General features: G+C 44.3%; 1 protein-coding gene across 2 annotated transcripts; it reads left to right on the forward strand.

Annotated features, from left to right (window-relative positions):
- Positions 1 to 7,322: 7,322 nt before the first annotated feature.
- RGS8 (regulator of G protein signaling 8) lies at positions 7,323 to 55,442 on the forward strand. Of its 2 annotated transcripts, none has more exons than XM_025402511.1 (7): positions 7,323 to 7,333; positions 24,518 to 24,631; positions 25,722 to 25,795; positions 30,480 to 30,581; positions 31,428 to 31,492; positions 48,971 to 49,137; positions 50,364 to 55,442. In XM_025402511.1, exons 2-7 carry the CDS (start codon positions 24,626 to 24,628, stop codon positions 50,544 to 50,546), a joined length of 597 nt encoding a protein of 198 aa, XP_025258296.1. In that variant the 5' UTR covers positions 7,323 to 7,333; positions 24,518 to 24,625; the 3' UTR covers positions 50,547 to 55,442. The 2 variants fall into 2 exon arrangements, with proteins under 2 accessions (XP_025258296.1, XP_025258303.1); XM_025402518.1 differs by lacking the exons at positions 7,323 to 7,333; positions 24,518 to 24,631 and adding exons at positions 25,523 to 25,603; positions 27,708 to 27,836 and having other exon boundaries at positions 50,364 to 51,172.
- Positions 55,443 to 71,579: the final 16,137 nt, after the last annotated feature.

The following is a 71,579-nucleotide window of genomic DNA, read 5'->3' on the forward strand; positions in this document are numbered from 1 at the left end:
GTGAGTGGAAATTCTTACCTGAGGTAGCAGGGTTGGAAAAGTCAGAGACACGAGCCAGGTCTGATATCAACAGGAAGAGTCAAGAGTTTAAACTCCAGAAATAAATTCAACTACCAAGATTGTGTTAGATTCGGCATTGAAATGGCCCCAATTCTCTACCTCTCCACATATCCATGCCTTTATAACATGACTGCAGCTTTTCTCATCAAGATGTGGAGTTTCTTTGCCTCTTGAGTCTGCGCTGGCTTTATGGCTTGGGTTGGCCAGTAAAATGTGGCAGAGTGAGGTTGCAGTAGATCCAAACCTGGGCTTGAAAATGTCTTTGCACTTTTGCTGTTTCTCTTGGGACTCCTACTTCTGCCATACAAATGGAAAAGCTTGCTTAGCCAGACAGATGATGAGAAACATGTGGCCCAGCCACCCCTAGCACCCTAGCCAGCAGACAGCCAAATGTCAGGCATATGAGTGAGAGCATTCTAGGCCAACCAGTCTCAGCTGATCCACCAACTCCCTTCAGGTTCATAAACCAGCCCAGCGAAGATCAACCAAGCCTGCCCCAGATAAGCTGAATCAGCCAAATGACTCAGAGATTCATGATCAATAACAAGTGGTGATTATTTGAAGCCAAACAGCTTTTGAGTAGTTACACAGCAATAGCTACAAGGCACAAAGACAGGATTGAAATCAGGGCACCAGATCCAAGGTTTAAAGTTAGACAGAGGCCGGACATGGTGGCTCATGCCTGTAATCTCAGCACTTTGAGAGGCTAGGGCAGGATAGGTCACTTTAGGTCAGGAGTTCGAGACCAGCCTGGCCAACATGGTGAAATCCCATCTCTACTAAAAATACGAAAATTAGCCAGGTGTGGTGGTGCACGTCTGTAATTCCAGCTACTCAGGAGGCTGGGACATGAGAATCACTTGAACCCAGGAGGCAGAGGTTGCAGTGAGCCAAGATCATGACACTACATTCCAGCCTGAGTGACAGAGTCAGACATACAATAAGTCTCCCAGCACTTATTGAGCCAGACTCCATCTCAAAAATAAAATAAAATAAAATAAATAAAAAATAAAGCTAGACACAGACTAGGTTTGGAGCAATAGCAGTTCAGAAACAAAAGACAGGCTTGGAGGGCGATTGTTGAGAATGGCTTTGGGATGTCTAAAAGTTGAGTAGTTGGTGAATTCCCAAATTGGATAGGTTCTTACAGAGGAACAGAGGCAGGGTAGGGAGAATGAGAACTAGAGAAGAAACCAAGATTGTTTCTTTTATGGGAGTAGCCCTAGTAAATGTATCCTTAGCACAATGTCTGGCCTATAAAAGGTACACAATAAATATGTTAATTAAATTAATAAATCCTCTTCCCAGCAGATTTAGTTATTCATTCATCCTTTAAACAAAATTTATATTGAGCACTATATATGGGTGCAGGAGCTTGTAAATGGGCAGGTGTAGGTGCACGATTCTGTGGAAGTTTTGAAATTCCACATCTACCAGATACAGAATGTATATAACCCAATATTTATCTTAAGCGTATGCACATGTACATTAAGCTGTAGTGTATTGACCTCCAATCTCTCCTCTCTAAAGACTGAGTAAATGATGCAGTTGGTATGCCCTAGGAAATGGCTGTTCTGTTTCATCTTGCTTCTGCATTGTCTATCGACCACTTCTGTATCCCTTGCTGTTCATATCGGGTATTAGCCTGGGTTAGAGAAAATGCTTTCTTAAATGGCTAAGAGCAATTGTAGAGCCGGGTGCATCAGCATGTGCCTGCAGTCCCAGCTAGTCAGAAGGCTGAGGTGAGAGATTTGCTTGAGCCTGGGGATTTGAATCCAGCCTAGGCAACATAGTAAGGCCCTATCTCTTAATTTTTTTTTAAGTGATTGCGGTAGTTTTACAGTGGCTCAAAATTCACATTTGGCCTGCAGAGTCCCCTTCAATAGGATTCCTGAGCTCCAGTAGCTCTGAGTGTGCTAAAATGGAGGAAGGTTTGTTTTTCTTCAAAGTGTTCTGGAAAATGTTAGTTGTGGCTATTTATTACATGTCCATTTCTTGTGGTGCTGAAAACTTGTCTTACTCGGATCTGCTACAGTGGAAGGAGGGGCCAAAGCCTGTTCCAGTGTAGGTTTCCAGAGTCAATATGAAAAAAGACTAACCGCTTTAGCAGCAGTTATGAATGCTAAGATATTTCTTAGCTGTTCTTGCCAAATGCCTTTTCTGATTGTGGTGTTTTGGTATTCTCAGTTATTGTTTCATGTATGCAATGAGGTAGGCCAGTGATTCCCAAATACAGTCTATCTATAGGTAGTAGTCAAAGAAAAAGTCATCACTGAACACAGAAAAATGAGACAAAAAAAAAAACCCCAATGTAGTGTAGTGTGTATGTTTCTTCATATCAATTTCTGTGTACCTATATGTGGGTGCAAGTTCACCAGTTGTGCTTTTGTGGAAAGTCTTATCCTTCATTCTGCAATTATGTGTTTCATACTTTTCTGACATTAAGATTTTCTTGATTTTATAAAGTGATGGCAATAGTAGATAACTTTTTTTTTTTTTTTTTTTTTTTTTTTTTTTTTTTGAGTAGGAGTCTTACTCCAAAACCCAGGCTGGAGTGCAGTGGCTTAATCTTGGTTCAGTGCAACCTCTGTCTCATAGGTTCAAGTGATTCTGATGCCTCCTCCCAAGTAGATGGGATAACAAGTGTGTGCCACCACACCCGGCTAATTTTTTGCATTTTTAGTAGAGATGGGGTTTCACCTGTTGGCCAGGCTTGTCCCGAACTCCTGACCTCAAGTGATCCGCCCACCTCGGCCTCCCAAAGTGCTGGGATTACAGACGTGAGCCACCATGCCCAGCCACAGATAACCACTTTTTAATGTTCTTACTTTGAAAAATAAACAGTTGATGATCCTGTGGATGCTGCATGGGAATTTTTAAAAAATTGACTAGGCTAAGCTTTACAAGTCTGGAAATCACAGAAAGGCCACAGTGGGCACCGTGAAGGACAAAGAGCACAGCTCCTTCTCTCCAAGACTACTGTCTTCCTTTGGGAAGATTAGACATTTGGGTAAAATAGCTGGCATAGAGTTAGCTCGCAAAGCTGTATTAGGTAAGTGGGAGATGTCATGATAGGTGTAATTTAATAAACATATTCAAAAAAATTAACCATCCTGAGGTAAAGAAAGGTTGACCAAGATTTCAGAAGAAAAAAATACAAGTAAACTTTCTTTTTTTTTTTTTGTTTCCACCTTTTATTTTAGGTTCAGAGGTACATGTGAAGGTTTATTATATAGGTAAACTGTGTGTCATGGGGGTTTGGTGTACAGATAATTTTGTCACCCATGTAATAAGCACAGTACCCAGTAGGGTACTGGATACTATCCTCACTCTCCTCCTACCTTCCACTCTCAAATACGGCCCTGTGTCTTTGTTATTCTCTTTATGTCCATGTGTACTCAATATTTAGCACCTACTTATAATTGAGAACATGTGGCACTTGGTTTTTTTTGTTCCTGCATTAATTTGCTTAGGATAATGACCTCCAGCACCACCCATGTTGCTGCAGAGGCCATGATCTCATTTTTTAATAGCTGTGTGATATTCCATGGTGTATATGTACCACATTTTCTTTATCCAGTCCACCAATTGATGGATGCCTAGGTTAATTCCATGTCTTTGCTATTGTGAATAATACTGCAATAAACACACATGTGCATGTATCTTTATGGTAGAATGATTTATATTCATTTGAGTGTATACCAAACAATGAAAATGCTGGGTCAAATGGTAATTCTGTCTTAAGTTCTTTGAGAAATCTCCAGATGGCTTTCCACAGTGGCTGAACTAATTTACATTCCCACCAATTGTGTGTAAGTGTTCCCTTTTCTCTACAATGTTGCTAACATCTATTTTTTTTTTTGATTTCTTAGTAATAGCCATTCTGACTGGAGATGGTATCTCATTGTGGTTTTGGCTTGTATTTCTCTAATGATTAGTGATGTTGAGCATTTTCTCATATGCTTGTCAGCCATGTATATGTCTTCTTTTGAAAAGTGTCTGTTTATGTCCTTTGCCCATTTTTTAATAGGATTGTTTTTTCTTGTAAATTTGTTTATGTTCCTTATAGGTTCTGGATATTAAACCTTTGTTGGATGCATAGTTTGCAAATATTTTCTCCCCTTCTTTAGGTTGTCTGTTTATCCTGTTGATAGTTGCTTTTGCTGTGTAGAAGCTCTTTAATTAGGCCCCACTTATCTATTTTTGTTTTTGTTGTCATTGCTTTTGGAGTCTTCCCCATAAAGTATTTGCCTTGGCCAATGCCAAGAATGATATTTCCTAGATTTTCTTCAAGGGTGTTTATAGTTTTAGGTTTTATATGTAAGTCTTTAATCCATGTTGGTTGATTTGTGTATATGATGTAAGGAAGGGGTCTGGTTTCAATCTTCTGTATATAGCTAGTCAATTATTCCAGCAGAATTTACTGAATAGGGAATCCTTTTCCCATTGCTTGTTTTTGTGGGCTTTGTCAAAGATCAGAAGGTTGTGGGTGTGCAGCTTTATTTCTGGGTTCTCTAATCTGTTCTGTTGGTCTATGTGCCTATTTTTGTACCAGGACCATGCTGTTTTATTTACTGTGGCCTTGTATAGTTTGAAGTTGGGTAGTGTGATACCTCCAGCTTTTTTTTTTTTTTTTTTTTCTCCAGTCAAATTGCTTTGACTATTTGGTTTTCTTTTGGTTCCAAATAAATTTTAGAATATTTTTTTAGTTCTGTGAAAAATCTAATTGGTAGTTTGACAGGTATAGCGCTGAATCTGTAAATAGCTTTCAGCAGTATGGCTATTTGAACAATATTGATTCTTCCTATCCGTGAGCATGGAATGTTTTTCCATTTGTTTGTGTCATCTATGATTTCTTTCAGCAGTGTTTTGTAATTCCTATTGTAGAAATCTTTCACCTCCCTGGTTAGTTATATTCCTAGATATTTTATTCTTTTGGGGGCTATTGTAAATGGGATTGCATTGTTGATTTGGTTCTCAGCTTGGACATTATTGGTGTATGGAAATGCTACTAATTGCTGGGTGTGATGACTCATGCCTGTAATCCCAGCACTTTGGGAGGCTGAGGTGGGCACGAGGTCAGGGATTCTAGACCAGCCTGACCAACATGATGAAAGCCCATCTCTTCTAAAAATACAAAAATTAGCTGGCGTGGTGGCATGTGCCTGTAATCCCAGCTACTCAGGAGGCTGAGGCAGGAGAATCGCTTGAACCCAGGAGACGGAGGTTGCAGTGAGTTGAGATTGTGCCACTGCACTCCAGCCTGGGCGACAGAGTAAGATTCCATCTCAAACAAACAAACAAACAAAAAAGTAAAAGGAAAAAAAAAAAGAAATGTTGACTACTAATTTTCATATATTGGTTTTGTATCCTGAAACTTTGCTGAAGTTGTTTATTGATTTAGGAGCCTTTGGGCAGAGACTGGAATTTTCTAGCTATAGTATTCTATTGTCTGTGAAGAGAGATATCCTCTATTCCTATTTGGATGCGTTTTCTTTCTTTCTCTTGCCCTGATTGCTCTGGCTAGGACTTCCAGTACTATGTTGGATAGGAGTGGTGAGAGTGGGCATCATTGTCTTGTTCCAGCTTTCAAGGGGAATGCTTCCAACTTTTGCCCATCCAGTATGATGTTGGCTGTGGGTTTGATATAGATAGCTCTTATTATTTTGAGGTATGTGCTTATGATGCCTGGTTTGTTGAGGTTTTTTTTTTTTTTTTTTTTTTTTTTTTTAATATGAAGGGATGTTGAATTTTATTGAAAGCCTTTTCTGCATCTGTTGAGATGATCATGTGGTTTTTGTTTTTAGTCCTCGTTATGTGATGGATCATATTTATTGACTCGCATATGTTACACCAAACTTGCATCCCAAGAATAAAGCCTATTTAATCATGGTGGATTAGCTTTTTTGACATGCTGCTGGATTCAGATTCTCAGAAGTAAACTTTCTAATAGAGTCCAGATTTCATTTAGTTGCCTTTGCCGGTTTTGCTTTTTGATGCTAGAAATGAAGTTGGGAGGGGTAAATTAAAAATAGTTGGTGTTCAAGGAAGAGAGCTAAAATTTGGGCTACTCCATGATGTATCAGTGAGCTTTTGCAGTGTAACAAAACATCCTAAAACTTAGTGGTTTAAAACAACAACCATTTATTAGGTCATAATTCTGTGAGTCAGTTGGGCAATTCTTCTAGTTTGGAGCTGGTTTAGCTAATCTTGGCTGGGCTCGCTCTTATATCAACAGTCAGCTGGTGGATTGGCTGGTGGCTAGATTAATCTAATATGACCTCATTCATATGTCTGGCAGCAGACTGGCTGTGGGTTGGTACAAAAGAGGGGACTGGATCAAATGTTTTCATTCATGCAGTAAGTTAGTGCAGGGTTCCTCATGAGGAAACTATAGTATTCCACGAGTGGCAAGAGAAAGCAAGTCCCCATTCGTAAGTGCTTTTCAAGTCTACTTGCATCCTGTTTGCTATTGTCCTGTAGGCCAAAGCAAGTTACGTAGCTAAACCTAGAATCAGGGTGGGAGAGAGTACCGTGGAATGGATAGAGAGGTCATGGATAGAGAGAGCTGTGAACAAATGAAGGGCCATCACTTCAACAATCTGCCTCAGCTGTTAATAATACCCTAGTAATGGTTTTATCAAATCATGAGGTGTTTTTTTGTTCAAACTGCTTAACAATTTATTTCAGATGAGACAAGAAGTATAAATGAAGTACAGAATTATAGAATTGTAGAGTTGGAAACGAATTTACAGATGACCTAGTGTAGCCCTGTCATTTAAAAGAAAAGAAAATGGGGACCTAAAGAATTTAAATGACTCGCCCAAAGGGACAGAGCTGAGTACTGATAAATATTTTAAACATCCATGTCTATGTGCTAATAATTTAATAACCTAGGGTGAGAGGTACAACTCCATCATTGATATTTGAGTACCTGGGATAAGGTGAGTATAGCAGAGTAAAACAAGACAGATTCTGTGCCTGCCTTCATAGAGCTTATGGTTTAGCCAGGTGACACAGACAAGAAAACGGGTAATTAAAAAGTAGTGTGCTATTGTTGTACCAGAGAAGTACAGGATATTATGAGATGTCAGGGGGGCATGAATTATGAAGGAGCAGAGGGGCTATCCATTAGTTGTTAAGGCTTTTCACACATAAACTTACTAATTCTCTTTACAACCCTATGAGACAGGTACGATGAGTATCCCTCTTTTCTAGGAAAAGACCCTGTGGCATAGAGAGGTTAAGTGACTTACTCAAGGTCACAGAACTGGTAAGTGGCTGAGCTGGGATTTGTCCTCAGAGTACCTCTCTGACCCTAGAGCCCACTTTCTGCCTATGGAAATGGAATAAGAAAAATGAACGGAGTTCAAGGATTATTCAGACAGGATGATCAGGCCAAGCACAGGATCTCCAGATAGATATTTTAAATTCTATTCCCTAGAAGTGACCTTGAGGTATCACAAGGTTTAAACTCTGTGAGTGATGAGTGTCAGTGTGTATGTGCATGTGCTCACAGGCTGGCCTGTGCCCATCTGCGCCCAAGTCTAGGGAGAGTTGAACTTTCATGGCTCTCTATATAAATTGTTCCATATAGTGGAGTCCAGCAGCTTTCTTTGTTCCTTTGACTATTAACTGTATCTATGTCCATATCCATATCCATCCATCCATCCATCCATCCATCCATCCATCCATCCATCCATCCTATTTTCTGTCTACCTGGAATCTTCTGACTCCTTCTTATCCAAGGACTGGGTGATTTTGATTGTATTTCTGCTGTCTGTTTACTTTCTTTCCTTCTGTTAGTGGGCTCTGCATTCTCATCTCCAGAGGCTCTCTTCTCTTGCCAGGGGAGGTGGCCCATCTCTACTTTTCTCCTCCTATACCTTAGGCATTTGTTGTGTTCCCTGTGACAGATCATACTGTATGGAAGAGCAAAGAAAGACTTCCTCAACAGTAGCTAATCAATCAGAGGGATAAAGCTATTTTTGCTGGAAGTAAGATATGCCGGGGAAGGAAAGGGATCCTGATGAATTATTTAAGATTGAGCTCAGATATTCACTTGTGGGGTGTGTGTGTGTGTGTGTGTGTCTGTGTGTGTGTGTGTGTGCATGCTCGCGCACGCACGCACAGGAGAGAGAGTGACGGAGGGGGAGAGAGAGAGACAGATGCTGTTAGGGAGAGATTTAGATCTCACATTTCACTAAAAGGCAAAGGCCATCTAATTTCTGATTTTGGTTTTTCAACAGTCTTCTATATCTCTATATTGTTTTTTGCTTTTGGCTTCTGTTGAAATGCAAGACATGTCTTTACTACAACCAAGAACAGCCCCTCTGTGTTAATTTTCGGTTACTACCACAACAAATTACCACGGACACAGTGACTTAAACAGCACAGATTTATTATCTTACAGTTCTGTAGGTTGAAATTCACATAGTGGGCTCATTGCGCTAAAATCAGTGTTACTGGGTCTGCATTCCCTTCTGGAGGCTAGAGGGGAGGTTCTGTTTCCCTGCATTCAATCCTTTGTGATTACAGAACTGATGTCCTGTGTCCTTGATGAACTCCAGCTGGGGTGGTCTCTAGCTTCTAGTGGCAACTGTATTCCTGGGCTGCTGGCCTTCTTCCTCCATTTCAAAGCTAGCAAACATGGGTTGAATCCCTCTCCTACTTTGAATCTCTCCTTCTTTGGCTTTATCTCTGACTCACTCTTCTGTCTTCCTCTTCCATGTTTAAGGACTCATATGATTTGATTGAGTCTGCCTAGATAACCCAGGATAATATTTTCATCTCAAAGTCTTTAACCTTAACCATATCTGCAAAGTCCCTTTGCCAAGTAAGACAACATAGTCACAGGTTCCAAGGATTAGGGTGTGGACATTTTCTGGGACCATTACATGTAACACTTTGCCTCTTTTTCTTCTTTTCTCTCTCTTTCTTCCTCCTCATCTTTCTTCTCCCTTTCATTTGTTCCTTCTTTCTTAAAAACGAAGATGAGAGAGAGAAAGAGAGAAAGTGTGTGTGTGTACTATCTACTAAGTAACAGGTACTGCACAGGCACTGGCTAAAAAAGATGAATTAGTTATAGCCTCTGCTCTCAGAGAGCTTACAGTTTATTGGGAGAATTCATTTCAATAAAAGATAAAAATCAAGACAAGGTGTTAGGTGGTATAAATTTTTTATACATTTAATCTCTTTAATCTCTTCCTCTGAATATTCAGATCTTCTTATCCTAAGAATAAACACTCTAACTAAATACTGGCAAGTGAATGAATAAAGAGATTTGCACAGTGGCAGAAGGTTTCTAAAGCCTTACCTCTACCAGACAATGGGACATATGCAGTTTAAAGGCTATGCAGTTTATCACAAGTCAGTGTAAATGTACCATAAATCCGTGTAGTTTGAGATGCCTTCCAATCCCTCTTCACTAAGGAAATGGTGGAGTTCCTTGGCCAGGAATGGGTAAAGAAATGTTTCTGCCTTCTTAAACCTGGGTTTCTTTCTTCTTTCTTTCTGTATTTTCTGTATTGGTTCAGTTGGTTCTGTATTTTCTGCAGGCAACAACTTCTCCTTTTTTCCTTCTCTGCCAAACTTCTTAATTCAATTTATTCTAACAAATATAGAGTCCTCATATGTGCTCGATAGTTACTTGGTGCTGGAGGTACAAAGATGAAAGAGAGTCCCTGTTCTTGAAAGCAAAATCCATTTCTGTTGCTTTGACAGCCTAGTGATCCACTCATATTTTGGTATTTGACCTTTTCCCCTTTTATCCTTCTCAGTCAAACCTCCCCAACCTGTCTGCTTAGTGTACACTGCCATGTGCTGAGATATTTCTTCCCTCAGCCCTTGGGCAGTCTGGCAGAGCCCTGGGTTCCATTTACTCTGGTGTTCCATACAAAAATTGTTTTCTGTGTGTGCCATAATTTGAAAATCTGAGAAGCAATACTCTAAGCCAATAGTTGTCAAGTGTAGTACCCAGACCACCAACATTAGCATCTTTGGAAAGTTGTTAGAAATCCAAATTCCTGGAGCCCTCATGCCTGTAGTTCCACCTTCTTCAGAGGTTGAGGCCCAAGGATCCCTTGAGGGGCTAGGAGTTTAAGTCCAGCCTGGGCAACATAGTGAGACCCCATCTTTTGGGGGAAAAAATAGGAAAAACAATAAATGCAAATTCCTAGACCCCACCCTAGACCTGTTGAACTGGAAACTCTGGGAGTGGGAGCTAGAAATCTGTATTTTAATAAGTGTGCTAGAGGATTCTCATGCTTCTTAAAGTCTGAGGTCCACTGCACTAAACCACATTCCCAGTGGTCACCTATGACTAAAATTCATTTTTCCATTTTCATCTCAGTTCTCACCCACATTAACTTCTCTGCAGTATTTGACTCTTCTCAAAAGCTCATCTTTCCCGGCTCCTGTGACACTTCATTCCTCTGGTCCTCCTACTCTCTTTCTCTCCGATGATTTTTCTCAGTATCTTTGGTCGGCTCCTCTTTCTCTGCTCCTCGTGTAAATGTAGTCACTTCTCAAAGTCCTGCCCTTGGCCCCTCTTCTCTTGCTGTCCTTGGGTGATTCCATTTACTCCCCTCATCTGTTTTCTTCAGGTGGAGAGCTCCCAACTCCTACCTCTCTGCTAAGATCCAATGCTGTATTTCCATCTCCTCTTCATCTTCTGCCCTGGCCTATCCGCAGAGCTCCGCCAAACACACGGTAAGTTTGCATTTACAGGTCAAAGTCTGCTCTTCCTCTTAGGTCCCTTAGTCTTAAAAACTAGTTCTCAAATGGGATTGTAGAATCATTCTCAGCTCCTTCCCATCCACAAGCCCTCCATTCTGAGCTCACCCTATCCTTCACAGAGGATCACGTCATGCTAATTCAGTCTCCCCAAATCTCTGTATCTTGTCCTTTCCTCTCAAGCCCATTGTCTTTTTTTTGGCTCTCATCTTCTTTCACCTAGGAATTTATAAGTTTTGATGGGCTTCACTTGCCTACAATCCCTCTCCACTTAGAATCTTCTCAAAACACAGATCTGATGATACAAAAAATACATTTGATCAACACTTCTTTGTTTAAAGTTTTTACCCTCTGGTCCCAATGGACCCTTTACATTGCATTCACCACTATGGCATCCTATCACACTCTACTTTTTTCTCCTGCCTCCCTAGAAAGAACACTCACTGTTTCCCAAACATACCAGGTACCTCTAGACTCCATGCCATTGCCCAGGCTGTTCCTCAGCCTTGCATTCTCTAGCTCAGTCAACCCTGCTTGTCGAAATCCACATGTAACTGTCAGGGTGCAGGTTGTGTCCAGAGGATGCCTCCTCTGAGGGGATTTCCCCGACTTCCCAGTTGGACTTAGTACCTCTTCCTCTGTGCTCCCCCAGCATTTCCGCAGAGCTCTGTGAGTACTTAACTCACTTCTCCATGCATTGGAGTCAGCTATTCAAATCTCTCTCTCCTCCACTAGGTCACCTAAGACATGACAAGGAGGTCTTAGTCGTCATGGCATCCCCCACAGCACATACTAGGTTCCCAAGAGTTGTCTGCTGAATTGGCCTGATTTTGTTGAAATGGTGCAACAGTGAAACGATGACCTGTCCCCTGAGGGGTCATCTCGTGGGTCAGCACTTGTTAGGACCTCTGGAGTTAGGCTTGACTGAGAACACCCAGAGTACAGCAGGGAAGGATGGTTCCCTGGAGACCTGTGGCAGTCTTGTTCTGTGCTCCCTCTGCCTCCTGTTCCCTTCCTCCAGAGAAGGCCCTTGCTTGAGATCGCTCTTCCCCTCATTAGCTGTGCTTGTGGAGAGTTCCCCAGCTGCAGCTTCCTTTGGTCTTCTCTGTCTTCCATGGTTTGTTGATTTACTTCCCTGTCATCCTCTTTCTCTGGCTGTGGTTGTAAATAGAGCTGGTGACTGTAAGCCCCGGGCCTGTGCAGTGAACCTGCCTCATATGCATGGCAGGTCCAGGAGACCGTGGGATCCATGGGAAGGGTCACCTCTCCATTCCAAAGCTGCTCTGGGCTCTGGCCCAAGCTGTCCTGGAGGTTTTGTCCTGACTCTCCAAATGGACTTTTACAGATAGAAGCATCACATTCTCTCCATTTCTCCACGATGCTCCCTCTTGCTCCTGTTCTTGACACCATGAACCCCTGGCCACAGGATGGGCAGGTGGTCGAGGGGACAGTCAGGCTTGTTTGCAGCAGAAGGTGACAAATGACACAGAACATTTCATGCATTACACTTTTTCATGTCTTTTTTTTTTTTTTTTTTTTTTTGCCTCTTTGAGAAAGTTGGAGCTGTGCGTGATATAAATTGCCTTAGCCATTGATGAAATCCTAATCAAAAGTGGCCTTGTTGGTTATGAAAGGACAGCAACAACCTTGAAGCCAGACCAGGAATATGGGGCTTTATCTTTCCCCCTTCACCATCTCTCATAAAGCAACCACTTTCACCCTGGAATGTTTTTGAGCAAAAGCAGGTTATCTTTTCTCCCACAAGCCAGTTACCCTGCTTCACTTCCTTGTGTCCCAGGTGATCTTCTCCCTCCTTCACCTCCCCCTCTGCCATCCCCTCTGAGCTCTGCCTCTCCCTGAATTCTGGAGAGCCACCAGCCCCTCGGAGGCAGCTGCCCGTGAGTGAGCTGGGAGCGGGAGAGCCACACAAGCAGTGCCATCCTGCTGGAGCCTGTGGTCCTCCCCCGACTCTGCGTGGCAGTGCGCATCATCTGTCAGAGTGCCCCTCTCCCCTCCCTCTACTTCCCCACCCCCTCCCCTGCCGCTCACTCGCTCTTTCCCTTTTCATGAGATGCAGAGCCTGGAGAGGAGCGGAGCCGGCGGGAGCAGCATGTTGCAGCCGCTATTCTAGGGGCGCTGGGTGAAGTGGGCCGCCCTCTGCCACCCTCTCCCAGGTGCCAGGAGGAGGTGGCTGACTCACTCAGGGCCTCACCGAACCATGCCCAGCTGGGGACCGCACCAGCCACACCTTCCCAGCTGCGCTGCCCACCGCCAGGCAGGTAAGAGAGAGCAGCTGCTTCCAGCAGGGCCTGAGTGGGTCCCTGGGCAGGTCAGCCCGGGCTATAAGTCTTGCTGAGAGGTGCAGGACATTGCAGGGCAGAAAAGGTTCTGGCCTCCTGTCGTTGTCCCCATTTACTCTCTGACTCCTCAGAGCTATTAAGCCCGCCACCCCTGCCAGGAGCAAGGGTGTAGAAATATGTGTTCTTCCCAGTTAGCAGGTGCTAAGCCTCAAATGTCCTTTTTGTTCTCCATCCTCCTTCCTCAACCCCAACTCCTCAGGTCCCCTAAAACCTACTTTCTGTTCAAAGGTGATCCTGTTTCTTCTCTCAGCTCCCTTAGGGGGCTCTGAAAATATTGTAGGTTGATATCTGGACGATAACACTGTCTCTTTATTTTTAGTTTCATTCATGTCTTTTTCTGCTGTTGTCTTAAATGGGTTGCTTGCACAGCAGTCTGGCTGCACGCAGAATCTGTTTTGTTTCCAGTACATGTGCAGGTCTTTCGTATTGCTGGTGACTAGCGTTGGTGACACATTCCGATGCAGAAGAACTCACAATCACAATGAGTTGGAGGGAGATTAAAATTAGAGGTCACCAATTTCTAAGCAGTGAGTTGAGGGCACAGTTACCTGCTACAGGGACTGAAGAGTCCATGGCATCAGATAAATGGGTCCTTCTCAGCACTGTCTAGTTAGTGACTTTTTTTTTTTTTGATCACTGGGAGGAGGGTTGCTCTTCTCTTTCTGTGATAGAGTGGTGACTCAATATCAACCTATTGTTGAACTACATACTGAGAACCTGGCTTGCAAGTGTTTGTAGGTCCTGACCTTGGGGTGCTTACAATCTAATGAAATAATGAAGGCAAGCTTACCCCATCCTGAAGTCTGGGTTAATTCTGGATTATATGTTCCTATAGAGTTGAAGAACTTTAGAGTTTTCCTGGAAAATGGAGGAGGTGCTGGCAAGTGGGAGTGAGATAACTGTATTAATGAGATCATAGTAGTGCTTGTTTATAGTTAAAAGCTCTGAACATGCAACATGGTATTACGCTGATGATGGCTATTATTATTTTGAGAATGAGAGTCCGGTGAGCGTTCACTCCTGTAAACTAGTCTATTAACTGTTTGCTCTCCCCCCATTCTTAGAGCAGGTTTCCTGAAAGAAGTGTGTGTTATATTGGAAAGTTGATGAGTGAGTGGGGAGTAGAGCGTGTAGTGTGGCTCACATCTCACCATGGCCAGGCTAAGGTAAGCCTCCCTTGGGTATCACCTCCTTTTAGCTTCTTCTTTGTTTAAAAATTTTTTCCACATAGTTTCTAACACACAAGGGGATCTGAAAACTTGCTTTTATTCTTTGTCCAGGTGAATGAAACATGCCAGTTAGGTGAAGGTCTTTCTCCCATGGGTCAGTGAACTCTGACCTGGAGAACACGGTTCCTTAGTCACAACAGCCATGCCACTACTGCTAGGGGCTCTTAGAGGACAGGGCAAGAGTGTAGATAGACAGCTGAGCCAAACCCTCATCTTTCTGTTCAGAAAACCCCTCCAAGTGTGGATCTCAGCCATGGGTCAGCAGCAGTATGAGCTGAATAGGCAGAGTTGGGGTGGAAAAAATACTGGAGGTCCTGGGTTTAAGTTTTCCTAGGACCATTAAGTGAATTACCCTAGGCCCTCCACTCAGGGCCACTGAGCAGCTTCATCTGTAAAATGAGAGCGATAACAAGTGCCTGGCTCACTTTCAAAGGAGCTTGTGAGGATCAGCTGAAAGGAATGATAGCTCGCAGTGGTCAAGATGTGCTGAACAACTTTACTAGGTGCTTGCCCTACATGATGCTGTTTAATTCTCCCAACTTCCTAGAACAAATTGAGGCTCAAGGGGGGTAAAAAAAAAAAAAATTCGATGAAGTTTAGCCAAAGAAGTGAAAGCAGCTGTCCTTGTATCATCATCCCCATTTACTCTCTAACAGATTCTTCAGAACCTTTAAACCCGCCACTCTTGCCAGGAGCAAGGGTGCAGAAATTTGCCTGTTCTTCCTAGTTAGCAGGTGCTAAGCCTCAAATGTCCTTTTTGTTCTCCATCTTCCTTTCTCAATCCCAACTCCAACTTGTGACTTGTGATTATAAGTAACAAAACTCACATTTGTATAGCACAACACCAACTTGTGACTGTGCTATACAAATGTAAGTTTTGTTACATATAATGACTTTATGGCTTAGAACAATTTTCCTGTCCATTCTATTCCAGGCTGTCTGTGCTTTCTGGTTTCTTCTTTGTCCAAACACTACATTTCTAGAGATGTCAGAAATGCTTCCTTGCTTCCCCTCTGTGCCTGGAGATATTTTTTACTGTCCAAGAAACATCAGCATCATCATCAGAACCTTTGCCAGTGTTCTCTGCATGGAATTTGTCAATGTTCTCTGTATGGAATTTCCCAAAGGCTTTTGAATTCATCTGTAAAAGGTTCTAGAAGGAAGAGGGTCTTGGAAAAGCTAAGTGACTTAAGGTAGATTCCTCCCAGGGCCTTGTCTCTCAAGGAAAAGTGTCAGGGGGAATTTGCTCAGCATCTCTGTGCATCACAGTGCACCCACCCACACAGCCCTCGTCCCTCCTCCCGCCCCCAGCACAGACATTAACGTGCACCAGCACATGCCCGCAAGCAAGGCATCTCACTGAGTGCTCTCAGTTCTCAGTTCTCTGAATTTCAGAGCAGATACCAGTGGGAGAACTGTTCCCAGAGTCCCAGGCTCCACTCCACTATTCCCTGCTGCTGTTGCTGTGGCTGAACCCCACTCCTGGGTCTGATGGCTGTGGATTCTCCTTGCTGTGTGATTCTAGGTGTCTGGCTAGAATGGAGCTGGGAGGGAGGACATGAAAGCCATTGCCTGAAGTCATTAAAAATGGAGGATTAGAAAGAGCTTATTTTATATTCAGAGGAGGGGGAGAGTGCTGAAGCTGCTCTCTGCCCACAGCTGTAGACTCTGATGGCAAACGGTAAAGCTTTTGTTACTATCTGAGAAGGGGAAGAGATTGATAACCAGCACCCTGGCACTGAGAGATAGGAGGGAAAGCCACATTTCAGCTGTGGCAGGGCTTCATGCTTGCCTCTCAGCTCCATGGCTTTGAAAACTACATCCCTCTGCTTCTCCACCTTTGGCCCTGCTGTCCCGTCCATGCAGCTTCCACACCTCTCCCCACTGGGTGTGGGGCTTCTGCCTTCTCTAACTCTGATGTTCTCCCTGTGACTTAATGTTTTTGTAAGCCTAAGTGATTTACATCCAATGTTTACTTATATATTTCACTGAATTCTTGCAGTAACACAGGAAGTGGGCATTGCCTTAGTAATTCTGATTTCAGAGATGAGAAGGCAAGGTCCTAAGCCAAGGAGAACCTGCCATACAGGGCAGAGTTGGAGCTTGAACCCTTGTTGCTGACCCTGGAGCCTGTGCCACACTGTGACTCCACACTGTCTCTGTTGGCCAGCATCCTACACCAAACATAGTTTCCTCACCTACCTGCTGGGGGGCTTATGTCAGCTCAACATACATTAACTGAGCCTTTTCCTGTTGCCAGGGACTGTGCTACATTTTGGAGGTGTAGAGATGAAAAATACATTTTTTACCTAGGCAATGTACATAGGGAATATAATGTACCCATGCCTGGGACCTTGCTTGGCACATAGGAGACACTTAAATGTTAGTCAGATGACTAAATGAGTGAATGAATGAATGAACCCATGCTCCCTGCCCTTGATGAACTTAGGGTCTGGTTAGGGGAAGACAGTTGCAGGTACCTAGCTATGCCAGGTGCTGTCATAGAGAAGTGTGCCTGGAAGCCATAGGAGCACAGAGGGCACTTCCTGAACTTAGGTGTTCAGGTGAGGCTTTTGGAGGAGTCATCCTGAAGTGCAGCTTAAGGATGAGCAGGACTCACTCAGATCAAGGACATTCTGGCAGAGGAAATGAAACAAAGGAGGCCCAAAGCCATGGAACCCTGTGATGTGTGCTCATGATTGCGGAGAGTGTAGAGTTGTTAGGGCCTGAAGGACAAGCCAGGCGAGTGGTAGGTGACTCTCAAGGTAGCCAGACCTTGGGGAGTTTGTGTGTCAGGATCCTTCTTAAGCTGGAACTTTACCCCTAGAGTAGGAGGGCTTAAAGATTTTGAGGAGAAGGAAATGCAGTCATGTTTGTGACTAACCAGGTGATTATGGCTGCAGATTGGAGCTGAATTTAAGAAAATAGGCTGTCTCATGGAGACCAGAGACTGTGAGGACACGAACCAGGACCATGAGGACATGAGCCAGAGCAGTGGTAGCGGGGATGGAGGGAAGGAGACAGATTTGAAAACTATGAAAGATTTAATCAGTATGATTTGGTAATTGGTTGTCGACAGGAGATGAGAGAAAGGGAGTTGCCTGTAATTACTTTCCTATTTCTGGCTTGAGTTACTCAGTAGATGGTGGTGCCAGAAACTGAGATCAGCAATTCCAGAGGAAGCCAAGGTTTGTATGCGTGTGTAGGGGGTGCGGGTGGGGTGGGAGGTGGGCGTGGTGAAGGTGGCAGATAAAATGGGCCAAGAAAAGATGGAAATATGATGTGTCCATTATTTAGATATACTTGCAGTTGTTGGGCCTGTAGGATATCTGAGGGGTACGTTCAGCAACCCAAGGGCTATCTGAGTCTACATGACTGGGAGCTATTGGTGTCTACATGTTGGGAGAGGGGCTAGAGTTGGAGAAAAATATTTAGAAATGGTCAATATACCCAATGTAGTTAGGACTATGGGCAAGGATGAGATTGCCCAAGTAGCAGGCAAAGTGAGAGGAGCAGGAAGCTAAGATTAGAGAGGAAGGAAAATAACGGTGTTTATGGAGTGGACAGAGGAGGAGTAGGAGGAACCAGCAAAGGAGACCAAGGGGATGGGCAGCCAGGGGAGTGTAATGTTGGGACGTCAAAGGAGAGGGTACAAAAAATGAATGGCCACCATGGCAAAGGCAGCAAAGAGGTTCATAAAGACAAGTACTGGAACATTTCCACTGGACCTCACAGTATGGAAGCTGTGTTTTAGGGCAATGGTGGGAATGGAAGCCAAATGGCAAAAGAAGCTAGGAGGGATAGGAAGTGAGGAAGCAGAGGAGACTCTTTCAAGCAGTTTTGCTGATAAAAGGAGAAACGTCCAACGTGTTTCCCAAAGGGAATTTTTTTTTAATAGAAGAGATGAACATTGTTATTGTTAAGTGCAGAATAACATGAGAAAGAGAAAATAAAGATAGAGAGTTCATAAAGCAGGGTCCATGGGAAAGGATAAGCAGAAGGCCACAGGAGGAAGGATTCTCCTTAAATAGACATATTTGAGAGCAGCTGGAAGTGGGTCAGAGTGTGTGTAACATGGATAGATTAGTAATGGTTAGGAAGCAAAACGAGGTCCAGGTATTTCATACCCAAGGCCTTGATGATCTTGATGGGACAAGGAGATCAGGTCGTGAGGGTGTGAAGAGTTGTGTGTGTTGCATGAGCTCTCTCTCTCCACTCTACCTTCTTGCCCTTCAGCTGCCCTCACAGAAACTAGTTGTTCACTATAAAGGTCATTTGTAAAACCTGAGTTCAGTGTTTAAGGTTGCTATCATAGTAGGAACAGAGAACGGCTGGGGAGGTGAGCAAACAGGCCATCATTTGTCTCCTTGTCCAGTGTTAACATATGGCCCTGGATTCTGCATGTGTAGATAGGCAGCTCAGCAGTGGGAATAAAGGATGTGGCTGGATTCCACCCAGGAACTCTGAGTCGGAGTCCTGGCCATGCCTCTAAGAAATGCGACATTGGACAAAGTCTTCAAAGTTTAGTCTCTGTAGGTGATGTCTAGGAGTTATACCCACTCTAAACCTCTGTGAATTTTAGCGCCTGCTCCTTAGGCATAAAATAATAGATTTTTCTTAAAATGGATTTATTCAAGGTGAGAAAAACTTACAGTGGAAAATGTACAGAAAATCAAGTTCCATTCAAATAGTCTCCTCCTTCTGTATTTCAGTATTGTTGCACTTTACTGGCTTATTTTACCGAAGCTACACATTCTAGGCACAATTTCAAATATACACAAGTCAGGAGAACAGAACAGTGAGTCCCTGGGTGGTAGTACCTACCACCCAGCCTCCCACCCAAGATGATGTTGAAGTAGTTCACTGATAGCATATCATTTCAACTATAATATTTCAGAGTATACCTCTAAAAGATAAGGTCTCTTAAAAAAAACCTCAATATCAAAATTGCACTAAAAATTAACAATAATATCTTAATACCATTAAATATCCAATCAGTGTTTAGATTTTCTCAACTGCACTGAATTATTTTTAAAATTTTACACTTGAATCAGGGTTCAACACAAAGTCCATGTATTATATTTGGCTGAGGTGTTTCTTAAGCTTTATTTTTAACCCCGATGGCCATTGTCTGCGAGGGAGCACTGTGTAATCCTCTAACGTCTCCTGATTTTGTTTCATTTTCCTTGCTGTTGCTATACCATTTCATTTTAGGAGACATAAGGAAGAATTGCAGGGTTAGATACCAAAGCCTCCAAAATTTAACTTTGAAATTTCTTTCTAGACACACTTAGAAGGGGGAGTATAAAGATAGTGAATAAAGAAAAGAGGCTGGCAAGAGGAAAACCCTGCAGTGAGCAGTGAGGAGACAATGAATGCTCAAGAGGAACAAAAGGAAATGAGAAAGGTAACAGAGACTTACGTAACCCCCAGCCACTGAGCAGCTCGAGAATCATTACAGATGTGCTATCTTATACATTTTTGTCTCACCTTGGTGAGCAGGTGGCAAAAAATGAATCTTTAAATAATGACATTCTATTTATATAGCACCTTTCCCCAAACAGCTTATTAAATAGCTGAACAGACATCTAAGTAATCCTCTATGTAAAATGAGGAAGTACCAGGAAATTTAATTCCCATTTTACAGATGATAAAATATAGTTGAAAAGACTACGAATAATGATAAAAGTGGCTCACACAGAACAGCTATTTGACATTTGTCAAGAATTGTGGTGAAGACTCCATTACATTATCTAATTCAATCCTTATAACAAGACTATGACATTGCTATTGTTATTATCTTCATTTTACCCACGATAAAAATGATACTCAGAGAAGGCGAGTAGTTTGCCCACAATTCTGGATCTGCCCTTAATCTGGAAAATTATGGAGTTGAGGTTGAAGCTCAGGGCTGTCAAATCCACCACACTTTCTTTTCCAGTCAGTCTACTCTGCAGTAAATCAGGAATCTCTCTCTTTTTTTTTTTTTTTCCATCTCCTTGCTCACTGGCAAAATCCCATTTAAAGGGAAGCCAAAATCATCTTCAAATATAATAATAGGGTGTGATGTACTGGAATTTACGGAGCATTTCCCCCACACACTTTCTCATTTCTTTGCATATAATCACTCTGAAAAATAGACTGGGCAGGTGTGTTAATTTGTGTTTTACAGATGAGGAAATTGAAGTTGAAATGTCTTGGTGATGTTAGTTGGTGATCACAGAGCTAGTAGAAGTAGTTAGTGTCATGGAGCTAGTTAATAGCAGAGTTAGTACCAAAGGCCCTTTCTTCTGATTCCAAATCCTGTACTTCTTGGTTTTCTTTGCAAACCTCATGGGCACACAGCTTTAACTGCTGACTTTTCTCCATGTCCCCTCTGATGTTCCTTATGAGGAGCTGAGCAGCATTATTACAAATTAAATATGTGGATGCTTGAACTGATGAACAGGAAATGAGGCTGCTAATGCTCAGAGGAATGAGATCGAGATGCATTTTTTAAAGTAGAATTTTGGGCCAAGTGGCCTCCTTCTGTCCTGCCCTTCCCTGTGTCCTTCCGGTCTCCATGGAAACCCTAAATCAATGCAACATATGTTGATTCATGTTTCTACTGTTACTAGGAAGCTACGAGGTGGAAATTGCTTTTAAAAGATTTACGGAAGAGCTTTAGCATGCTGACCAGAATTCAAATCTAATATCCAAATGACTGTTTTATTAAAAGCTTTAAATGTGGTATTATCCTAGGTGGTATGTTGGTTAGATAAACACACAGGGGCATTTGGCAATAAACCTCCTCTTCCACTCTCGTGGCTTTTAAAAAAATTATACTGCAGATTTAAGCTCCCTTTATCTTCAATTTAATTACATTCTCATGGCCTGTGTGACAATGCCAGGTGCTCCTTCTGCTCTTGATGAATTCCACCCTGCTCTGCCCCGGCTATTGGGTTAGTTTGCAAATGCCTTACGTACCTGTGCAGCTGACCCTGAGTGTCATTAGCATTCTGTTGACTTCAGTCTTGACCAGAAGGCTGCAGAAGTCTAACGTGTTTCTGCCATAAAGAATCCTTGTGATTTTTCAGATTTTTTTCATGAACTCAAAATCAAATTTAGCCGACATTTACTCAACACCTGCTCTCTGCAAGGCAATGAGAATTAATAGTAAGGGCAGTAAGTAAAAGAGTCTGTCTTTTTGGAGCACACAGTCAATTGAGAAGATCATAAAACATAAATCTCAAGAATAAACTATGCCTGTGATGTGGGCTGTCAGAGAGCCTTACAGCAAGGTGGTGCTATTGGGATGGAGGGGGTTCCTTCTGATTGGGAGAATTCTGAAAAAGGTTTGGAAAGGAGAATTTTTGCTTGAGGTAATAGGTTTAGGGAAGAAGCTGAGAGTTAACAGGCAGATCAAGGGTGGGGACATTCTGGGCAGAAGGGACAGCAGAGGAATCATGCGTATGTGTGGGATAGAAAACTGGGATAGGCAAACGGGACAAACTCATTGTCAGGCAGGACAAGGAGTCATTTGGATATTAGATTTGGGGCCCATCAAAGATGATTGCACAGATGATCCACTTTATGGTATCTGTTCAGTGGTACTCCAGCAGTAGTGTAGTGGGCAAGGTTTGTGGGCAGACAGAGAAAGAAACAACAGCAGGGAGATCAGTTATTTAAGAGAGGGCAGGGGTTGTGCAGGTGCTGGGGGTTGAATAACCTCTCATATGTCAACATCAATGGATGGGAGGGAATGAAGTTGAGAAATATTTCAAAAATATGACAAGATTTAAAAACCAATTTAGGAAGGGGAATGGAGAAAAAGAAGCCAGAAATGTCTGTACTTGTTGGGGTTAGGGTTACGGTTAGGGTCCCTTGTGGGACTTGGGGAGAGTAATGTCACAAGCAAACACAGGGAGCCCAGCAGGAAAGGAGGATGTGGGAAGGTAGTTGTTTAGAGACAGTACGGCATGCAGGGTCTATTTAGAGCCAGTATAGCGTGCAGGGTCTGAGATGTGAGGAGCTGTCCAGCAAACCTCTGGAAAAGCAGCCTAGAGCTGAAGAGGCAAGATTGAAGCACTGATTCTGGAGAGGAGTGGTGGGTGCCTGGAGAGGGCAGGGCTTCCCAAGGCAAGTGAGTATAGACTGGAAAGTGCAGAGGGGGGCAGGACAGCCCAGAGGCAGGAGCGGGGCTTGCAATCACTGTGTTCCTGTAAGAGACGTGAGATGTGGCCAGTTGAGATGTCCTGTGCCAACTCCACCTAGCAAGTCAGGAGCAGTAGCCGGAAAAGAACCCAGAGCTCTACATTCCTGGGGCAGAGCTCTAAGCCTGGGGACTACAGAGTCCAAGGTGATGAATTCCTTTCTCATGAGCACTTAACCCTGCTTGCCTTTTCTGTTTATTTATTTCAGGAAAGAAGACAATGCTAGAATGCTTAACTTTAGGTTGAGCTTAATTCTCCTTGAAATTATGCACTGGCCTCTTTGGAAGATTATGCTGGTGTCCTCTTGGGAGAGGGGCCTGCGCTAGGTCTGTGCTTCTCAAACTGTGGTCCTCTGTGATTACTCCTTGGCATTTAGGAGTGTTTTGGTTAGAAAAAAAAAAGAAAGTTTGGACTAGTTTTAATGTTCTGTTTCCTTGTATTATTCATGTCCACACACTTTTTTTCCTTCTGCTCTTTATATTCCTGTTACTTCTTTTACATTTTTCTTGTTTACTATAGCTCTTTTTAAACATTGGACTTATTGACTTCCTATGACTATATTATTTCTCCAAAGGCTACTTGAAGATTCTGATGCCTGGTTAATATTGATTGGCTTCCACTTGTGACTCAGGCCCATTTGCAGCCCTGCTGTCTTTCCTCGGGGCCTTTACCCCCTGGATAGTGGCCTGGGCAGTAAGAGATTTGGAGGAGACCTTTGTTCTACTGTTTTAGTGCTGGTAGGAAGTGTCCTATGATGGCACTACGTTTGTGTTAAAGTGAGGAGCAGAGCAGAGGCTGGAAGCATCAGGTTTGGTGCTAGATACTAGCTCTGCCACTTTTAAATGACGTGTCTCTGTTTCTCCATCTGTAAAAGAGGGGTGATAAAGGTGTTGGCTTTGTAAATTTGTTCTGAAAATTAAATCGATAACTCAAAGCAATGTTTGGCATAGTGTCTGGCACATACTAACTGCTCATTAAACATTAGCTATGTGGATTCACCTTATTCTAGAAACATATCTTGAATTAGGGGAGTGCTTATCAATGGGCTTTTATTCATCAGTTTATCTGTGTACCAGTTTCTTATGGTGCAGTGTACCAAGAAAATGTCCAGAAATGAAAGGTTCTCTTTCTGCTGAAGTTCTAAACCCCAATTAGCAACAGGGTTCAAGAAAGGGGTAATAAGAAATGAGAAACTTTTCTTTTGCCTCTCCTTTTATAACACAAAGTTCCCTTTCTTTAATAGAGGGGCACTGTGGACGATATCAGAAAGAGACAATGAGTCACTGTGGAGGCAGCATCAGAATTTTTATTTCATCTTATCATCAGGCAGTGAGTAGTTGCGGCAGAATCATTTCACTGAGAGAATTCAGGTTACGCACCAATAGATCTGCCCAGAAAGACTGGGTCCTGGTATGATATAGTAGAAAGAGCTCTGCTGTTAGAGTCATAAAGCTTAATTTCTGCTCCTTGTGCCTCCTCTGGCACGTTGCGTCACTTTGATAAAGGTACATCACCTTTTCTGGCCTCGGTTTTTTCATCTGTAACATGGGAATAATAATACTACCCTCTGTGACGATGGCATAGGATTGTTGAGTGACAATACATGAAAATGCTTTATACATTTAAAAAGGATGAAAAAATGGAATTCATTTCCATTATTATAAAGCCATCACTTTCTGTTGAGATTTCTGCTGCCTTCTGGGTTTCAGAAATGGTTTGCAGCTAAGGCTATGTGTCTTTAGAGCTAGTTCCTGAGAGGGAGTATAGACTCAGCCTTAGGGACCTAGAGCATAATGAGAAGACAAGCTTTCTCCCAGGGCAGCGGTTTGCAAACTTTAGCATGCATCAGAGTCACCTGGAAGGCTGATTACTGTCCCCAGAGTTTCTGATTCTGTAGGTCTAGGGGTGGGGCCTGAACATTTGCATTTCTGATACTTCTCAGGTGATGCTGACGCTGCTGGTTCAGGGACCATGCTTGGAGACCCACTACACTAGGGCAAGCAGGAAGAGAGTCCTCCTTCTGGAACTGAAGAAGGCAGTGTGAAGACCCATGTGGGTAAGGAGGTTTGGAAGAAAAAAAAAAAAATGGAAAAGACAGAAAAATAGGGATCATGTGCAGATCGGGCAGAACAAAGGAAAAAGTCTCACTCCATAACAAATGCAAGTAGGGGGAAGTTGCTAGGTGATGGATGAGGGAGAGAGGTGAGTTTCTACTGTAGGAAAAACCAGGTGAGAGGCAGGAGCATAGAGTTGGAAATAAGCATGTTTGGGAAGGCAGAGGAGGTGGAAATTTTTCATTAAGAAGTGGGGAGTGGTGTGGTTGGTGCTGGTTAGGGTGGGAGTGGAGATGAGCTGGGGGAGAAATGCCTCTGTAGAGTAAGGGGCACAGCTGAGATGTGGCAGAGAGGGCGATTTCAGGGCTGTGTGGTTTGGCTTGGTAGTGCAGCACAATAGAAATTTGGAGAAAGGGGGTGGAATTTAGATGTGTGACCTGCCCTGTAGCTTTCTTGCTCTCTGCATTTATCACATCACATCACACCCAGCAAGACAGCCCCCCTCCTCCTGACTCATTAGGAGATTTGATTTGGAGTGGCTCCTGCTGTCAGCAGCTGTCTGGGGCAAGATCTTTACGCTCTCCACTGCCAGTGCAGCAGCCAACCTTCAGCCAGCAGCAGGGCTCATTAGAAGAGGGCCCCCTGGACACTTGATTTTCAGCTCACTGGTGACTGGAAAGAGTTAATACCTATTCTTTGCTGCCCCCCACACAGCCTCTGGGTGCAGAGGGAGGCAGCTGTGGGCTGTGGGGACTTCTCCCTGAGCTGCAACCAGAGGAGCTTCAGGTTAGTGAGGCTGAGCTCGGCTCAGGGGCACCTTCTGCATCCTGCCAATGAGGATGGGCGTGCAGACCGTGCCCGGGAGCTGAGCCGCCGCCCGCTGGGTGTAGGCTGCTTCAGTATTTACTGGATGTGACAAGCAGAGAGAAGAGCTTTCAGCGGGGCCGCTTGCTGCCTGGCTCAAGTGGTGGGAGGTGTGTTGTGCATGCCTGTGTGTGTATATGTGTGTGTGTGCGCCTATGTGTTCATGCACACATGCCCTTCACTCGCCGAGGATTTGACTGCTAAAAGAAAGATCTACTTTTTCCCCAGAGCGCCTTAACCCGCAGCCTCTCTGACCACCCAGTTGGCAAAGACCCTCAGGCCATGAGGACTGGCCAAAGACAGTGAGTATTGCCTTTGCTTTTCTCTTTCTTCTCCGGGATGTCTGTGTGCACCGATTGCATTATCCATATTTAATTAACTTGCCTCTTCATGCATATTGATTGCTTTCTTCCCGCAGAGGCTCTAGTTTCTCTCCCCCTCTTTATAAATCTTTGCTCTTTGCTTTTAACCTTTGTTTTTTCTTGAGTATCCCCTCTTCCCATTATGTCTCGTCCTGTCTGCCCCAGACGCACCTGTGACTTGATGCCCATCTATGAGGGCACATGCACTGTGTGGGCAATCACACCATTGAACTTCCTGGGCTTTGGGTAACTTCTAACTCTCAGAAGTCCAGGGCCAAATGGGATAAAAGCCCTGAGGTGCTGGGATGGGCAAGGCAGCTGGGTCAGAGTGTCCTGCTGATTCTTATTTACTGGCATCTGTGGCTGAGCGCATCAAATGGGTAGTGGAGGGTCTGAGCAGCAATTCGGGCAGTGCTGGATTTGAAGGATTTGAAGGAGAGAGACAGGCATCTGAACAGCATGGGCAAGCTAGTGTGGGCTGGCAGTGGGATGGGAAGAGAGACAAGGTGGGGACAGAAGGCTGGGTGAACCCCTGCCCCAAATGACCTTGCCTGCAATGTAGGTGGGTAGTCGTCTCTGGTTCCACTTGGCTCTAGGATAATAAAGGTCCCTGCATGGATTTCCCCTTCCCCTGAGGCCATATCCCACAGCAAGAGGCCTAGGTGCCCCAAACATGACTTCTAGGGACCGTCACAGCTGCAAAAGCTTTGACTTCATGACTCCTGGGGTCTAGGTGTAAGCCTGGTTAGGAGAAAGATTAAGGAAATGTCCCTGCAGCCAGGGAACACAATCCATGACGATGGGCCCTCATACACAGTCTAACTAATTATTTTTTCTAGTTTTCACAAAGCAATCTTTTAATTTTATTAATTGTAGTATTATTAAAGAAGCTATTTTTTAAAAGTGCTTATGAAATAGTCACGGTAATATAAAAATAATTTAAATGGTGTAGCTGACATAGGAGTCTTATCTATCTAAATTAGGTTTCTTTTAAAATGGGTTCTATGTTTGGTGTCAGAGTTCCCCAGGGGAGCCCTTTATGGATAGGCTGCTCTCCTCACGTGTTTCTTCCTATCAGAGGTCTTCTGCAGGAACAAAGGGTTTGAAGCACTGAGAATGGGACCCTCAGGAGAGGAAGACTGTGAGTCAATCAGCTTTCAACCTCAATGACCCCTGTCTCCCCACACTCATGTCCTTCCTGCTTTGTGTCAAGAATAGGCCAGTCCCCAGACTGAGGAAGGTCATGTAGGCTCCATATGGGCGAGAAAGGGTGACTTGCATATTCATTTCTTCAGCCTGCACCTGTGATCCCTGCAGAGGAGCAAGCCTGTGTGGCGACGGTGCCTGACAAGCCTCTTTTGGAGTTCCTCCAACCTCCCTCCCACTCCCACTTTCCCGAGTCTCCACGCACTCCCACCTGGGACAGGTGCCCTTGGAGGGAGGCGAGAATCAGAGCAGCATCCAATCAGATTATTTTGGAGCAAGTACTGACCCCCTCCTCCAACCCCGCTGACTGGTCACTTGGGCCCCACTTTAGTAAGAGAAAGAGAACAGTAATTTTTGGTTTGCGAGGCCCACGCCTCCCCTGAGGCACACGTCCCACTTTATTTTTGATGGCCAGTGGTTGGGGAATCAGGAACTCCTAACCAATAATCAACAACATGAAGCCACCAACAATTTGTTCTTGTCCATCCTTGGTTTGTCGCCCCCGCTAAGGACAAGTGGACATTTGTGGGGCCTGGGGGGATGTGTGTGGGGAGGTGTTCCGCTGGCGGAAACCTGTCTGAGAGGAAATGTAGCGCAGTCAGATGAGAGAGGGTGGCCCCTCTTACAGCAGATTCTTTGATTTTAGGTGAGAGGACGTGCAAGGGTAAATTCCTGAGCCCCGCAGTCTTATTTGCTGCCCTGACGTCCCTGCAAACCAGCCCAAGGGTTAACCGTAAGCGGATGCCTGTATGGCGGCCTTACTGATGCCACGCAGGTAATGAATCAATGGCCTGTTTTCTTGCCCCTGACCCTTTCCTCTTTTCTCCACCTTGTCACCCCCTCTGCTATTTGAGCCTGGCCCAAGCCTCCTTAGCCCATGCGTGGTCTAATTGCATCTGTCCCCATAGGCCTCCTGTGTGAACTGCACGGTTCTTGTCTGTATGCCTCTTGCAAAGTTGTGGCCTTGCAAGCAGGAACTGCCTTAGCTGAAGCCCTCCCATTGACTGGTGAGACAGCTTGGCAGTGACTTATGGGGTGGGATGAGGGACTGTGCATGAGCTTGTATGGAACCATTTAGGGATCTCTGTGAGTTACTTGGATAGGGGCTGTAGAAAAGAGACAGACAAGGGAAAGCCTAGTTATTTTTTAAAAAGTATCCTTAACCTTTGACTCCTACTTCTAACCTCATTATTTCAGACCTAGCTAAGAAGATTATAATTGAGGTCTGAGCTGGAAAGATGAAAAATAAAACCATTTTGTCCCAAAGAATATTTTGTTGAAGATTTTTGCAAACTATTTGGGAGAATCACAGTTGTCTTGGTAACAAGTAGCATCCTTTACACTGGCCCCTGCTAAACCTTGTTAAATGGCTTGCGTGGATTTGCCATTTTTCAAAAGTCCTCTTGATTGCTCTTTGAGGGCAGTGACCTGAGTGTTTTATGATTGATGATCCTGAGGCACAAGGAATGAACCAACTCACTGAAAGTTGGGCTTTGGCCTATGGGGCAGCCTGAGCAGGACCTTTACTTGAATTCATGGAATGTGATGACTCGAGGGCCCTTAATCAGCTGCTCGCATGGCGTGCTGTCAGACACCCTGCAATTTGCAAGCACGAGTGGACACATAAGATGCCCGCTGTTGCAGGAGAGAGAATAGCAGTAGCCAATGTTTGGAAATGCCATGAAATGGATGGCTTTACAATGCAGCCTGGCTGAGATTCAAGGTGGGAGCAGGGGACGTGCAGGCCCAATTTTTTGCAGGAGAGAGGATATTTCTGGGAACTTGGATGTTCCAGCCCTAGGAGGCTCTTCAGAGACGTGCTGTGGAATACAAATGCTGTCCATCCCTGCCAAATATAATACCATCCCAGCAGACATTTCTTGGATAAAATTTCTGTGAACGAAGACAATTACCAGGGATGAAAATCCATTTGAAGTAAAAGAGATTGAATTGGATGACCTCTAAGGTCTCTTCCCATCCCTAGGAAAAAGAGGAAAGAAAGCTAGGCCAGAATGACTCCTTTTCAACATGCAGAATGGCATCTTCTAGGACTATTTCTGTGGCAAATTGTTGCGAACGTGCAAGCGGCAGTTCCTTTTTCTAAGTCACTCTTAAGTCCTGATTTGATTACACTAAACCCATCCCACTTACCTTTGCCCTCAACACAAGGAGTTGTCATAGTTAAAGGTCAGGGGTCAGCAAACTTATTCTGTCAAGGGCTAGAGAGTAAATATTTTCGGGTTTGTGGGCCGTATGGTCTGTGTTGCAACAACCCAGCTCTGCCCTTGTAGTTGAAAGCAGCTTTAGACAATTTGTAAACAAATGGTGTTGTCATGTTCCAATAAAGTTTTATTTACATAGACAGGCATCTTTTCAGGGCTACAGTTTGTCAACCTCTGATTAAAGGTTAACAGAGGCTAGTTGGGCATGGTGGCTTGGGCTACTCAGGAGGCTGAGGCAGGAAGATCACTTGAGGTCAGGAGCTTGAGACCAGCCTGGGTAATATAGCACGACCTTGTCTCTAAAAAAAAAATTAAACATATAAAAAAAGTAAACTGGTAAACAGAGGCTAATGTTGGGAGTCAGAAAGAGACATTAGAGTAACTTCTCACTGGATCTGTTATAAGAGATAACTATTTGAGTGCCCGATGTCATTATATGGGTCCTTTGGGAAATAAAACATATGAGAAATGTAAACATACATGTTAAAAATTTAATTATGCTTATTGAGATAAGCCTAAATGTAAATAGGAATACATGAGCTTAGTTAGGCAAGCATAAGAACTGACAAAGGGGACATTGGTTCTTAATTGCTGATTGTACCAATTACTCTTCTCCCCCTGCAAGCATCAATCCTATGGGTTGACTATAGCTAGATTTGTGGGATGAGTGGGGAGAACTTGAGTTGGAACTGACTTGCCTTGAGGCCCCCTACTTTGTGCTTAAGACTCTGATATGCACCCTGCACCTTGCAAACATTCCTCTGCTCCTGGTGTGGGTACTCCTTCCGGGTCTTTGCAATCAGGAGCTGCTGCTGCTGCTGTTGTTACTTTGCCCTCCTTGTGGAAAAGCAAAATGTGGATTGTTATTTTGTTATCACTGTATTTTCTTTCCCTACAGAGAATCCTAATTTAGAAATTCTTCCAAGCTAATGACCTTCATTGACTTACCATCAACTTGCCGTGTCAGCTTTAAAAAGCATTAAGCCTCTAGCGGGCCACGTAGGGTACCTATGACTGTTCAGGTAGTTATTGATTCTCTAGGTGTTCTCTTCCTGTTCATGAAGTTTTCAGAGACCACCTGGGGAAGGGTGGGGGCAGTGCTGGCTCCCGTAGCAGCAGCTCCAGGGGCCCTGTATAGAGCTGACAGCTGTGATCATGAGAGTTTCCCCGTCCTTCTGCCCCTGTGCTTGTTGCAGGAACAAAGGGATGAGGACTCGACTGGGATGCCTGTCTCACAAGTCAGACTCGTGTAGTGATTTCACAGCTATTCTTCCAGACAAACCCAACCGCGCTCTCAAGTGAGTAGTACAGCCACGTGCCATTCCCTGGGTAATACAGCAAGTAATATAGCTCACTTCTTTAGTGAGTTGCTGACCAGAGGAGCCACAGGAAAAATCCCGTCTCTTGGCAGCTCCTTTTATATCACTGGATATGAGTGAAAGGATTGTTTATTTTCCTTTTCAAAATGTATAGCTTAGTGATCTCAGAATGGGAATCCTCTTTTTTTTCCCTAAGAAAGCCATATCATCCATCACTTAAAATTGTGGGTGGCAAAGGATACTTCTGGGTTCTACTTAGTTGTCAATCTGAGCTCTCAATTTGGAAATAAATGTTCAAACTTACTCTAAAAGTATGCTTAGATTCAAGTAACCTGAATTCAGCACCTCTTCTGTGCTGGTGCTGTATTAAATGTCATGGATGTTACCTTGTGTAACCCTCACACAACTAGGTAATGGGCATCATTATCCCCATTTCAGGAGTGCAGACATTTAGGTGACAGTAAGAATGGAGTCAGGAGCTGAGTCTAACTTTTCTGACTCTAAGACCAGTTTCTTTCCATTGTTACCTCGACACCTTTAAATCATGGACTTACTTAGCTTTGTTCTTTAGACTAAAAGTCAACAGACAAAATTCACTGGATTCCAGTCTTGAGGTTTTTTTTTCATCAGTTACTTAAGAATGTACAAATTTACAGCAACAGAATTCCAGGAATCCAGGTATAGTCTTCATTTCATTTGCTACCAGCCACCCCCCATCCACTCCCCACATTTTTCCAATTTGTTTTTTTGAGAAAATCTTAGTGGTTGTTGAGGGCAAGGAGGTTATTTCAGAAACATTCAAGACAGATGTTTCTTTTTTTCTAGGAGATTATCCACAGAAGAAGCTACGAGGTGGGCAGATTCCTTTGATGTGCTTCTCTCTCATAAGTGTAAGTAGAATTCAGGTCATATCATGACATGGCAAATCATCCATTTAGTGAGAGATGTACCAAAGACCTGTGATGATCCAGGTATGTACTAGGTGTTCCAGACCTCTGTGGGCCATGCTGTCACAGAGCCTCCTGCCTAGAGGAGCATATAGAAAAGAAAATGAATGATTTAAATGCAGTGAGATGAGGGCCTTCTTTTCTGTTTTCTGGGTTCAAAGTATGATCCCAAGAAGCCTTTGTATTCTCAGCAGTTTTAGCAAGAGAGAGTTTAGCTTAGAGGTTTGGAATGATGGGCTTATTTGGGAATGAGAGAAGCTAGGTTCTAGCCAGATCTCATTTGTAGAATTGAATGGCCTTCCCCCAAATTATGGGAGAGTCTTGGGCTATGCATCAGTCAAATGAATATTTTGTGCATTTTATTATTCACTTGAGTTGACAGTTTTTGAGTTTTATTGCTGCTTTTTGTTTTGAGGGTTTGCTATCCCAGCTGCATTTTACCCCTCAATTTCTTACTGAGTATACATTTTACTGGAATACAATTTCTGCTATACTTCCTCCTCCATTTTTCCCTTCCTCATCTGTAATGCCTTTTGTTTCCCACGAAGGCAGAAATAGTTGTGCATATTGTGGTGTGGAGAGGGCAATTTGATGTCAGCCAAACTTTTCATCTCTTGCTTTTTCTCATTATGTGCAAGTTCACATTCAATGGCCTTTGAAACTAGTGGCATTTAATACCTGGAGATGGCAGAGGAGGGGTGAGGAAGAGGGAGGGGTTTTGCGAAGAGAAAGAAGGCTTCAAACAGACATTTCCTGTTCCTCTTAAATATGTCGCAGTGACACTAGAAGCCCTAAGTGATCTGGGAACAGAGGGCTGCTTTTAGTTTGGAGTAGTGTTTCCACTTACTTGGAGAAAATGGTTTGGTACAATTAAGTGAAAGGCACTGGGTGGGGGTCAGACCTGCATTCTTGATTTTGACTCAGCGTTGTTACTAAGTAGTTGGGTGGTCTTGACAGAAACTCTCAGTCTTCAGATGTCTTTAGAAGTGATTTTGCTTTCAATTTGATGAGCAGTTCCCTCCAACCATGCTGCTGATCTGGATACACTGATTAATAAATACGTTTGAATAGATTTTAAAATGAAACGCAAAATCTAAGAATAAGTACATATTGTAGCAAGCAGTTTTGTGAGACAAATAGTCACTTTAGTATTCTGTGGATTGCACTTAGGAAGGAAAATAAGACAGCATAGATATAGCATATGTAACATATGGCTACACCCCAAACAGCAAGCTTATGTGATGAATTTGCCAAGGTAATGGCAAATGTATAATAATATTTAGGATTTGCAGTAATGCTATTTTTTTTTATGAGGCTATTCTGACTTTTTTTCTGGAGTCACATTAGGCTAAACAAGTGTCACTACCAATTTTCGCCTTCTTTTCTGGCTGGATTTCATTCAAGGTCATCTTGAAGTTTGGTTTCTATTTTAGCCTCACAACTGACTCACTTAGTTCAAGTCCCTGAGGCTGTTTCCTCATTCTAAAATGGGGATGGAGATGCTTGCTACCTGTCACTGAATATGAGACATTTAATAAGAGGACACCTTTAGTTGATTTCAGGTTCTCTACTTAAAGATTCTCTACTTAAGAATCTTTTGTAAGGATATGGTGGGTTTTTTTTTTAATGATACTTTTATTTATCAAATGCAAAATAAATGTGCCTTGAGAATAAGATTACAAATTTTGCTGCCAGTTATTAATATTAAGCCATTATGGTCAGAGTTTATGGTGTTGAAATTAGTGATAGGAAGCTTAGGGTATATTTAGATTGCTGCAGTAGCAAGACCTAGAAATGTAAGAAGTTTAATTTTATTTGTCTGATTTGATGACTTTTAAATCTGAAGACACTTGGTTCTGCTTCTGTCAGGGATGCTTTTGGTTTTCAGGAATGCAATGACACTTTTCTGAGATGGGGACTCTGATAAGGATTTACAAGCTGACAGGTACAGTTGCTCAGACCTACAATTCCAGCATTTTAGAGGCTGAAGTAGGAGGATCACTTGAAGCCAGGGGTTCAAGGCCAGCCTGGGCAACATGGCAACACCCCATCTCTAAAAAAGTAATAATCATAACAAATTATCTGGATGTGGTGGCAGGTGCCTATAGTCCCAGCTACCTAGGAGGCTGAGGTGGCAGGATCACTTGAGCTTAGGAGTTCAGGGCCAGCTTGGGAAACATAGTGACCCTATCCCTACTAAAATAAAAAATTAGTGGAGTGTGATGGTGAATGCCTGCAGTCCTAGCTACTCGGGAGGCTGAGGCAGGAGGATTGCTAAAGCCCAGGAGGTCGAGGCTGCAGTGATCTATGATCACACCACTGTACTCCAGCCTGGGTGACAGAGTGAGACCCTGTTTCTTAAAAAACAAAGCAACAAGCTGACACCAGATTGCTTCTTTGTAAAACTACTGCAGAAATATGCTTTTTGAGCTTTGAAGTTTTGTGATCCTTCTCGGAGTCTGATGTTCTGTTTATATTTCTGTTTAGTATAGAAGTAAAAAGCCTGGGGAGTGAATGTCTTTGAAAAGAAAGGGGTCTTTATTCAGGAGTCACTGGTAGAATTTCAAGCTTTTAGAATTTGAGCATGTACTCCCCTGTGAAGGCTATGGAGTAGTCAGCCCAGGTTATCTTGAAGGATGTTGACAACTTTCTGAAAGTCTAATTAATTTGGGTTGGTATTGTGACTCAATTAGGGCTGATTGAGCTTTTCCAAAGGGATTGCACGTGTGCAGGTCTCTTAGGAGAGACTGTTGATCAGAGGTTTGTGGAGCTTGCAATTAAGACAGTAACATGTCCTAAGAAGTGAAGAGTGAAGAATCCCTGAATGACTGGGCTCCAAAAAAAGAGTACATGAGTCTAGAACCCACTCCCTGGCAATTCTATACTTGTAGGCAGCTGTCCCCCTTAAGGTTTCTATTTCAGAAAATACAGATGATTATTTTACCCCCCCATTCTCAATCTATAGTACATCTTTGCCATCTCTGTTCTGTTGAGTGTTTTAGGCACTCATTTATGTTTAAAAAGATGTACCGAGTGCTCATTATGTGCAAAATCTATGGTAAGCAGCTGGAGGAGGGGAAGCACAATAATGAACAAGGCACGGTCCATCTCTGGTGAAGAATGCAGCCTCTGAGCGAACAGGCGTGCATACCAATAACACAGGAAACAATGCAGTGTGCTGACTGCACGCTGGGTGGCCTCAAGATGCCAAATAGAATCCTGACATCAGTGCTCCTCTTCAATTCCATCTTGTCAATATTAGAAGACCTAACTGATCTGGGGGTAGAGGCTGCTTTTGGTTTACAGCATGGTTTCCGCTTAATTGGGGAACATGCTTTTGGACAATTAAGTGAAGAGCATTGTCTGGTAGTCAGATCTGTGTTCTCGATTTTGACCCAGCTATTACTGGATATCTGGATGATCAGGATGGAGTCTCTCAGTCTCTTAGAAATTCTGTTTCCTCATCTACATAATGAAGGATCTGGAGTAGGAGGAGGTGTCAGAAGCTGGATCCAGGATGCTCTCTGTTGCAAACAGAGAGGCTGGGCAATAACCAATCACCTTTGGCAGGTAGTTTGACTCAGCGCTGCCTGCAGGGTTATGTAAAATACTGCTTCAGAGCTGAAATGGCTCCAGCACCAGAAGAGGGGCTATGGTGCCTGTGTTAAAACGCTGCTCCTCTCCTTGACTGAGCACCTCATAGGCTGAAATCTCAAGCAAAAGAAAGCAACTTTGCTATTTTTTAAACCTTAGAATTTAAAAAAATCTGGAGGGCAAATGTTTGGAGCCATTTTATTTCCAATTATATTTGCTTACAAACACCATACAAAGTGGAAGAAGTACCCATGGAGGTCCGGGAAGTAACCACTAGCTAAGTGCTCTTAAAAACAGACAAACACTAACAAATGAACAATGAAATTGAAATTGCTGATGGCTTCATTAAGTAGGGAAGGATTTCTAATGTGCATTAATTTGGCATCTTTTTCCTGTCCACCAGTAACAATTAGTCTCCATGTCTATGAGTTGTGCATGTAGTCTGGCCCCAAGAGTGTGTGTGTGTGTGTGTGTGTGTGAGAGAGAGAGAGACAGAGAGAGAGAGAGAATGTGTATACACTCAGGAGACTTTCTGCTCTGCAGCTCATACCCAAGAGAGAAAAGATTCCTCGTTTGTGGAAGATCTTTTCTGACAGATCGCTGGGAAACAGGCACAAAATGCTGTGTATTCTTCTTTATTCCTCATGAGGTTCATGCAAATGTTTTTTATTTGTTTAGCTTTTAGTGAGACATTAAGTCCTGAACTCTGAGTTGGTGCTCCCTTCCTTGCCTTCACTCTCTCTCTTTCTTTCCTTCCTCCCTTCCTCCCTGCCTTCCTTCCCTTCTTTCTCCCTTCCTTCTTGCATCTCTCTGTCCTTTGATACTTTTTGGACATAAAAAGTTAGGCTTATTCCAGTTTTAAGGTGAAGGTGAAGGCAGGGTTCCCTCCCCTTCCCTCTCACTTCTTATGTGTGACCACACACCTGAGTGAATGAGCACCTCACCCCAGTCATTTACTTGGTATTTAGCCTTGTTTCACTGTTTCAACAGAGCGTAGAGGCTCTCCCTGACCCATCCCACCAGGCCCAGCGAATGCTGGGTTAATGGATAGTACAGTTAAAAGCTCTTCTGCATTTGCAGAGCTGTTATCCACCTCTGAGAACAGGAGACGCACAGAGAAAGTTTTAGTTTTTAAAAACTAGCCCCTTTTGAGATAATGGTTGAGATGTAAAAATATAATGACTGGAGCTGGTCACACAGCAACCAAGCAGAAGACCCCAAACAATCAAATAAACAAACATTAAAATGATCAATTCATGAAATTTCTTAAATTATTCGTCTAAATGGCCTGTAGCTCTAGAATGTACAGTTGAACAGTCAGGCTTCCGTTCACTGCACAGCCCTCCCCACATCCCTCTCCAAGCCAAAACGTTCTAGAACAGCGTTACTCTAAGTGGTATCCAAGGGAGGCAGCACCAACATCTGCTGGGAGCTTGTGAGAAATAAAAATTTGGGGATCCTCTCAGACCTACTGAATCGGGATCCCTGGGGCTGGGGCCTGGGGATCTTTTTCCCGTAAGCCCTCCAGGAAGGTTTATGCACATCTCAGCTTGAGAAGCCCTGTTCTCAAAGGCACATAAGTAAAACCAGGAATCTGGAGCATCCTGGCGGGGCAGGTGGCCTGTGCTTTCCAAGAAACACACTAAAGACTGTATCTCATATGGAAGCTTTCCAAAGTGCTCAGGCAGCGCGTCCCTAGCGGTGCATTGTGTATCCCAGTTTCCACATATGTAGGGAGGAGGGTTCCACAGTAAACAAACAAATATGGCAGGTGTGCTTTCTGGATAGATTGAGGATAAGAGCTAGAAAAAGATGTGCGAAGTACAGATGGGTGGAAAATAAATGTCTTTGCTTCCTTGCCATCATCTTCACATTGTTGTAGTTTGCACTTGGACCCAGAAATGTGGGTACATTTGGTGTTTATTGAAGGAATGCCTGGAATATATTAGGCAACTAGTAAAAGTCTGTTGAGAAAAGTCTGAATGAAAGCAACTGGACAGGCTTCTAACCTATTCTGTCACTTACCAACAATGTGACCATATTCAGATTACTTAACCTCTGTGAACCTCACTTACCTCATCTGTAGAAAGGGAATGATGAGACTTACCTTGTACAGTTGTGAGAGTTCAGTGTGATCATGGTTCTGAAATGCTAAGCATGATGACTTCTCCATAGAGGCACTCAATAAAAAATAGCTATTCTAATTATTTTTGCTCTAACATAATATTAAATTCATTGAGAAAACATGCATTTCATGCCTCTTATGTGCCAGAGATGGTGTCAGCTTCTTGATCCCACGGGCAGCTTGAGTTTGTGGATTGGAGGTAGAATTAGAATTGCCAGTAGGGCTTCTTTGAATCCCATAATACTCGTCCCCTTTGCCTCATGAGCTTTTGGCAGCCCCTCTTCAAACCTCCCCATGCATGTGCGGGAATTCCATTGAGGATGTAGTTTTTAAAAGCCCAGAAGGTAAATTTGATATATTCCTTTTTGTGTGTGTGTAAGTCCCTGCAATATTTCTATATCAAACTAACTAGACCAATATTTCTGGATACTTGATTTTCAAAATCTTTTAGACTATGGACTGGTGTTCATGGGGGTTTTTGGAGGATGGGATATGGAGTCTCACTCTGTTGCCCAAGCTGGAGTGCAGTGGCATGATCTTGGCTCACTGCAACCTCCACCTCACAGGTTCAAGCGATTCTCCGGCCTCAGCCTCCTGAGTAGCTGGGATTACAGGCGCCCAGCACCACACCTGGCTAATTTTTGCATTTTTAGTAGAGACAGGGTTTCGCCATGTTGGTCAGGCTCAACTCCTGACCTCGCGATTTGCCCGCCTCTGCCTCCCAAAGTGCCGAGATTATAAGCATGAGCCACTGTGCCCGGCTACATGAGGTTTTATAATACTTCTCCTGTATTAAAGGATTCCTTTGTGAATGCTAAACCTTCACCCTGTTAGGGGCGCACTTCTTTTGTCTACCCCTTAATGGAAATTTCTTGCTGATTTCTTATAATAGTTGCAGATACAGGCTCCACCTTGATTTTCTGTTTACTTAATTCAGCTTCTCCTTGATAAACTAGGAAAGAACGTTGGAATAGGAGTTGTAAACCCAGGCTCTCCTTACTCTTCTGCTATCACATCCTAGGAATAAGAAGTCATGCAATCTCAGAGCTCACCATTTTTATGTCTGGTGTAGGGTTTGATCATAGGCTCTCTCATGTCCTTTCTGGTGCAAAGACTTTAAGAATCTTCAAGTCCTAATACAACTATAATATATCACCTTGCTATGTATATACTAATGAAGTAGAGATCATTGAAGAATATTACGTTAATCACACTACTGAAGTATAATTAGCATATCAAATAGTTGCCAATAAAATGTCACAACTGGAAATAGTTTGTTCTCTATGTAATCTCTCTACATAAATCTTACTTAGCCCCAGTTATTTTTAGAATTTTTTAGAGACAGGGTCTTGCTCTGTTGCCCAGGTTAGAGTGCAGTGCAGTAGCATGATCATAGCTCACTGCAGCCCTGAACTCCTGGGCTCAAGAGATCCTCCTGCCTTGGCCTCCTGAATATTTGGAATTACAGGTACAAACCACTGTGGCCACCTCCAGTTATTTGTTTAAAAGCATTTATTTCACAGATTTTGCAAAAGAAAAGCTCTGATCCTGATGCTATTCTCATCACGAATTTCAAAGCAGTGATTTGTTTCTGGATCAAAGAAGTTTTGGCATCACTATTAGTATATGTATCCTGGAGTTTAGGAATGTAATTTCCATTCTTCTCCTCTATCTGGTCTTGGAACACATTCACCAGCTTATTTTCTCCAGTTGTTCGGGGATACAAGAGGACTCTGGTTTTTGGGACGGCATTTTTCATAAATAGAGAACTTAAAATAAATTGTTGTTGTGCTCTTGTATTTTTCCAAGCCTGGGAACTGAGCTAGGTTCAAGCCCACCCTGATGCCAGCTACACCAGGGCTCCTGGGCCTTGAACTGTCACCTACGCTCCACTCCCTGCTGTACCAGCTGCACTGCTCATTCATAGTGACCCAGATTCCTTTCTTATGTAAGCATCCTCCATCAAATAACTAGAGGGAGAAAGTCAGCCGCAGGCAGCATGTACAGCCGCGGTGTGTTCTTGGAGGTTCTGTGAATGCTCAGGTGGATGCCAATATTCTGCTCACTGTTCCAAGAATTCTGGACACAGGTCTTTCTCTTTCTGTCATTAGATGTGTATCAATCTCAAAAAATTACAATTTTCTTAGCACCCTTGACTTCTTGAAGGGTCATACAAAGAAAACCAAAGTGAAATAAAAATGAAATGACAAAACAGCAGGTCCTTCTGTCATTTCTCTTCCCATTTTCCCAAACTGTTCGCCACCTCCTTGCCTTTCAGTTACTCAGGATTGTTTTGTATTGGGTATATTATGTTCTGTGTGATGACTCCTTAAGCCACTGAAGTACAGGAATAATAGTCACTAACCTGGATTGAGCAATCACTGTCTATGTGTCAGGCCTGCATGTTGTTTACACGTATGAACTTACCGCATCCCATAACCCTATGGAGTAGATGCTGTTAGGACCTGCATCTTACAAGTGAGAGAACTGAGGCACAGAGAGGTTAAGTCTCTTGCCCAAGCTCACACTTAGCTGGTATGGATTAGAGCCAGGACAGAATCCCAGAATTCAGGGGTCAAAGAGTAGTCACTCTTTCCAACTACCTGAGGTCTGTTGGGGGAAACTGGGGGGGCACTCCAGTTGCCTGGGCTTGGGGAGGGAGCAGGGTCTGGGGTACATGGGGCCCCGGCAGAGGAAACACAGCTAATGCAAAGCATGTCACCCTGAGAGATGCTGGGAGACACAAATGAGCCTTTCAGAAATAAACCAGCATCCTGTGTTTGGAACCAACTGCAGTTCATGGACAAGTAGGAGGGTCCTGGTGGAGGGAAAGGGGAAAGATAGAGGAAGAGGACAAAAAGGAAAGAGAACAGGAGAACAGGGAGAGGGGGCAGGGAAAGATGCTGAGGAGTCAGGGAAAGGAGCAGATGAAAAGCTTGCTGGGAGGAGGTGGGAGGTAGATGGAAGGGGAGAAACAGTGTGGAGCTGGCTCTATTCTATGCAATAGGCTAGGATTTTACAGTTGTGCTTGGATTTGTTTGCTTGGTCACATAAGCAGGAAAGGTGGGCCAGGTGGGTGGGTGGGGAAACAAGTGGTCTGTCTACAGAAGCCCGCTGCTACCATCTGCTCCAGCAAGAGGAGGGGCTCCTGCAGCAGTGCCCTCTACCACCTTCTCCCTTCCATTGTTCAGACTAAAGTATCTCTTTGTTCAGTGCAGGCTCTGGGAATATAAAAAGGGTTGGGGGAGATTGGGGCTGAGAGGGGTGGGCATACAAAGTGGGTGAGCAGAGGAGGAGGGGTGAGGGCAGGTGCAGTCTGCACAAGCCTTTGTGATCTGTGTCTATTGGGGCGTCTTTCCACAATCTGTTCTCTGTTGCATCTCAGGTCCAGACCCTCCCAGGAAGGGCCCATGAGGGCAGGGCCATTCTCCCTTCGTTTCCCATCTCTCAAGCACTTCCCTTGAAATTCCAGGCAACTTTCAAGTTTCTTTCGGTTTTCCTCTCACTTTTTCTGAGCCTGCCGTGAAAATGCAGGCCACCACATTTTGGGCTGAGGCTGCCTGAGAGAACATAGCATCTTTGCAAGGCCATTCAGCTGTTCTTCATTACAGCATCCCCTGGACATGGTTGGAAAGGATGCCTTTCTGCTCACACTTCAGCTCTTTTTACATGAAAAAGCCACTCCACTGGGCCATCAGTGCTGTGGGAGAGAAGAGACTTTAGGCAGATTCCAAGTTATTGGTGGCACATAATGGCTTCAGTTCTCGCCACAGAAAAGGTGACAGCAGGTGTCCTTTTGCTGGAGAATCTCTAGGTCTGTGAGCCAAATGGTACACTTGCTGGGCCATGGTATGTGTGTGATGTGTTTGCCTGATTTGGGCTTACTGTCTATCTCTCCTTTGGAGGCCTGCCAGCCATCACCAGAGGAGAGAGGAGAGTGGCTATGAAGTCACGCACATGTGTGTGCAAATCCACTTCTCACCTTTTACTGGTCAAGTGACTACAGACTAACTCTCCATGTCTCACTTTCCTTATTTATAAAACACACTTTGCTAAGAGCTAACACTTATTGACTGCTTATAATGAACTACTAGGCACTTTTACATGGCTTGCCTCATTTAATCCTTATAACAGCCCAATTCAGTAGATTCTGACATTGTTCATTATTCCCAGTTTAGAGATGAGAACACAAGGGCTTGGAGATGTTAAGGCACTTTTCCAAGGTCATGCAGAATTCAAACCCAGGCTGTATGACTCCAGAGCCTCTGTCTGCTTAGGAGCGATGATGTAAGGATTGAGTTAATGTATATAAACTGGGCAGCACAGAACTCAGTGATGACATTGACATTGACATTGACGAGGAGAAGGATGGAATCGTGGAACTGTGAAAATCAATCCGCTAAGAGCTATGTCTGATACAGGCTAATCTAAGTTGCCATGAGGACATGGAATGGAGTGCTAACTCTACCTGGGAAAGCTCATCATATTCAACCCCTTCAGTTTACAGATGAGGATACTGGGGCCTAGTGAAGTTGAGTGTGTTGTCCAAAGTCACACAGTTAATGATGGGGTTGATTTTGGTCAGAACTGGTGCTGCCAGCTGAGACCCGTGGTGCTTCTGCCTCAGCAGGCTGCCAGGTAATGAGAGCTGCCTATGAGTTCACCACATATCTCCAACTCCAAATCTCCATGCCCCGCTGAGTCAGCCTTAACTGCTTACGGTGTAACTTGGTTGAACTCTCCTGCCCATGTACACCCTGTTTCTATGTTGACATATGCTCAGATACCTCTCCGCCTTCCACCGTGACTTTTCTCAGTTTCTCTCCACCCCACCTGGAAATGTCACCATCTATGGTGTCACTTGTGACCTCTTTGTCTTGCCCTACAGTGGGGGTCCTCTCCCTCTACTTCAGTGGTCACTGGCACAGGCATCCCTCAGGCTACTGTCACACAGAGCTAGAGGCTAGACTTTCTACACGCATGAGAATGCTGGCTTTGCAGTTTAGCATCCTTGCCACTTACTGACTGTGTGACCTTGGGGAAGTTATTTAGCTTCTCTAAGCTTTGTTCTTTACTCCTAAAAAGTGGTGAAAATATCAGAACCTAAGCTATAGATGTGCTATGAGAAGCCAGTACTGTAAGATTCATAAACCACTAGGTATGGTGCCGGGCCCAAAGTAAGTGCGCTATCAATGCTTGCTGATGTTACTTTAAAATTCTTTCTCTGGCTTCAACTTTTTTTTTTAACTTTCTTCTTATCATTCTCCCTTTCCTCTATGTCCCAATTGCCACTTGCTAAATCCTTGCTATTCTCCAGCTTCAAGGACCATCTGCCGGCCTGGAACTGATGGGTCCTCTCTTTGAATGATTGATGCACCATCAAATTAAAAGTTCTTGCTCCCTTTTTGATGCACTGTAACTCCTCCAGGAATCTAAGTCTAAGCCTTTACAATTGTTTGACTGTTTTTTTTTTTAATCACATTCTTATTTACTTTTCCAAGGTCGCTGTTCCAAACCCTTCCCACTCTCTTAGACTTCCCCACTATAGCCCACTCTGCATTTATAATTACTCAATTGATTATTTTAAATTATCACTTAATGTTGGTTACACTAGACTAGCCTCTAAATTCAATGAGGTGGTGACTTTATCTCATTTGTTTGTGCCATAGCCCCAAAACCTAGCACATAGGTGCAGCCCACATTCACAGTGACCTTATCCCAAATTAATAACAAAGATTAAGGCTATCCCACTTGACATATCTCAAATATGTCCCTTTTCTGGCTGTTTTTCTCTATCTTCCTCTACCTCTCTCTTTTTTTCTTTGCCTTTGTCCTTAAGGAAAAGAAGTTCTTTCACTTTTTCTTGGTCCCTCTCCTCTAAAATTTCTCTTCAGCAAATACTATTCTTTTGCTTCTTTTAATCTCCCATTTTCAATGCCCTTTCCTTTCTGTCTGCACACACATCAGGAGAGATCTTGCTTTGGAGTCACACGGACCTGGCTGGGAATCTTGGCCTTGCTCTTGCTGGTTGTGTAATTGGGCCATGTATTCCACTTCTCTAAGCTTTAATTTCTTCCTGCGGAAAGTGGAGTGATATTATCTGTGGATCAGCGTTGTGAAAATAAATTGGGCTAATGTTTTGTAAAGTCCTGAGCAAAGAGCATGGTGTATAGTAAATAAGTAAAATTCCTTGCCCCAAATCCTAACTAAATAAGTAAAAACAACACCTACCTCTCCTAGGCCCTACCATCTTCTCCAGCTAATGTCAGACAGACTTTCAGGTTCCTGCCTGAAATGAGAAACTTCCCTGCTTTCACACATAGTCCTTCTTTTTGCTCCTCATCATATTTCTTCTACCTTCCTGGGTGCAACATTTTGTCATTTAGATTCTTTTCTCGAACTTCAATTCCTGCTGCTCAACTGGTCTTTTCTGATCAGATCAACATTTACACATACCCAAGTCTATCTTTTTTGTTTGTTTGCTTGAGACAGATTCTCACTCTGTTGCCCAGGCTGGAGTGCAGTGGTGCGATCTTGGCTCACTGCGACCTCCACCTCCCAGGTTCAAGTGGTTTTCCTGTCTCAGCCTCCTGAGTAGCTGGGATTATAGGCACATGCCACTGCACCCAGCTAATTTTTGTATTTTTAGTACAGATGAGGTTTCACCATGTTGGTCAGGCTGGTCTCAAACTCCTGACCTCGTGATCCACTCTCCTCAGCCTCCCAAAGTGCTGGGATTACAGGTGTGAGCCACTGCGCCCGGCCCTACCCAAGTCTATCTTAAAAAAACAAAAATCTCTTTCCTGACCTCATGTTTCCTTCCAGCTATGCTGTCTTATTTCTCTACTTTTTTATCTACGAAATTTGTTGCAAGCGTCATCTGAATGACTGTTTCCACTTCCTTCAGTCTCATTCACCACCGTACATACCATGGGACAGCTAGTGCCCCATTACACCATGAAAACTCTTCCTGCCAACGCTTGCTGAATCTAGTGACTGTTTCTCAGACTGTATCTAGCTTGACCTCTGGGCAGCACTAGACACAGTGACCACTTCCTTCTTGAAATGTTCTCTTCCTGGCCTTTTGTAGTCCTGCAAAATTCTTCTGTCTCTCTGGCTCTTTCACAGGCCTCTTGGTTATGCTATCCTATAAGCAGGCCTAGTCATTTTCAGCTGTATTATTATTAAATGCTAGTCTTAGTGAACTACTTCCAGTTACCCAAGTAAACTTTCTTAATTCTAGGCCTTCATTCCTGTGGTTCCCTCTCGCTGAAATTCTCTTCTCCTTCCTCTCCTTCCTTCCCTTGCTTAGCTTCCCTCTCCTCTACTTCCCATGTCAGCTTAGAAGCCTCTTCCTCCCACAGGTCTTCCCTTCGCTCCTCAGGGCTGGCAAAGGCACCCCTTCTGGGTCCTTCATGACCCCTCTGCTTTCTCTATCATGTAACTTATCACACTACAGCATAATCATCATAATTATGTTTTCTTGGCTCAAGCTTGCCCTTGATGGCAAATTCTGTGAAGCCACGATTATATCTGCTTTTAGTGCATAGCATAGCCTGAGTCACATAACAAGTGAATGAATGAATGAAGATTCATTCATTATTGCTATGTTGGATTGAAAGTGAGTGTACCTTGTATGAAGTTTTCAATGCTACATATTGTTACCTGTTAAAACCGGGCAAGTCCCTTTTCTTAGCATCGGTTTCCTCATCTGTAAGATGAGATGTAAAGCAAGCCTCCTGAGAGCACTTTGCAGAAGTTATCTCTACTCATCCACACAAAGACCCAACAGAGTTGAAACCTGGATTTAAGGAGGTGATGCCTGTACCTCATCTAGCACAGGGCCAGACAGTTTCCTTAGCAAGGCTATCTTTACCAGTACCATGAAAGAAGGCAGAAAAGTAATATTCTTTCCTTGTCTATAACTACATTCACCTTGCTCATAAGCACCTGTTTCTGTTCGGTTAGAAATTAAAATCTGACACAAACAACCTTAAACTCTCCCATTCGAAGAATGTAGTCTCTTCTGGTTTAAAACCAACCGCAGGCTCTTCTGAGTTGCTTTTCCAAGTCACTTTCCAGTTACTCTTTTAGATAAACACACAGTCTTTTAGGGCCCCCTCATTCCCCTCCTCATTCACTGAATACAGTGGAAAGTGTGTTAAGATGGAGGCGGAGAGGGAACCTCTGGCCTACGGTCCCTCAGGTCCTCACTGTGTCCATTGACAGTGAAATCGTGGACTGGTCACTGCTCAGAGTCCCCCCTTGCTAAACCAGCCCTTCACTGAGTTCTCAAGGGCACTGGGTCTTCTGCAAGGAGAAAACCTCCTCCAAGAGCACTGAGGCTTCTACAGCTCCAGCTATTTTTCCCTTCGACCTCTGCCAATAGCCTCTGCCTCAGGGGCCCCTCCTGCAAGCAGTGGGGATCCCCTGGCAGGGAGGCTGGTTCTCTAATCCAAGTTCCCTCTAGAGCCTGTGGAGACTTCTGGATCTTCTCCATGGAGGGGACAGAGTGAGGGAGGGGTGACAAAGAGAGTTTCCTTGAGGGATTTCATGGGCAAGGATTTTAAGTTTTGTTCTCTTACAGTACCAATGGTCCCCGACTTACTATGGTTCGACTTACGATTTTTCAGCTTTATGATGGTGTGAAAGTGATACATATTCAGTGGAAACCATACTTCAAATTTTGCATTTGGATCTTTTCCCAGGCTAGCAATATGTGATGTGATACTCTCTTGCAATGCTGGGCCAAATAATCTAACACAATGTCTGTTTTATAATAAAGTGCTGAATAGCTCATGTAATTTACTAAATACTGTACCAAAAGTGTTCTGAGCACATTTAGGGTAGGCTCAGCTGAGCTGTGATGTTCAGTAGGTTAGGTTTATTAAGTGCATTTTTGACTCTTGGTATTTTCAATCTGTGATGGATTTTTCAGGACATACCCCCATCATAAGTTGAGAAGCATCTGTGCTTTGTTACATTAGTAGCTGCTTTAAAAGACATTACTGAATTGAATGAATGATTCTCAGTCCATCTCTGCCTAAACATTGCTGTGTCATTGTTTCATTTTGATTTTCAGTTTATCTCAGGTTTCTAATCCCTTCTTCCAGAGTTTTGAATCCAGTGTAGTAATGGGAGCAGGAGGTGCCCTGAGCAGACCTCTCATATGAGTCTAAACTACGTTACTCTCCTCTTCTCTTTCAGTATGGAACAATTTTATTTTCCACCTGCCTGACAGGAAGTAACTTTACATTATATTCTACTTTCTCTATACTTTATGGTTTATAGTTAAGGTGATCATGTGTTCGGGTTTTGCCTGTGGTGGTCATGGTTTATAACTATTGTCTGCATGTAATTAACAGTAATGCAGGCTTCACTCTCAAAATGACCTGGTTTGGATAGTAAATTACATGGTCATCTTTCTTTTCTTTTTCTTTTTTTAAAGATAGGGTATCACTCTGTCACCTGGGCTGGAGTGCAGTGGTGTGATCACAGCTCGCTAAAATCTCAACCTCTGGGGTTCAGGTGATCCTCCCACCTCAACTTCCCGAATAGCTGGGCACACGCCACCACACCTGGCTAATTTTTGTATTTTTGGAGAGATAGGGTTTTGCCATGTTGCCCAGGCTGGTCTCAAACTCCTGGGCTCAAGCATGCTGTTCACCTCAGCCTCCCAAATGTTGAGACTACAGGTGTGAGCAACTGTGCCCGACCATTCCTACTTTTCAAAATGAGTTTAAGCTCAGGCTTCCAAACTTAAATCTCCTTGTGACTTAAAGCTCAGTGTTGGGAGCCACCCAAAAACCTTTCTCTTAAGTTCCTGGCTCTTGCAAGTAAAGGTCTTGGCTTTTATGATACTGTTCTAGTATAGACATTAAAATATCTATTTTGAAAGACAAAGATATACAATGACTTTTTTATTCAGAGAAATGAAAACATTTCAAGAAAGTAAAAGTAAGCATTTGAATGTATCAACAGCCTGGCACCAGCAATCCATCGAATGACCCTGGCCAGTGCACAGTCCTGGTGGGTAGTGGTGGACGTCAGATGCCCAGGTCATCCTGTCATCTAGGATTAAGAGTTGTTAACATTTTGTTCTTCTAGGAAATTTTAGAAAAGAAATAAAAGATTATTGCCAGCATCTTTTATAACCAGCAGAACACTTCTTTATTCTAGGTTGTATGTGCCCTTCGCCTGAGGACAGTTTATAGAAAACTATAGCTGTTATTTGATTAGAGGGGAGTGTGTTGAGGTTGAAATAACTTATAAAAAATATTTTTAAATAAAAACATTAACTGGATGCATAAGCTATCAATAAATGTGATTTCCCTTTCTAACTCGACATGGTAACCCTGCTCATCTTGTGTTGGTTGGAAGCACTGCTTGACAATATGTATGATATTGATTAACAAAAATGAAAAGGCATATTAATTTGTTAAATCACTTGGCAGAAAAATTATGATCAATCTTAACTAAAACATAATTTGATAGGCAATGTATTTTAAAATAAAGTATATATGGAAGAAAAACGTCAAAATACAGCACCTCAAATGTTTTTTTAAAAAGAGGCTTGCAACCCCATCCAGGTAACAGAATGACACTGCTGACTACATTTCAGTAGGTAATTTACTTTCAGATTTTTTTGGTAGTAGCAAAGAATGAGACATTCACATTCCCTCTAGCTCATCTTGTAACAAGTTTTGTGTTTCCTCAGGATGGTTGACTTGGATTAGGTTAGAGAACAAATAATTTGACCTAATTATTAAATAGCAACATAGCTCACCAATAGACCTAGGGAACAGACACCTGTGCCCCAAACATATTACTACACCTTCCTAAATGTGGCTTTGTAATATCATTATGACTCTTTATTTTATTTTATTTTATTTTATTATTATTATTATTATTTTTAATGAGACATATTTTTGCTCTTGTCGCCCAGGCTGGAGTGTAGTAGTGTGATCTCGGCTCACTGCAACCTCTGACTCCTGGGTTCAAGCGATTCTCCCACCTCAGCCTCCCAAGTAGCTGGAATTACAAGCATGCACCACCACACCCAACTAATATTTTGTATTTAGTAGAGATGAGGTTGTATCATGTTGGCCAGGCTGGTCTCGAACTCCTGACCTCAGATGGTCCACCTGCTTTTGCCTTCCCAGGTGCTGGGATTACAGGTGTGAGACACCGTGCCTGGCCCCATGACTTGAATAAGAAGCATGACTTGCCTCTGAGGACACTCGTGTGTCTAGGATAATGAAGTCTTTTTTTTTTTTTGAGATGGAGTCTCACTCTGTCGCCCAGGCTGGAGTGCAGTGGCATGATCTCAGCTCACTGCAACCTCTGCCTCCCAAGTTTAAGTGATTCTCCTGCCTCTCTGCCAAGTAGCTGGAATTACAGAAATGTGCCACCAGCTAATTTTTTTTGTATTTTTAGTAGAGATGGGGTTTTGCCATGTTGGCCAGGCTGGTCTCGAACTCCTGACCTCAGGTGATCCACCTGCCTCGGCCTCCCAAAGCGCTGGGATTACAGACGTGAACCACTGCACCCAGATGAGAATGGGGTCTTCAAGAGGGTGTGGAGGAGCAGTGAGCTTGGACAATTAGGGGCACCCTCACACTATTACTTCCTTTCTTTCTTCTACAGTTCTTAAACTTAAGCTGCTTCCTATCTCTCTTCTTTTCTTCCTCCCACATCCACAGATGGGGTGGCTGCATTCCGTGCCTTCTTGAAGACGGAGTTCAGTGAGGAGAACCTGGAGTTCTGGTTGGCCTGTGAGGAGTTCAAGAAGACCAGGTCAACAGCAAAACTGGTCTCTAAGGCCCATAGGATCTTTGAGGAGTTTGTGGATGTGCAGGCTCCACGGGAGGTGTGTTGGCAGCGGCGACCATCCTGTCTGTCCATGGCTTCTGGCCTGCATTTCTCTCTCAGAGAGGATCTGAGCCAGGCTTGATGAGGACTTTCTTATACAAAACTGAACCTCATCGCTCTGGTGGCCCTTGATGAAAAAAAAAAAAAAAAGGATCATTTTTAAGAAACAGAAACCCAGGGCTTCCATCAGAGGAGCTCCATTAGGAGTGTTTTAGTCGTCTGTCAGTTAAGCATGCGCTAGCAGGAACTGTGCTGCTACAGATTCTGCAAGAATAAATGCTACCGAGTCTATGTTCGTTTTCCTGGTGGAAGGCAGGATGGCTTAATGAAATGTGGATCTGCTTTGAAATCTTGTTTCAATTTTAGCTCCACCACTTACTAGCTAGGAGATCTTGGTCAAGTTACTAAACCTCTCTGGGTCTCAATTTCCCCAATGTAAAAGGGTACCTACCTTTCAGAGGATGAGAGATGAAGCACCTGTTCAGTATTTGCCACTGCTCATTAATGAGTAATTATAATTATTTATATTATTTAATTATAATGATTTATAGTAATAGGATGAATTTCTGTTATATTGCTGTTCTGAGTTATAATACAGAATTTTACTTGGGAGGGGAGGGTTTACATGAAGAAAAATGTTTGCTACCAGTTTAGGTGCATTGCATTTTTCGATTCCTTCAACTAAGCTTTGACTTGGGATACAAGAAGTCTTTACCAGTTGTCTAGGATGCTACAGACCCTTTATAATGCTGGTTGGAACAGAGATGTACATTCTAACCAGGGCCTCCCTCCACAAGGCATTTGTTTCCTTAGTAGACAAGATAAGACAGGAGAAAAAGCTTACTTCAGGGGACTTGCATTAACAACTGGCTTGGATCTATCTCTTTGCCTGCCAGGGTGAAGGTCCCTGGATTAGGGATTCAAGTAATTTGGGATTTTGCCTTGGCTCTGTTGCTAACTTTCCATACTACTTTAAACAAGCTTTGTAGTCTCTTCTTTTCAGTACTGTTGTCTATAAATTGGGACTGAGAAGATCCGATCTTCAGACCCCGCAGGATTCTTGCTGTGATCAAAAGGGATGACCTCCATGGAAGCAATTTGAAAAGCCAAAATCTCCTTAAACATGTAGATGCTGTCATTAATAATTATTGCATAGTTAGGGCCAGCTGCCAGAAACCTCGGCCGTTGAGGGCCTGTGACCTTGCTCTCTGTTTGTATCTCTAGGTAAACATTGACTTCCAGACCCGAGAAGCCACGAGGAAGAACATGCAGGAGCCGTCCTTGACTTGCTTTGACCAAGCCCAAGGAAAAGTGCACAGCCTCATGGAGAAAGACTCTTACCCCAGGTTCCTGAGGTCCAAAATGTACTTAGATCTGCTGTCCCAAAGCCAGAGGAGGCTCAGTTAGACCTCAGAAGTGGACTCCTGGAAATCACCGGCTTTCCCCTCCTCTTGCTGCCAAGATCATATTCTAATGTGAAATGTCATAGGTGTTCAAAAGCGGTGGCATTGGGGGTGAGAGGCTGGGGGTGAGGAGGGAATGAAGGGCCATTCCAAAGTATGACCCAGCTGCTGGAGCTTGGACTCTATTCCATTTACCCATGTTTGTGTTTTGGTTAGTGGTAGCGCCTTGCCGCTGTCACCCTTTTCTGGGTCAGCAACTTGCCCTTCACAATGCCTTGGGTCACCTCTGCTGAGAGGGCAGATTTGCTGTGCTAGGCTAATCTGTAAATAATGCAAATGCAATTCCCACCACCTCCACACCCTCCTCAGTTAGGATTCCTGACTCCACTTGTTGTAAATCCCTGGGAGGAGTAGCTGAAAGACTTGGGCTCCACTCTGTGATTTGTAGTGGCCAGCTCTGCTCACTGGGACCTCACAGCTTAGGAGAGAGGTTTCTGTGGAATTCCAAGTTTCTAGTGCTGTCATTGACAGGTGACCCTCGGAGAAGGAGTGAAATCCATGGAGTTGTTTGTTTCTTCCATTTCCATTGGACCAGTGTGAAAAACTGTGATTACTTTCCATCTTGGCCTAGGAAATTCACAAGACTACCCTACCCTTACATTTCCAGAAAGAGTCTTGGGACATGTCCTTCATGACTTCTGAAGTCGAATTGCCATGAAGAAAGATACAGCTTACAAATCTTCCTCAGTTCTACGAAGAACTTTTCCAGAAGTCAGGAGATGAGGGAATGTAGCACCAGTAGACTTCTATTCAAAGGGGTACCATATAACCTGTCTGTTGCTCTTTGTCTTCTCTGCCCTCACCTCTCTGCAGCATCATACATCACTGATCTCTTAGGATGACAACTTGGCAAAGGGAGGTGAATTCCTGTAGCATGGAGTGCTCCCATGGTGCCTAGTACTTTCCCTGTATCTCCACCTCCCCCCTTCCATGCCGGTCATGTAATTATGATGGGGGAGAATGGGAATTTAGGCTGAAACTCTTTCCAGCATACTTCCTGGGAACATGCTTACTTAGAAAGATCTCTCTCTTGGATACCATGAAGCAGCTTCTTTCTTGATCTTTGACCTTTTGGAATTGAGCATGAAATAGGAGGTGTGGCTAAGAAGATCACTGTGAGCATCTGGATGTGGAGAACCTTCCTAAAATGCTTTCATGGTATCCTACAGCTGCTCTTGGAAGTGTGTCAGGCAACTCTTCCTTGGAGGATGAGTGAGCAGCCTGGAACCTACTCTAGCTACCCAGGAAAAAGCTGACTTTGGCACAAGAGTAGTGCCAAGGAGATGAACCTTTAGCAGAGAGACCAGAAAGTGAAAGTGGGGCATGCAAGAGGCTGGTTTCCAGGTGGAGAGGCTAACAGAGTGGAGTTACTGTTGGAATAATTCACGACCAATGGATTTGGATTCACTGCAGATCTACAAAACTTTCAGCTTGACTAAATGGAACAGCACATGATTAAGCATAAGCTCTGTGCAGGCGATTGCAAACTGAGCTGAACCATTCTCGTTTTAAGGGGTGAGGGGCCTTTTAAGGTTATGCTGGTGGTGTTCTAGTGCTTGTGTTCCTCTCCATTAACTTTGAGAATCTCTTCCTTTTTTAGCTATAGCTAGACCAGGCCAAGAAGGCCCTTGAGTCCCACTAGTGCTAGGGCCCACTGCACTGCCACGGCACATTGTTATCTGTGAGTGAGGGTGGGTGTGACTGTGTGAACCTCAAGGGGAGAGAAGAACACACGTCTCCTAGCCCTCACACCGAAGAGACCTGTAGAATTTCGTGTTCGAGAACTCCAAAGCCTCAAATGGGTGATCCTAATTAGATCAGGTAGTATCCTCCCAACCGTGGTTAAAAAAACAAATCATTCTTTTTTAGATAAAGCTGCCAGAATTAATTTAATGATTAAATTCTCTAACAGGGTATTTTAAACATTGTTTACATATGAAATGTGCATCTGCTGCCAACTCTACTGTCGAATATGAGGTGCATATAAATTGGAATTGCACAGAGTTATAGAAATGTGAAACATTCTAAAAGGGGCCTTTTTCACTACTTCCACTATCCCAAGGAGAAAAGCCTGAATGAGAGTGTTGTGCTATGGCCTTATAGAGGGGCCTAGAGTTCTTGCCAACTATTGAGGAAACGAAGGCTGCAGGTGATGGTATCACGGCGCCCTGGTGACTTCCTTCCACAATGGGGAGGTGTGAAAGACCCAGCTTGGGGATCCTGAATTTTGCAGCTAAGCAAGGGTATGTGGGCGTGTGTCCGTGTGTAGAGGAACGTGATAGCTAAATTTATGGTACTCCTGTGGAGCGTCTCTGTGTGTTTGTGTGTGTGTGTTTGACAATTGTGAGCATTAGACTAGTACATGGCAGACATGATCTTCCCATGGGGTGGAGCTTTCCTCATACCCTGTATGCCCTGCTTCCCACAAGAGGCGCAGAGCTCTCGACTCTGATGCCTAGTTTTAGGCACTCTGGTTGTGCCAACCCAGATTTTGGTCTGTGATAAAACAAAGAGAAATGTTTACAACATCTAGAGCAATATCCAAGCATACCTCATCCCTGAGCTTCCATGTTTCCCAGTCCTGCCCTCTCTCCCATTGCCTCTTCCACAAGCTCATGTCCTTGGGTATCACTTCCATTTATTTCCTGTCTTCCTTTGCTCCTCAAGCCGGGCCTGTGCTGTGGACTTGCTCTCTGGACTCAAGGCTTGCTGGGTCCTGGGCCTATGCAGGCTCCAGGCAAGCCAGGGCAGGAGTCCAGGCAGAACTGTGACTTCCAGAATTGCTCTCCATCCCTGAGTGACCTTGCCCCACTGGAGGGCTAACTTGTTTGGGGGCTGGTGTGAGATTCATCGTTGCCCTTGGCAAACTAAATAGAATACTGTCAGTATCAACCATTCACGGCCTTGGGCACCTCTGGGGTGAGGAAGAATCCTCTGAGGCAGTCCTTCTCATTAAACTTGAGCACACACACAGGAATCACCTGGAAAACCTGTGACAAGTGCTAATTCCCAGGTGCACACCCAGAGATGCTGATCTGATAGACCTGAGATGGGGCCCAGAAATCAATATATTTAATAAGTTCCTAGGTGGCTAGTGGCCTGTGGACTTGGAAAAAGGATGGTCTTAGACAGTGGCTCATGACCTTGGCTGCTCCTTAGAATCACCTAGGGAGTTTTTAAAACCCAGATGTCCAGGTCCCACCCCAGAACAGCCAAATCAGAAGCTTTTGGTAGAGACCCAGGCATCAGTCACTTTAAAGCTCCACAGGTGACTCCAATGTGCAGCTGAACTTAGAAAGCATTGGTCTAAGGAGCGAGGAGGAACGCAGTGTGGGGGAGGGGAAAGGGGGGAACACAGCTGTGTGGACCAAGGGGGTTGGCGCATTTCCAGATGCAAGCACGTAGATACTGAGGAACCTGGCCGGTCCTGGAACCTGACTCGGGATGCTGCCTCGATGCCCTCAGGGTCTGACTTGCTTTTTTGAGATAAAGGTGATTTGGCCCAAGCTGCGCTCATTGCTGGGCAGCGGCCATGCCGAAGGTGGTAGCTGAAGGGATCCTTGATCGAAAGATGCTCTGCCGTGCTTTCCGAGTCCTGTCTCCTCCAAGCTTGTCTCCTAGGCTGTTTCCCCTGTCTGTTTTCCTGCGCCCTTGTGTTTGGCCATTTTTGCATTAGGGTGTGTCTCTGTACCCAAGGCCACACGACAAGGTAGTTGGAACCCCCACTCACGTGGTGAGTGAAGAGCGTCGTGGTAATAATAATAGTAGTAACACAACTTCCAAATTTATCAATGGAGAGTGTCACATCCTGGGGATATCAAGATCTGTGAGGCCTTTCCAAGCCCTCACCATTCCCTCTTTGGTCCCAGGTTGGGTGGGCAGCTGGGAAGGTCCTAGTTGATTTTAATCTCCGGTGCTCTCCCCAGAACTGCTGCTCTGAATAAACCAAAGCTGTGAAAGAGCGTTCTGCGCAGGCTGTGGGCCCAGCCTCTGGGTGCAGGCCCTGGGCGCTTGAGCTGGGCAGCTCAGCTGGCTCTGCTGTGAGGGCAAGCTGTGAACTTAACTGTGCTGAAAGCTGGGGAGGGTAGAATGGGGAAGACTGAAGAGGAAGGAGCGGGTGGGAGAGACCAGCCGCTAACATGGTGTCTGCTTCTCCATGGACCAGAGGAGAAGGGATGAGTAGAAAATGCAGAGGCAGGATGGTCTCCCAGCAACAAGAGTGTCCAGAGTTCTCCTGACCCTGTCTGTGCCCAGTTCCACGGAAGGCAGAGGCATCACGGTTTTCCATCCCAGGCCACCCTGCCAAGTGTCAGGCCTCTTTAAATCTGCATCCCTCTGGGTTAGAAGCAAGAGAGGTGGCAAAGCCTCCCTGGCACTGAGAGCCTGTTCCAACGTGCCACTCGGCATGAGATGGTGGAGGAAGAAGCCAAGAGCAGAGATGCCTTCCTGTTCCCGTGGACTCTCAGGACTCCACAAGATGCTGTGGACCAAGACGGGAGATCTCAGGATGGGGCCACTGGCCTTCCTAGGTTGGGCTCTGGGTCCTTTTAATAAACTGTTCCTTTCCTGGTTCTTACTCCCTTTTGGTCCTTCCGCTCCCTTCCCTCTGCCAGGTATGGAAAAGGTGGCTGGGCTGGGTGTGCGCTCCAACCCCGGTAGCATTAGCTGAGTCACGCGGCGAGCACACAACAGATTTGTAGCAGCTCATCTGCCATATAAACCGCTTGGCTGATGGAGTCCTCATTGAGTTGTTTCATTACCATGTAAAGTGGAATCATGTCTTTCACCTTTACTATAAACAAGGCTGTGAGAACATAATAAACAGAACCTGAACAAGCTGCCCTCTGGTCTCTGCCCACATTTCTGCCCAGCTGACTCTTTATGAGGAAACTCTCCATATCACACATGGACTTGCTGGAGGGAGGGCACGTGGCCCCATCTGGCAGCAGCTGGCACAGGGCTGGCCATCAGGAGAAGCAGGGGTGTGGGTGGAAATGGATGGGCCTGGCTTGGGGATGAGCGTGGGGTGGAGAGTGACTTTGGGTTATGAAAGTTGCTTTGAAACTGTAAAGTGCTGTCCCAATTCGAGGTGGTGTTTTTATTACTACCACCTACTGCTTGAAAATGCAGAGAGGAAAAAAAGGGTGAGGATGGTTTGTGTATTTGTTCAGCTGGAGCAATCTGGAAATGCAGTGGGTTGATCTTACTTAGGGCTGTACCTCACTTTATACAATCAACGTGTCCCCGAAAAGTGTGTATTAGTCATCAGATCTTTAAGTGCCTCTGGTGATCAGGTCCTGTGGAGGGGAGGAAGGAGAATAAGGCACTGTATCTGCTCACAAAAGCTCATTCTTCAAGTGGGGTGATAAGACAGAGATATGCAAAACCTTAACCATCCAAATAATTGAAAATGCTCTGGAAAAGGTCTGTCTTTAAAGGAAAGCTGATGCTTCTTCAAAGGTGAATCCTTTGGGTTAAAAGAAAAGTCCTTTTGTAAAGCAAATGATCACCTTCAATTCCAATTGGGCAAGGAGTAGTGGTAGGTTGGGCTGCTGCAGACAGGAGTCCACCACTGGGGACGGGGTGTGGCTGGTTTCTGTCTTTCTGGCTTTGCTCTTCTACTCCTTCTACCCCTCTTCCCACCTGGGGCTCCTGACCCCTGCAGGAGAGAGTGGAAGGGGAAAGATAAGAGGCCAGGGATGAGGGGTGTGGGCGGGGGGTCAGGCCTGATGTAGATGCCATCTGAGATAGGCTGTGGGCTCTCCAGCCTTGGAGGACTCTATGGAGGGGAAAGGGGAGTCCTTTCTGGTTCATTGGAGACCCTGTGTCTTGGGAATCTGCTCCCTGAAAGTCTCCTGGTGAGGGTGAATGATTCCCTCTGGCGGGTGGACTGGTCCTTCCTGACAGTGCCCCAGCTTCTCTCTGCTGCTGTCCACTTGCCCACTTGGACAGGTCCTAGGTTGAACTCATGGTAGTCTCCTCTCCAGAGGCCCATAGCAGGCCCATTGGCACCACTTGGATCTTATGTTTCCCTAGAATTAGAAGAAAGCAGCTGCTCTTCTTGCTCTGCAGCCTGAGCCACCAGCCAGCCCACTGCTCACATTTTTTATTTTCCAGGCTGGAATAGACACCAGTCTCCTGGGTCCTCAAGCATCAGGGGGGCACATGTCAGGCTCCAAGGACCCACAGAACCCACACTCCCTTGGAATGAGGTGAGAGGTAGGCACCCTGCCCGTCCTTCCAGGGGGCTGGGACTCACAGCACACAAACAGCTTTCTCCGAAAACCTTCACAAGTTCTCTCCAGCCCCTGATCTTTTGCTGAGGGACAGGTTCTCAGTGCCACTCACTGGCTCTCCACTCCCTCCCTGCAGTGTAGGCTTGGTCTGGAACCTACTTTGGTATCTGAGATCACTCTCCTAGACCTTGACAGAGGCTCTTACACATGTAAAACACTCAGCACTATGCCTGGCATCTCGCTAACATGCAGCACATGTAGAGAAACACAAGCCAAGTCCCTTCTGATCCTAGGATCTACAAACAAAGCCATGGAGAGAGAGAGACAGAAGAGGTCACTGAGATAACTCCCTCTGGAGGATGTGCTTCTTAGTCTGGGCCTGTCTTAGTCTGTTTGGACTGCTGTAACAAAGTGCCATAGACTGGTGGTTTATAAACAGCAGACATTGTTCCTCACAGTTCTGGAGCCCAGAAGTCTGAGATCAGAGTGCCAGCACGGTTGTGCTCTGGGAAGGGCTCTCTTCCGGGTTGTGGACTGTCGATTTCTTGTTGTATCCCCACATGGTGGAAAGAATGCTACCTAGCTCTCTGGTTTCTTATAAAAGTCACTAATCCCATTCACAAGGGTTCCACCCTCATGGCCTAATCACCTCCCAGAGGCTCCACTTTTAAATACCATCCCATCAGGTTCATGGTTTCAGTATATAAGTTTTGGGGTCTGGGCACAAATATTCAGTCCATTTTAGAGTCTATCCTGGTCCCCTATCCAGAAAGGAGAATAAAGCTGGAGGGAAAGGGTGGGGACATGCCTCCCCTGTTCTTGCCTCATTCCACAGAACAGAGGGACATCCCAGTCCACACCCCAGGTCACTGGCTGGATGCCCAGCCATGGAAACAGAAAAGCTATAAGCCTGAGAGCCTTTGACTAGGGTTATGTGAGCACACTGTTCCTGATAATTTGGGCTGTGATGCCAAATTGGGTTGAATCTCAGCTTTAACTCTTACATGTTGTGTGATCCTAGGGAATTTACTTCCCTGTGCCTCAGTTTTCCCATCTGTAAAGCTAAAATAATAACAGAGTCAACTGGTTGGGGTCATTATGAACATTAAGTAAGGAAGAACAAGGCACCTAGTAGGCACACAGTGTGTGCTAAGTGGCATCGTTCTCTCATATTGGAATCACTAGGGAGTCAAGCCAGCACCTCATTCATAGCTCATTTGCTTCTCAGATAAACGCAAAAGAACAACACTCAAAGCAAATGATATTACAGAATCAACATCACATCCCTTCCCTACTAAATTCTAAAATCCCTGAAGGTAGAGAGACTGTAATTCCAGACCCAGACTCCCTGGGTCTCTTTTGTTTACTGCCCTAGTTCCTAAATATTTATTGGAAGAACATTACATCTACAAATATTTTTTGAGCACCATATTTTTTTTGAGACGGAGTCTCACTCTGTCCCCCAGGCTGGAGTGCAGTGGCGCCATCTCAGCTCACTGCAAGCTCTGCCTTCCAGGTTCACGCCATTCTCCTGCCTCAGCCTCCCGAGTGGCTGGGACTACAGGTGCCCGCCACCACGCCTGGCTAATTTTTTGTGTTTTTAGTAGAGACAGGGTTTCACCGTGTTAGCCAGAATAGTCTCAATCTCCTGACCTTGTGATCCGCCCACCTCGGCCTCCCAAAGAGCTGGGATTGCAGGCGTGAACCACGGCGCCCAGCCCCACCTCTTATAGTCACTTGGGTAGACTTGGGGTGGAGGCAAGAAATCTAAAACCTGGACCCTCGTAGAAGTTACTTGATTCTTAGAAAGACTTAATGCTTTATAAGCTTTGGCACTTACCAAATGAGTGGTATAGAAAGTAAATGGCTGTGTAATGAGAAGCTGCTCTACTAATAGGAAACACTTAGGGGCCAGGTACTTTACCAGCAATTTAGATGGTTCATCTAGTTGGGTCCCTGCAACGGTTTATTATTACTATTATTATTATTTCAGAGACGGGTCTCATCTATCACCTAGGCTGGAGTACAGTGGTACTATCATAGCTCACTGCAGCCTCAAACTCCTGGGCTCAACAATCCTTCCACCTCTGCCTCCTAAGTAGCTGGGATTGCAGGTGTGCATCACTACACCCAGCTAATTTAAAAAATTGTTTTGTAGAGACAGTTTCTCCCTATGTTGCCCAGGCTGGTCTTGAACTGGGCTCAAGCACTCCTTCCACCTCAGCCACCTGAGTAGCTGGAATTACAGGGATGAGCCACCAACCCCAGCTCCTGCAACAATTATATGAGGCAATGTAAGGGTTTGCTCGGGCTACCAAAACAAAATATCACACACAGAGTGGCTTAAACAAGAGTTTTATTGTCTGACAGTTCTGGAAGCTAGAAGTGCAAGATTAAGGTGCTGACAGGGTTGGTTTCTTCCGAGGTCTCTCCTTTTGGCTTGTAGATGGCTGCCTTCTTGCTGTGTCCTCGCAATCTTTCCTCTGTACCCTAACCGTTGGTGTCCCTTCCGCTTCTTGTAAGAACACCAGTCATATTAAAGTCCCATCCTAATGGCCTCATTTAACTTAATCACCTTGTACAAGCCCTCTCCCCAAATACAGTCATATTTTGAGGTGCTAGGGTTAGGCTTCATCATAGGAATTTGGGGGACTCAGTTAAGCCCATCACAGATAGACACTATTATTAATCCCCACATACAGGTGAGGAAACCGAAGCACAGAGAAGTACTTCAGTGATCTACCCAAGTCTGTACAGTGTGTACGTGGCAGAATTGGGATTTAAAACCCTCGATGTAGAAGTCCAGAGCTGGTGCTCTGAACCTCTACTGTGCTGCGGACTAGATGTAAATATGGGGAAGGGGTGGGAGTGGGGCAGGTGCCTAGGTGCCAGGGGGCAAGGAAATGGGGGTGGCGGGGTGTTGTCAGGGGTGCTGGAGCTAAACTGCTCATAGGATGTCATGGATGAGTTCACACCAATGCTGGTCGGCTAGAGATGAAGGTAGAAGGAGAAATGGGAGGGTCAGTTCTCTCTGTCTTTTGCTCACTCAGAAATGTGAGCTCCTGGAGAAGCTGGAGGCCTGGTGGGAAATGCTGGTGGCTAACTTCCTTCCATTTCTTCCAAACATGCTGCAAAGCCCGCTGGAAATTGGACTAGCCAATTATCCGCCCAAGATGTCTGTTTCCAGGCAGCAGGTACAGGCGCAGCCATGCGAGTTTGTCCCACATCCTCGGAGCATGTCATTCTTCCTGGGGAGGCAGAGTCCTGGCCATGCCCACAACTCCGAAGACAAGTGTTGCTCCATCCCCTGAATCTGCAAAAAGGAGAGCACACCAGTGGGGTGCAGGCTGCAGGCATGCCCTTCTCAAGGAGAGAGAAGTAGCCCCCATCTCCTCTCACACTAATACCAGCTCACAGGCACCATGAGTGGCAGGGGGCTCTCCCCAGATTCATGTGATGTAGGAATAGAGGTGAGATTTGGATGCAGACAGGCCTGAGTTCGAATCCTGATGCTGTTGCTTACTCGGTGTGTGTGAGATGCTGGGGATGGTACTTGGCCGCTCATCGTCTCAGTTTTCTTACTAGAAAAAGGGGGATCACAAAACCCACATTTCCAGGCAGGTTGCTGCAAGGATAAGAGATGATGTGCAAAGCATCTGCAGCAGGACCTGGTATTGAGTAGGTGCTCAAAAATTAGAAGCTGTGAGTATTGGAGATATCCTGGCTTGTAGACATCTTGGCACTGGGTCTGTAAATCTTTATTTTATTTATTTATTTTTTATGAGACGGAGTCTCGCTCTGTCGCCAGGCTGGAGTACAGCAGCACGATCTCGGCTCACTGCAACCTCTGCCTCCCAGGTTCAAGCGATTCTCCTGCCTCTGCTGCCCTGAGGAGCTGGGACTACAGATTCGCACCACCACGCCCAGCTAATTTTTGTATTTTTAGTAGAGACAGGGTTTCACCATGTTGGCCAGGATGGTCTCAATCTCTTGACCTCGTGATCCGCCTGCCTCTCCCTTCCAAAGTGCTGGGATTACAGGTGTGAGCCACCACCCCCAGCTGGTCTCTAAATCTTGTCTAGAGGACAGAGCATGTTGTGGAGCAGTTAGCAGCAGACAGTCAATGGAGTTGGGTTGAATATAAGTGTACTTGCAGAAAAGGAGGCCCTCTGTCAGATAGAAACAAAACAAAATGCCTTTCATTCAGAATTGTGCTCTGCCCCAACTAGGGTATTAGCAGCCCTCCTTAGGTGCCCTATGAGCTAAATATAACAGGGATGATGGACTGCTCACACAGGCTTTTCCCTGCAACCCCCAAAATGCAAGCAGATTAACTGGATATTTGAGTTGGCAGAGTTAAAAAAAAAAAAAACCGTAAAATCCCTGAGCCAAATCAACTGATCATGTACTTTCGACATGCTGTTATCTCATTTATCCTGGGAGGACCGGAATTGTACTTTTGCCTTGACTTTTGGGAAACACGGGAAACATAACTGATGTGGATGTTCTCATTCAAGGTGCAGAGTTTGTAAGCGGCTCTGGAATAGGTTAAAATGGAACCCACCTTGATAACAGAATAGCTATGTGTAGGTTTGTTGGGGGGGGGATTTGTATTTATTTGTTTATTTATTTTTGAGACAAAGTCTTGCTCTGTCACCCAGGCTAGAGTGCAGTGGCACGATCTCGGCTCACTGCAACCTCCACCTCTTGGGTTCAAGCAATTCTCCTGCCTCAGCCTCCTGAGTAGCTGGGATTACAGGCATGCGCCACCACATCTCAAACTCCTGACCTTGTGATCCACCCGCCTTGGCCTTCCAAAGTGCTGGGATTACAGGAGTGAGCCAACGTGCCCAGCCGATTTGCTGGATATTAAGAGAAATGGTTTTAATCATATGTTCTAAAAATGAAATGGTCAGGATTTTCCAGTAGGTGCTTAATTAGGTCAGTTTTTACCAATAAACAAGGTTGATTGAAACCTGCAACTCCTCAGAGCCTAGATCGGCAGCATCTCCCAGGAAATGGTGAGGAGAGGGTGAGGAGCTGGGAAGGGGTTGTGGGACCGTGTGTATCATAATCACATCCAAATCACAGCAGCCTAGGAGACAGTGGCATGCTGGGTCAGGGCAAGCTTCCTCTCCCGTCTCCCTGCAACATGGGGAGAAGGAGAGTTGGTTTCTGTGGAATGAACATAGAGCAAGTGCTCATAAGTAGTCTTGGCCCTCATTTTGGCCATGGCCTGGTTGAAATGAGTCAGGCCCAGTGAGGATTGATCCAAGACCAGAGGGAAAATAGGCTTGCATTCTGGACTCAGGGGCTGCAGCTGCTGTGATAAAGTGACTTGCAGAAGAGGAGGGGAGCTATGGCACCTCGCTCATCCTGCTGGCCAATGGCCCTTTGCAGGTGACTCTGTGGAGAGACTTGTTTCAGCCTGGAGGACACATCCTCATGCAGAGGGGCAGCCTCTGGGCCTGCTGTGCAGTCATGGAGACAAACTTGCTCTGTCGAGGGAGCAGCTGCTGGCCACCTGCTCACCAGCTCAGGCTAAGCCCTTTTCTGAGCAGGAGTATAGGAGCCTGATCCCTAGAATACGGGGCTGGAGGTACAGTGTTGAGAGAGCATGGTGTGTTTTTGCTAGCCTGGGTCATTAGTTTCCCAAGGTGGCCCGGGTGCCCGCCCCACCTAAGGTCCCATACACAGGGAACCCTCAGCATGCTGAGGTTCCATGCATAGGGACCACTTAGCTGTCCTTGCTTGCTGACCTTTTTGTCTCAGTAACACCTAGACATGCTCCCACTTCCTTGCACCAGAGGCAGCAACTGTTGCAGAGCTGGGCCAGCTAGCGGGAAGCTGGGCAGAGGTTAGTGAGGCCAGGCCACTTTGGAGGAATTCTGGGGTTTCAACCTACTCTCCTTTCTCCTCCACAAGGACACATGCAGCCTACCCTGCAGGCCCGATCAGAGCCAACAGTTGCCACACTGCCTCTCTAATGTTTATTCTCTCCCTTTTTACCCAGACTATAAACTCTCAGAGGACAAGACTCAAATCTGATACCTCCTGGCCGGGACACTTACAGGATGCGTGATTAACACCTACATGCTCTGCGATGCATCAAGGTAACACGGGGCTGTCCTTCTGTGCGAAGATGATATCCTGACCCTCTATATGTAGGGCTTCAATATTAGGTCATTTTTCCAGCGATGATCCACACTCTCTCCTTATCTCCCTTAAAATCTTCAGTAAATTCCACCAGAAGAAGAAGGCCAGGCTGAGGGAAGATCTGTGGCCTTGGGAAAGAGTGAGACTCCTGTCCCTGAGCCTGAAGGGACTCCAAAGAGGGGTTTTATAGGCCCTGCCATGACGTAAATAGACACAGATTGGTGAACTCTGTAAGCCTGAGGGCAGCGGACAGCTGGTGTGCCAAGGGCATATTTGCCTGGTAATTTTAATTTTTATTTGAATGCCCATCTGCCCCATCGCTGACATCATAGTGCAGCTGCAGGTCTTGTTTTTCCTTCCTGTTTCATGCGCCTGCGGCATGGCCTTGCACTCAGGGATAATTAAATGGCTCTGTGGGTGGCCTCACCCTGGTTAGTGGATGTATGGGTTGGGGTTGGGGACAGCCCAGGCTAGAGGGCCAGAGGTCTCCAACAAGGGAGCCTCAGGCTTTGTGTTAGTGTACTGTGGGGGAGGGTGGGCCCGGCTGGGGCAGAGCCTGGGAATACCTTATTTGATGAGAGGGAGTAAGTGTCTTGGGAACAGGCTCATCCTGAAGCCCGGAAAGATTTGCCACTTCTGTAACAAAGCCCTCAGTCCTGGAGATTAAAGGGTTCTTGTTCAGAACCAAGGCCAGAGGTTTCCTAACCTCTGGGGCTTCCCAGCATAGGCAGAGGCACATGAAAACAGGTATGCAAGTGCCCAGAACCTTCAGTAAATAGAAAATCTTGTCTCAAGCTTGTATAGTTTGTAAATCATCACTCTGATTTCCCCCTATATCCCCCATCTCCAATGTTTTCCTCAACTTCTGTTCTTCAGAGCAACCCTGGATTCAAATCCTGATTCTGGTTATTTACTAGCCGTATTATTTTGAACAGTCTCATTAACTTCTCTTAGCCTCAGTTTCCTCATCTGTAAAATGGACCCAGCAACTCCACTCCTAAATATGTAAATCTCAGAAACCTTTTTTATGTGAACACTAGAAAACATGTACAAGAATGCTCTTAGCAGCACTGTTAGCAATAGCAAAAGACTGGAGACCATACAAAGAGCTCTCATGAGAAGAATGAGAAGGATAAAGTGTGGCACATGTGCACAGTGGAATATCATTAAGCTGTGAAAATGAATGAACTCTAGGGACACTATAGTAACCATATAGATGAACCTTAGCAAAATAATATTGGAAAAAGGCAAGTTATTTTATTACAATTTAAATATAATCAAAATAAGCAATATATTTTAAGGTTTCCATATACATGGAATAAATCTAAAAGAGAGCAAGGAAATGATTGGGGATGGGGTTGGCTTGGGTAAGGGAAGGGAGGGAAAGAAGCAGATGAATAGATGTAAGTTACCATCAGTGTAATTCCTGGGTTGGGTATAGGTTCAAGGCTCTTCACCAAATCACTAAAATAAATGATTGAAAGAGAGAACAAATAAATATTTAAGACCCAAGCATGCACCAATAAGTATAGCATGAAATGAACCAAGGATTATAAAGATTAATTCAATTTTGTGCACTAAAGTCTATTAACGAATATGATTGCAGGGATTGTGAGATCGCATTAAATGAGATAATGTACATCATGACCTACTAATGCACTGGCTGTCATCCAGTAGGTGTTCAAAAATAAAGTTAATCTCTCTACTCTCCTAGCCAAGCAGGGACCTTATCATGCTTCTTATAACTCAGGATTCTTAGTGCTTTGATCCTTTAGGGCTGAATCCTAAATCGCCCACTAATTTCCTTCCATTTCTTCCCTCCCTTCCTCTACCCTCCTGCTCCACCCCAGAGCAAATAAATCTTCTCTGTCCTATGTTAAGAGTTGTGGGAACAGGATATATGAGAAGGCTTTGAGACTATTCAGTGCCCCCAATACACTCTTGTTTTCCTGTGTGCCCTGTATTCCATCAGTGGATAAAAGAAGAAGATACAACTCTTGAGCCTAGGTGGCCTCCAGTCCTTTGTGAGGCTGACTCACAGATGGAAAGGACACATGGCCATGCTCTTGGCGTTCGGAGGGCAGAGAGACTCTGTGATCTGTAATATTCTAGGAGGATACTGGAAAAGGTGGCCTGAGGTGGCACCTGAAATGACATCTGTGGGCTTAATGGAAAGTACCTTGGACTTGAACTTGGAGCTGCAAAATCTTGTAAAATCTTGAGATTCTCATTCACTGGCTGTATGTAAGTGGGCAAGTTGATTAGCCTCACTGAGCACTGCTTTTCTCATCTGTGTAATGCAATTTGGAATGCTTGGAATGTAAACTAAGCCCACACACTCACAACCAACACAATGCTGGGCACAGAGTGGACATTCCAAAAACATTTGCTGAATCTGGACCCCATATCCCCTCCAGAGCCCTAGTTTCCCTCTGGGAGATTGGCTGGTACACTCACTCCAACTGGAGTGGAAATGGCTTTATCTAGATTTGGCAGGAAAGTGTTGCTTTGAGTTTCAATGCTGACAAGTTGGTAGGACAGATAGGTGACATTTTTCATGGGGTTGGAAGCAGTTTTCTGACTCCCATCCATGCCTCCTGAGCCCCATAGCTATTGGAGCAGAACGCCGGGAAAAGATGTGACAAGTCACACACACAGGTGCCTCTTTTCTCAACCGTGTGCCACATGGAACCAAGGGAATGGGACAATCAGAGCAGTCCCAGGAGGGAAAAGAGATCACTGAACAGCAGTTCTGGAGAGCCCTGATGGTGAGAGAAGCTGGGAGAGAGGACTGATTAGGGGCACTGGTGATTTTATAAACCACAGGCCTTTTAAAGATTGTTAGGCTTGGCTGGAGAAAGTTACCTCTTTTTACCAAAAATGTGACTTAGCCCAGCCCAGTAGCATGATTCAGTCTGTGATACAGACAGAAAGCCTGGAGTGAACGCTGCCATTTATTTTCAAAACAGAGATATACTGAACACCCACTATGTGCTGGCCATGGTGCTAAGGTTTTTATACACATAAAAAAAAAAATATCTTCACAATATCTAACCATTGAATGTCTCCAAATATTCATTTTTCTAGGTAAGAAACAGACTTGCCACAGTTTCTTAGGTCAGATGGGGTTACCCAGAGATAAACAGTGAAAATGTGGGTGCAGAAACCAGGAGTGGGGGTGGAGGTGACTGATGGCGGTGGGCGTTGCCCGCTGCCACTGACAGGAAGTGAGGGCATCCTGTATCTTAGGTCACCCCTGCCTGTCTAACTCAGAGGCGGGGGTGGTGTCTGCGGATTTTGACCAGGGCACAGCTATGAGACTTCGGAGGGGAAGGTGGCTCTGGAGGTCCCCAGCTTAGTTAGAAATAGCCCTGCCATTCATTACTGACCTTTCCACAGAGCCAATCCTGCCACACTACATGGTAAATGGAGGATGACTAACATGTGCCCATCACAACAGCCACATTTGCATTTAGCTGAGACAAAAACCTCAGTTACAGCAAGCTGGGAAGAATACTTGGTGAGATTTTGAGCATCAGTCAGAATTTGGGAGAGAAGGGAGAGTTTAATCAAAAGGCCCTTTGGGTGCCCTGCTCACCATGCAAGAGGAGCTGAATTTTGTCCTAGTTGAAAATGTGGCCTGCCTTCTCCTCTCCCCTACCCTCCCATATATTTGAAACTCCGGGATGTTTGCTTATCTTTGTGTCTTTGTGAGTAGGGATGATATTTGGGAGCTCTTTTTTGAGATAAGGTATATGAAAGTGTTTTATAAATAGTAAAAGGTTACGTAAGAGCAAGGCGATGCTTTCATTACTGCTTCCTATGGAGCCGGCTGCAGGAGAAGGCCTCTGATCTCACTCCCAATAGGAGCCTTTCTCCATTCACTGGAGCCCGACCCAGATTGGACACTCAGGAATGTATCTTATGTAAGGTTTGGCTAAACTGAATAGAGCCCGTCTTTCCAGTCCACATTTGGGTTGATTTATTTCAATTAAAAGCTTCTATTAAGTGTTCACAATGTGCTCAGGCACTGTATATAGCTAAAGATACAAAGGAGAATAATATATGCATGATTCCTACCTTCAAGGAATTTACAGTTCAGTGGAGAGACTTTTAAAAAGGTGGAAATCTTTTTGTTAAAGAAAACTTTAGTTAAAACTCCAATACCTAAAATGAAAAGGGAGCTGCTTTGATTAAAGTGGAGGTAGAAGAAGGGAGAGGCAGAGAAGGTAGGGGAGGAGGAGGGAGGCCAGAGTGCTGTTGGCTGGACCTAACCATTGCCCCCATAGGCCCTTCATGGGTTTCTCAGAGGCCATGCCAGTTCAAGCAGCAACAATGTCCATAAGGCTTCTAGAGGAAAACAGGAGAATATTGTAATGGCTGGAGGAGAGGCAAAAATTTCTTGGGATGTAAAGAGCTCTAAGCATAAAAGGAAAAAAACCTGATAAATTGGCCGGGTGCAGTGGCTCACGCCTGTAATCACAGCACTTTGGGAGGCTGAGGCAGGTGGATCACCTGAGGTCAGGAGTTCAAGACTAGCCTGGCCAACATGGTGAAACCCCATCTCTACTAAAAATACAAAAATTAGCCAGGTGTGGTGGTGGGCTCCTGTAATCCCAGCTACTTGGGAAGCTGAGGCAGGAGAATTGCTTGAACCCGGGAGGTGGAGGTTGCAGTGAGCCAAGATCGTGCCACTGCACTCCAGCCTGGGTGACAGAGTGAAACTCCATCAAAAACAAAAACAAACAAACAAAAACTGATAAATTATACTAAATCAAAAATGCAAATTTCCACTTATCATGTAATACTGTTGAAATAAATAGGGAAGCCAGACTGGGAGAAGATATTTGTAATACATATATCTGACAATAGACTTGTGTCAAGAATATGTAAAGAATTCCTACAACTCAATATAAAACAAACAAAATACAATTTTCAAATTAATCAAAAGACTTGAACAGACACTTTACAAAATAACATACATGGATGCCAATAAACCAAATCAAAACCTGGTGAACACCATCACTTGTTAGAAGAATGCAAATCAGATAATTTGCCAACAGTTTGCTTTGTAAACAGTGGTGCCAGAATTGGAAACAGCCTGTGCCCTTCTCTGTTCCATGGATCTCCAAGTACATTTTCCTATTTTAGTTATACAATGTTTTTCATATCCCTTCTCTGCCTCCAAATTATTTTTATCTACAGCACTAAAGCCATGAGGAGACAGCTAGATTTCCATAGATGTCAATGGTTATGTAATTCTTCACTTGCGGCCCTGGAGGCCTCTTTTCTAAGTTCACAAATGACGTATTAATATTTCTCTTTGCTAGGGAGCAATCTCCCAGTGAGCTGCAGTTACTGCCCTCTGTAAACATGAAACGCACATTACTATTAGTGTATTACCATAATGGTTTTCTCCTGCCCATAAACAGATGCACATGTGAAATATAAATGACAACCAAAAAGAGTGCTAAGAGCCCCTGCTCAGAGCTGTAAGAGGGTCTTCCAGGGACTAGGGACCATTAGGAAAAATAATGCCAAAACCCACAGTGAAGTTCCACTATGTATCCACTAGAATGTGTAAAATGAAAATCCAGATAACAGAAAGGGATTGGTAAGGCTGTAGCATGCCTGCCATTCTTATACAGTGCTGGTATAAATGTAAAATAGTACAAAGCACTTTAGAAGGCAGCTTGATAGTTTCTTATAAAGCTAAATATATGCCTTCCGTATGGCCCAGCTACTCCACTCACAGGTCTAAAAACGTATGTCCACAATAAGACATATCTGCAAATGTTCATCACAGCTTTATTCACAATAGGTAAAAACTTGAAACAACCCAAACAAGCAAGACAATGAATAAGAAATTGTGGTGTAGTCATACTGTGGAATTCTACTCAGCAATGGAAAAAGACGCACTACTGATAAATGCACCAACTCAGGTGAATCTCAAAAACATGTAGTGTGCAAGAAGCCAGATGCAGAAAGGTTCACAGCAAAATTGAGCAGAAGGGACAGAGATTCCCATAGATTTCTGGCCCCTATACATGCATAGCCTTCCTCATTATCAGTATCTGTATCAAATTTGATACATTCTGTACAAAGTCTAGAGCAGGCAAACTAATCTATGTTTTAAAAAAATTAGGAAAGTAGATGCCTGGTTGGGGACAGGGTGGCAGTGGGAAATTGGAAGAGGGTACAAGGGAGCTATCTGGGGTGATGGGAACGTTCTATGTATCAATATTGAGGTGGGTTATATGAATGAATGCATTTGTCAGAACTTCTTGAACTAAAACTGCTAAGATCCCAGCATTTTGCTTTCTGTAAATTATATCTCATATGAAAGTTAGGCAATGACATTCTGCAAAATAAAACTATAGATAGTAAAAAGATCAGTGATTGCCAGAGGCTTTGGAGGGCGGAATAGGCAGAGTACAGAGGATTTTTAGGGGAGAGAGATTACTCTGTGTGATACTGTGATGTGGATGCATGTCATTATACATTGTCCAAACTTGTAGAACGCAGGGCACCAAGAGTGAACTCTAACATAAACTATGGACTCTGGGTGATAAGGATGTGCCAATGCAGCTTCCTCCGTTAAAACAAATGTACCCCTCTGGTGGGGGATACTGATAATGAGGAAGGCTGTGCATGTTTAGGGGCCAGAAATCTATGGGAATCTCTGTCCCTTCTGCTCAATTTTGCTGTGAACCTAAAACTGCTCTAAAAATAAAGTCAAATTTTAAAACATATTAGGCAAATAAATCACTAGTTTCTTATTGAAAGAAGGCAGAGTTGAGTCCTTTCTGTACCCTTCTTTCTTAAAAACAACAGGCAAACAATTAGAATAAGAAACAGCAAAATCAACTTTAGCTCAGAGAAACTAGATAACATTTGTAACCCACATGAAGACAGACAGCAGAGGGAGGAATGACAAATGATTCACCAGAGAGGATGGAAGCCAAACCTGAGCCCAAAGGGTGAGCAGGGAAGGGAGGGGTGGGGGTTAACTGAAAAGGGGCAAGTTCTTTGCCTCAAGAGTCCCTGAAAGGCTCAGGTACTGGAGGAATCAGCAGGAAGGTGGGCAAGAGGGATGCTGATGGAAGCAGGACTGTTTCAGAGCCTACTGAGAAGTGTTCACTTTACCCTTCCCTCCACTTCCCTAAGATACCATCTCTATGAACCCACAGATTCCTTCTCCTTTTCCTTTTCTGTAAACCTGAACCCTTCTAAAGGCTTTAGGTCTGGGAAAGCCAAAGCCAGGAAAATTTGCAGGCTACTTTTGTTTTTCTACTGTGTACAATCCTTGCCTGACAAAATAAGGTACAGAATCAGCTATTTGCTTGAAGGAAAGGAAATAGGAAATTTTAGGTAGAAAACACACACACACACACACACACACACACACACACACACACACACACATATATTAATATTGCCAAATATCATCTAGCTACTTACACATAAATATTTTATGGCTTGTGCATTATCCATTTTTTAGTATTATACCTTATGCAGTATTTCCACCTTAAATAAATCTGGGGGGTAGAGCAGACACAATTATTCCCTACCATAGTGCAGATAAGGGGAATTGAGGCACAGAAAGGTTATATGACTTGTCCGAGGTCAAACAACATGTTGCTGTCTAACCAGAACAACAGTCCTGGACTCTGGGCTCCAAAATCAGTATTTCAGCATTCAATGGTGAGTGCTTATTGCTCTTCAAAAATATGAGCAGACAGACAGAAAAAAAGAGAGAATATACTGTATGATGTCATTTATATACAACTCTAAAAAATGCAAACTAATCCATAGTGACAGAAAGCAGATCAGTTGTTGCCTGGGGCTAGGAGGGTGAGGAGGAGGGGAGCAGGGGTTACACAGAGGCATGAGAGACTTTCGGGGTAGTGGATGTGCCCACTCTTTTGATTGTGATGATTTCACTAGGTGTTTGCCTATGTCAAAACTTGTCAAGTTGTCCATTTCAACCATGTTTACTGTATGTTGATTATCCCTCACTAAAGCTATTTTTAAAAATATGGGCATAAATGACTCACTTGCTGGGCCTTCCTGCCATAATCATTTCCACCTTTTTAACACTTACAGAACATCCAAATACATGCTAGACGTATAGAGGGAATATATGCAGAGGGGTACAATATCCCCCTGCCTTCATGGGGAAATGCTTAAAAGAGAGGGTTTCAAACGGGAAGTAAAGAGAACAGACATTTACCGAACATCAAACATATTATCTTTTTCGATCTTCACTAAGCTCCACATGACGGATATTATCATCATATCCATTTTCCTGGTAAGGACATTCTCAAGCCAGTAATAGCTGGGGTTTGAGGGAGCCAATAACTAACACCTCTGCTTTTCACTCACTTCCTGAGTTCAGAACCCTTTGACACAGGAGTCAGACATCTGATGATGAAAACATCAGCTTTATTACAGAAAAAGCTGGTTTTGAGGGCTTGGTTAAGAGCCACATGCTGCCAAATGGGTCTGCTAATAGATTCTCCTGATTGAACTTAATTCTCAAATTGCAGACTTCCTCGCAGGCTCCACTAAACTTACCGTAGAGT

This window comes from Theropithecus gelada, chromosome 1 (assembly GCF_003255815.1).
Source record: "Theropithecus gelada isolate Dixy chromosome 1, Tgel_1.0, whole genome shotgun sequence".
NCBI lineage: Eukaryota > Metazoa > Chordata > Mammalia > Primates > Cercopithecidae > Theropithecus > Theropithecus gelada.

Bases quoted from the DNA above. Each gene is read 5' to 3' on its own strand.
- RGS8 (XM_025402511.1), top strand. The intron at 25,796-30,479 runs GTGAGTATTGCC...TGCTTGTTGCAG, and splicing joins ATGAGGACTGGCCAAAGACA to GAACAAAGGGATGAGGACTC. The intron at 31,493-48,970 runs GTAAGTAGAATT...CCACATCCACAG, and splicing joins TGTGCTTCTCTCTCATAAGT to ATGGGGTGGCTGCATTCCGT.